The sequence below is a fragment of the Gigantopelta aegis genome, chromosome 15, assembly GCF_016097555.1.
Source record: "Gigantopelta aegis isolate Gae_Host chromosome 15, Gae_host_genome, whole genome shotgun sequence".
Classification (NCBI taxonomy): domain Eukaryota; kingdom Metazoa; phylum Mollusca; class Gastropoda; order Neomphalida; family Peltospiridae; genus Gigantopelta; species Gigantopelta aegis.
The window spans coordinates 8,868,329-8,940,417 of record NC_054713.1 but is presented as its reverse complement, the minus strand read 5'-3'; the positions used below and the strand labels follow the sequence as shown (position 1 = coordinate 8,940,417).

The following is a 72,089-nucleotide window of genomic DNA, read 5'->3' as shown; positions in this document are numbered from 1 at the left end:
CGGAGATATATTTTTATTTTTGTTAATTTTTTTTATTTTATTATTATTTACTTCGGTGCTACTTTCATGTGCCAGGTAGAGAACACATTCATTAGGATATATACCGCTAAATCAAATTGAAAAGATGCCATTAGTAATAAACATAATAGTGCATACAGCTGCTATATGTATAACCATTATTTTAATCAACATATTACCACAAAATTGAAATATTAATACAGTGCACACCATAACACCTGACCCTTGGAATGATTTATATATCGGGACACATCTCTGATTTCTGACTATCCTAGTTCCACATAAAAAAAGTTAATCCTAATTTTACTGGCACTCTGCAAATGTTATAAACACAGTATATAGTAATTAACTGGTACACTGATAGTAATTAAATCAAATGTACCTGTGTTTATTAAAATAACTGAAAACAAGCATGTGTCCATCATTAACGATTAGTATAAATCAATGTTATGACAACTGTGATGTGTTTTATACTGGTAACTGATATATTGACACTGTGGCCACTAAGTTACTCTACTTGTTTGTCTACTAGGTTACCAACACTGGTCTACTAAGTTACTTTGTTGAAGGTAACTTAGCAGACGGTAACATAGTAGACATTTTCTTAAATGTATCATCCTATGACCTTGCTAGTCTGACATATTACCACTCAGGCTTTTGTTTTAGGTTTTGGTATACTTAACCTACTTTGTGGTATAATGGTCAAACTCATTAAATACATTGGTGGATTACTACATTGGTAACCTTGCAGACATAATAAAGGTACAACTGACTCACGTTTGTAAGTACGTCTTTCGGTTGGATAAATAAGGACTTGGTTGTGGAAGTAGAAAGTAAAAGAAGTTGAAAAACCGATGAACACATTTAATATTCAGCCACTAATATTTTATGCAGAAAAATATATTTGATATGTAATTACAATCGTTAAAAAGTCTGCGTTAGTCGATAACATCTTAAAAATTGGATCAAACTCAGGAATGTCCCTTTAATTAGTTTTTAATCAAACTCTCGTTATCACACAAATAATCCACATGCTAATTTAAAATATACTTTATTGATAAATATTTGACAGTATTTTTTTTAAATTATGAATGACTGGCATAAAATATTAGTGGCTGAATATTAAATGTGTTCATCAATATAGAATGTGTTTCTTATCGTTATAATATTTGTACTAGGTTAAATTTCATTTTATTTCCTAAAAAATGTTTTTTGTACGTACGAAATTATTAGAAGACAAAATCCAGTTTAGGCTTCTTACAAATATTAAGACGACCAGACACACATTGAATATACAGAAAATGATATTCTAAACAAGAAAAAATATTTAATATGTAAGTTTTCTGGTAGAAATATTTTATTAGTCGGAAACATCTTACAAGGCAGCAAACTCAGGAATGTCCCATTAATACCCAACGCTCCTATCCCATCTCATGTCATCCCGGTTCATCGGTTTTTCAACTTCTTTTACTTTTTACTTCCACAACCATGTCCTTGTCTGTCCAACCGAAAGACGTACTCAACTGTTACCTGTGGTCCTCTGTGCCACACACCTTCCGCGTCCTATCAGCGTTTGCTCTTTACTTACCTGACCACGCTGGAGAGTGTTTTGTACCTTCCGCGTCCTATCAGCGTTTGCTCTTTACTTACCTGACCACGTTGGGGAGTGTTTTGTACCTTCCGCGTCCTATCAGCGTTTGCTCTTTACTTACCTGACCACGTTGGAGAGTGTTTTGGTAAGCTTAAAGGTCGCAGATCCTAGTTTTAACACGTTAAAAAATGGACACTAAATTTAGTTAATTTACAAACCTGTAACTCATTTGGAAAAAGTTACAATAGAATGAATGAATGAATGAATAAATGAATGAATGTTTAACGACACCCCAGCACGAAAAATACATCGGCTATTGGGTGTCAAACTATGGTAAAGTTACAACAGAGTGAAAGAAGAGTCTGTGACGTTGAAAGCGGGACATATCCTTAAAAATAGACTAGAACTCAAATCAATAGCCGCTACTTCTCAGACGCAAGTGCGTTTTTTAAAATATGAAAAAGCATAATTTGTTTTGGTGTTAGAAACACCAGGGTGACCAGAAACACTTCGGTTCTACGGCAATGGATAATCTAAAGATGAAATATAACTAATGTTTGATTTCAATGATCATAAACGACTCTAATAGTGCAAAATATGCTGTAGTGTTTAAAAACTGGAGTCTGTCCCTTTAAGAAGTAAAGTTTGTTTTATTTAACAACGCCACTAGAGCACATTGATTTTTTATCTTATCATCGGCTATTGGACGTCAAACATATGGTCATTCTGACACTGTTTTTAGAGGAAACCCGCTGTCGCCACATAGGCTACTCTTTTTTACGACAGGCAGCAAGGGATCTTTTATTTGCGCTTCCCACAGGCAGGATAGCACAAACCATGGCCTTTGTTGAACCAGTTATGGATCACTGGTCGGTGCAAGTGGTTTACACCTACCCATTGAGCCTTGCGGAGCACTCACTCAGGGTTTGGAGTCGGTATCTGGATTAAAAATCCCATGCCTCGACTGGGATCCGAACCCAGTACCTACCAGCCATTAGACCGATGGCCTGCCACGACGCCACCGAGGCCGGTGTCCCTTTAAGAATTCATATTCATCTACCTACTATCGTCCACTATAGCCGATTATCATTAGGTAGTGTCGTGGGCCAGGCCAGCTTAATGAATGGAACACTGTTATAATGAATAGGATAGCAACGAATGACAGATGAGAAATGTGATTCGAAGTTTTAGCCAGCCTTGGCGGGATTTGAACCACTGTCTTCAGCTTAACAATCCATATGCTTAACCTCCGAACTACTGAGCTCGTTTAACATGTTGCAGTTTGCATATGTTCAAATTAATCAATATTTAACTGCACGCCAGCACGACAAACAGCGACTACTAAGTGTCAAATAAAGGTAAGTATACGAATGGATTTATGTTCAATAGCCATAAGCATTCTGAGAGTACAGTATTACTAATAGTCCAGTCAATATATGGTTTGACACAAAACAAATTAGAACAGAAATGTATTATTATTAGGTTTGTTTTTTACTTTTATTCATATATGCATTCTATATAACATATTAAAAACCCACTCTCCAAACTGCGTGCTAAATATGGGGGGGGGGGGGGGGGGGGGGGGGGGGGGGGGTTTTGGGGGGGAGTTTGTTTTGTTTTGTTTGTTTGTTTGTTTGTTTGTTGTTTTTTGTGGGGGTTTTGTGGGGCTGTTTTATTTATTTATTTATTTTTATTTTTATTTATTTTTTAAATTTGGGGGGGGGAGTAAAAATTGAAAAAAGTAATAAAATTGGAGATTTTTGGAATCTTTTTATAAGTTTATATTATGATTATATTCCTTCTTTTTTGTGTTACTCATTGAAGGGAATAAAAACAGGTAAAATATTGTTTCTGATTAGCATCAGAATTAAAATTGGAAGTGGGGGTAGGGTGTTGTGAGGGGTGGGAGGATGTTGTGAGGGGGGTAGAAAATGGTACTTTAAAAAAAAAATTTACCAAATGTTTGACACTCAATAGCCGATGATTAATAAATCAATGTGCTCTAGTGGTATTGTTAAACAAAATCAAATTTAAATTATATTTTTTTAACATTTATAGCATCAAATAATGCCCATCGTAAGACTTCAATGTCGAATTTATAAATTGGATTACAAATTGCCGCCATTTTGTTTTCCGCCATCTTGTTTTTCACCATTTGACAATAAAATTAAATTTTCAGATTTTAAAAATAGATTTTTATAAATTAATGTATAAACACACATGCTAATGCCATAAAAATGCTATAAAGATCGTTGGGATACCAGTTATATACTTTTTATTACACAATTTCCCGCCATTTCGTTTTCTACCATTTTGAACCGTAAAACGTAATTTCTCAGATGCCCAATATATTGTTGGGGTACTCAGCGTCTCCATATTAGATTTAAAACCTGTGTTGGACCAAATCCTAAAACAAAATGCTCCCATGTCACATTTCGTGAAATTGGACCTGACTTTAAGAGACGTGTGTATTTTGTTTTAAAAAATGTAAATTATTGTGTTAAACAAGCATTTTTTTAATTCTAAATATTACTAATTCTACTTACTTAACACAAAACGTTATATTTTATGTGTGTTTGTATGCCCTTTAATGATAAACACAAACATGAAGAAGGAATAGAATCATAATACAAATTTATTAAAAAAAAAACCCCAACATTTTATTACTTTTTTCAACTTTTTACCCCCCCCTCCCCCCTCAAAAAAAAAAAAAAAAAAAAAACCCCCCAAAAAAAAAAAAACCCCCAAAAAACAAACAAACAAAAAACACACAACAACAACCCAAAACAAACCCAATCACATTTATCAAGGAGTTTTGAGAGCGGATTTTTAATATTTGATACTAGATACATATGTGAATGCAAATTTTTTTTTTTAAATAAATGAAAATAAATAAATAATAATAATTTCTGTTCTCTATTCTAATATGCTTTGGGTTTACGAAGTTGTGGGGTTAAATTGACTGGACTATAAAGCAATACATGTCCCCTACCAGCCCAACACATTTTCATGGGGATGTAGTATAGTAATTTATTATGTAACATTTAGTGAAATATCTCACTCAGTGACTATAACAACACATTTTAGCCCCTGCGCGTGCTGTAACCTCACCGTGGCGCAGGGGTGTAACATTCTCTTTGAGAATGGCCAATACAGCACAAATTGAAATTTTGAGTATAAGTCAGTATCTACATGTGTATCTGTGATATTTGTATTTTTGCACAGTTCTTTACACTGTTTTTATTTAAATCTTGAATTTTTATATTGATGTTGATCATCACCTTATTTGTTTGCATTACCATAGTTTGACACTCAATAGCCGATGTATTTTTCGTGCTGGGGTGTCGTTAAACATTCATTCATTCATTCATTCATTCATTCATTCATTCATAACACATTTTAGAGTGAAAATTTCACTATTTCACTCTAAAGTGTGTTATCGTCACTGTAGAAAGTGTTATCTTCACTCTTAGAAAGTCAGAACTATTTCGCTGCTGGCATTTTAAAAATAAAGGTAAATTAACAAAAGTTATATAATAAACAGAACATTTCATGCAAGCGCGACTCGTGAGATATGATTGCAAACTTCACTCGATGAGATATAAATCATATTTGACAAAAAAACACAAAAAAACAAACAACATATATCCTCTATATATCCATTCTGAGATGGTGATAGTGCATTTCTACTATTGCTCTATCAGAATTGTTAAACTGATTGTTAAACTGAATATTTGCAAGTAATATGCATGTGTTTGTGTGTATATCACTGTGTACGAACGGAAGTGTACATTAATTTTACTAAATGGCGATTTTCTGTACCGCTAGCTGCATTATTAACAACGACCTATACAGTAGTAATAATGAAACTAACGATACAGAAATTCACTTCCTCGCCTAACGATAATGTTTCTACTGTCTGACTCGCAAACAAATCGGAGCAGCGTCCAGTGTTATTGTCAGACGGACATAGTGTAACGGACACAATTTCATGTGTAATATAATAGTTACGATCGACTATGATTATCTATCAGCAATTATTAATATTATGCTCAACCATAAAGCATTCCATAGTATATATATATATATATATATATATATATATATATATATATATATATATATATATATATATATATATATATATATAATTAAATTTTCTTTGCGTCTATACACTTTACGGCAATCTGATTGGTTCAGAGGTGCTTACTTTTTTTCGTTCATATCTCGATGAACCGAAACAATTTAAGCCACGCCTACTACCTCCCACTGACTCGCACTACTTTTGTGCAACAAGACGGATATTCTGGCAATCATATTTAGATATTTTGAAGAAAACACACGTGAAAGCTACACAAAATGTATACGATAAATTAATGGAAAATGCTATAGCAGAGTAGACATGTAGCTATATATTATATACGCATTGATTTTTAAAAAAAAACACACCCAAAAACCCCAACCTCTTCGCTAATTATGACATGAGACTCGGTTGGTGGCCAAAGAAATCATGTAGAAAACTTTACTTCTGTAACTTACTTGTATGCGATATTCTACAGCTGTTGGCGAAAATTAAACGTTTCCACCAACAGCATAAATGTTAGATACTTTCTCTTCGTTCATAAAATATAAACTAAACACGAATAGGACAATTCCTTCCAATATAACTAAACGATCCGTAAAAATGCACAGCAGCTAGAGGAAATGAGGTCATTTACAAAAAAATTCACCTGATTCAAATGATAGTGAATGAACGTTCGCATTCTTACGCGACATAAGTATCAATGAAGTATTTAAAGCTAAACTAAATAAATTCAGTTATGTATTGTTAAAGTATGCATATAAATTTAATTATAAGATTTGACTGCAATTATATTTTGGTTCATGCAAGTGTGAACCGAAAAAACGATGTGCACACTTTCGTATGACCCTCTACGCGGGATCATACAGTGTGCAAATCGTTTTTCGGTTCATACTTGCATGAACCAAAAACTAATTGCAGTCAATTCTTATATATATATATATATATATATATATATATATATATTATATATATATATATATATATATAATATATATATGTATATATATGTATATATATGTATATATATGTATATATATGTATATATATATATATGTGTATATGTATGTATATGTATGTATATGTATGTATATATATGTATATGTATATGGATATGTATATGTATGTGTATGTGTATGTGTATGTGTATGTGTATGTGTATGTGTATGTGTATGTATATGTATATGTGTATATATATATATATAAATGTGCGCGTTCGTCTGGGTTATGTTTTTGGTTATGCGTGTGTACTGGTGTGTGGGCTTGTTTTGTAGGCTATTGTTTATTTGGGGGCAGATTTGTTGTTGTTACTGGGGTTTTCTTGGGGGGGGGGTAAAACTGTTTTGGGGGGGGGGGATATTTTTAAAATATTAGGTTTTTTGTTTTGCCTGCCACTTACGCTTATAATCATGTATAGAACAATGTCTTCATTTTAACATTTAACCTTAAATAATCGGCATGCAAGACTAACATAAATATGTTTACACAAAGTACTGTTACTATAGGTAGATGTTTTTAGGTTAAATGATATATTTAGCTTTTATGACAGCAAAATTTACACTTTATAATGCAATGTATATAGGCCTAATTTGCAGCAAACGAAATATTTAGTCATACAGGCGCGTGTACAGGAAATTGCGTAGAGGAATTCTAGACTGGCTAGTGGTGTTTTTAGGGGAGGGGTCGGGCCATGCGTCCCCGGAAATACATTGAAAAAACCCAAAGATAATATACCACGTGGGGAAGGGGACTGTTCTGATCGGAATATTACATATAGTTCGTCCCATCCTCATACAAAAATGGTTGTTTTGTTGGTTTTGTAAATAATTTCAATTTGGTTTGACGTAAAAATAAAAATACAAGTGTTTTGGAAATAACAAATATATACTATTGTTGTGTGTAATGTAGAAAACAAGCGGCTCAGAAATAAATAGCTTGTAGTAAATTCCATAGTATGAAGAAATGCGTTCCCCGGGGGACGCACTATAAACATGTTTCTATTATCTATTACAACTGTGTTACTGTCATATACAATTCCTTAAAACTGCAGGTGTGTTTTGTATGTTTAAATGAAATTATGATAATGTGAGGCGAGATTGCAGTTTTGAAAAAAAACTCGCTAGATTCATCTCCTATATTTAACACATGGTCAGTTATAACAAAATGCAAATTCATCAACTTAATTTTTACCTGTATCATTCTTTATTTTTAAAGCATAGGTGGGGACATTTATGATGCCAGGGACTAGCAAGCATAAATCTGAGCTGAAGATTCACAAACAACTGTGGTCATCAGCCATTCTAACTGTAACCGGAACGCGCCGGAAGTGGTTAGTGGTTAGGGGACGTAACTCTGTCTATTTTTTTTTCTCGAGAATTTCTAATAGAGGCTATGGTGCTCAACCAGTCGTGCTTAATTAATTTATTTCATTTCAACTTATTTTCGTGCTTATATCCAAATAAGGTTCCAAACACGCTGTCCTGGGCTCAAACACACCTCAGCTATCTGAGCTGTCTATCCAGGACAGAGAGTTAGTGGTTAGTTGTTAGTGGTTAATGAGAGAGAAGAGGGGATAGTGGTCTTACACGTACCCACTAAGTCGTTTAAACTCGATTTGGGCGGGAGGCGGTACCGGGCTGCGAACCCTGCACCTACCAGCCTTAAGTCCGATGGCTTAACCACGACACCACCGGGGTATTTGTCGTGCTTGAAGTTGAATGTTAACCTTTAACTGAGATCGTTAAATAAGTAAGTGCTAATACGACGCAAAGTATAGAAGGGATACAATTCAAACTCAATTGAATTTATAGCATATTACAAAACAATCTCGTGATAATAAACACAGACAATGATAATGTAACATCAATAACAACAACAATCACAATAATCAACATTTTAAACATCTAAGCCACACGAAGTCACAATAATCTCTACTTGAAATATTAAATCCACAGAAGACACAGTAATAACAATTTAACAAATCAATGACACACAAAGACACAATAATAACAATTTAACAAATCAGTGGCACACAAACACACAAAAATCACAATTTAACAAATCAAAGCTACACGAAGACACAATAATCACAATTTTACAAATCAAAGCTACACGAAGAAACAATAATAACAATTTTACAAATCAGTGACACACGAAGACACAATAATCACAATTTTACAAATCAAAGCTACACGAAGACACAATAATCACAATTTTACAAATCAAAGCTACACGAAGAAGCAATAATCACAATTTTACAAATCAATGACACACAAAGTCACAATAATAACAATTTTACAAATCAGTGACACACGAAGACACGATAATCACAATTTAACAAATCAGTGACACACAAAGACACAATAATAACAATTTTACAAATCAGTGACACACGAAGACACAATAATCACAATTTAACAAATCAAAGCTACACAAAGACACAATAATCACAATTTTACAAATCAAAGCTACACGAAGACACAATAATCACAATTTAACAAATCAAAGCTACACGAAGACACAATAATCACAATTTTACAAATCAAAGCTACACAAAGACACAATAATCACAATTTAACAAATCAAAGCTACACGAAGACACAATAATCACAATTTAACAAATCAAAGCCACACGAAGACACAATAATCACAATTTATCAAATCAAACCAAGTGTACAGTATATATGTATTTACAAAAATAATTTAAAGAAATAATTATCCTTTTACATGTTTCAATCTTATCTTCAGAAAGGAACTGCTAAATAACTGCTAAATATGACGTCATACATATTATGACGTTACTGCAGTAGAAGGGGATTGATTTAATTACGTCATTGTTGCTTTTATCTAACGAAGAGCATTAAAAAGTGGACAAATATATATATATATATATATAGAGAGAGAGAGAGAGAGAGAGAGAGAGAGAGAGAGAGAGAGAGAGAGAGAGAGAGAGAGAGAGAGAGAGAGAGAGAGAGAGAGAGAGGATAATAAACGAGTTACCAGTTATTATAAAATTTATGTCCCGAGTGAAATAATTTTCAGTTGTCACGAGCTTTAGCGAGTGACAAATAAACATTATTTCACGACAATTAAATGTATCTCTAACTGCACGACAAAGCTACATATGTCAGCTCAGTATCATTGGAAAAATGTCTAAAACAATGATGGCTGTAATATCTCCAAAGTCAAGGCAATAACTGTCAATAAGAAAATCTCCATGAACTCTTATAGCTATATACAAAATACATCATAAATATCTTGACGCATTGCAAAAAAAAAAAAAAAAGAAAAGAAAGTCCCAAAACACTATCTTGATCTTGAACTCTCTTAAAGAGACAGACCTTAGTTTTTAAACACTACAGCATATTTTTCACACTGTCAGAGCCGTTTATGATGACTGAAATCAAACATTACTTATATTTTATTGTTTAGATTATCCATTTCCGTAGAACCGAAGTGTTTCTGGTCATCCTGTTGTTTCTAATACCATGAAATGCATTTTCATATTTTTAAAAACGCACATGAGTCTGAGAAGTAGCGGTTATTGATTCGAGTTTTAATCTATTTTTAAGCATATTTCCCGGTTTTAACGCCACAGACTCTTCTTTCACTTTATCCAAATGTGTTTCAGGTTTGTAGATTAACTAAACTTAGTGTCCATTTTTACGAGTTGAAACGAGGGAATGCGCCTTTAACGTGCCCCTTTACCCCTATGGCTTCAGGCCATATCTCTGGCATGGCCAGTGAGCTAGCTTGGGATGGAAAGAAAGAAATGTTTTATTTAACGACGCACTCAACACATTTTATTTACGGTTATATGGCGTCAGACATAATGTTAAGGACCACACAGATTTTGAGAGGAAACCCGCTGTCGCCACTACATGGGCTACTCTTTCCGATTAGCAACAAGGGATCTTTTATTTGCGCTTCCCACAGGCAGGATAGCAAAAACCATGGCCTTTGTTGAACCAGTTATGGATCACTGGTCGGTGCAAGTGGTTTAGATCTACCCTCTGAGCCTTGCGGAGCACTCACTCAGGGTTTGGAGTCAGTATCTGGATTAAAAATCCCATGCCACGACTGGGTTCCGAACCCAGTACCTACCAGCCTGTAGACCGATGGCCTAACCACTACGCCACCGAGGCTGGGGATGGATATAAAATATTTAAAAATTCAAGGGTCATGACTGTTAACAATGTATATTCATCTTCATGAATTCAATCATGGTCTCTAACTATATGATACAAAACAAAAAGAGTTAAAGTTTGTTTTGTTTAACGACACCGCTAGAGCGCATAGATTTATTAATCATCGGCTATGGATGTCAAACATTTGGTAATTTTGACATATAGTCTTAGAGAGGAAACTTGCTACACCCAATAGCCGATGTGTATTTTTGTGCTGGGGTGTCGTTAAACATTCATTCATTCATTGCTACATTTATCATAAGCAGCAAGGGATTTTTTTTATATGCACCATCCTACAGCGGGATAGCACATACCATGGCCTTTGATATACCAGTGGTGGTGGACTGGGTGGAACGAGAAATAGCCCAATGGGCCCACCAACGGGGATCGATCCCACACCGACCGACCGAGAGAGAGAGAGAGAGAGAGAGAGAGAGAGAGAGAGAGAGAGAGAGAGAGAGAGAGAGAGAGAGAGAGAGAGAGAGAGAGAGAGAGAGAGAGAGAGAGAGATGGGGATCGGTAGGGGACGAAATAAATAAATTACCACCCCTCTCCCTACTTACTACAGACTAATGCCTAAAATTAAAATTTAAATAATAATTCAACAATGCCTACCTGAGACATGGCGTCCACTATATTGCTGTAAGTTTAAAAACGTGTCTCACTCGCAGAATATATACACACAATCACGAACCGAAATCGTGTACATCGCTCATCATCATACAAATGCCCAAGATCCGATTTCATAGACGCTATCTAATGGAATTTTAGATATATGTTCGTAGCTTGTTAATTAAAATTATTTTAAAAAGAAATGAAATTAGATCGAGCTTAATGTAATAGCTGATACAATATAGTGGCGACTATATACTCTTCAAAAAAAGAAACTTGACTTTGATTTTCAAAGTTTAATAATAATAAAAATAAATTATATTTTTTTTTTTTTTTTTTAAACCCCAAAAAACCCACACACGTTTTACAGTGTTTTTGCATCACCATTCGCTAACTTACTTGATTGTCTGTACGATGTCTTTGATTCAGTAAAATATAATCCGATAGCATTAGTTTTACCAATTTCAAGTTTCTTTTTTTGAGGAATGATATTTGGGCGATGTAATCCCAATATAGTTTCAAATGACGCAAAAACTAAATATATCTAAAAAAAAATAATAATAACAATAATTAAAAAAATTAATTACGAAAAAGAAATAGAGAAAGCTAATTTCAAAAGACGGGTTCCAGGATTCAGTATTAATTTTTGAATGACAGTGTTCAAAATGCACGTATATTGATAAGAATACAATGACATTTTCCGTCTTTGGTGTTGAAAGGCGGTATTCGTACGGGCCGGATACGGATACGAATACGAATATTGACACACCCTATTTAAGAATTTGAATGTCAATCTTCATACTCTACGGATACGAAAACAAATAGAAACAAAATCTCTGTCTATGGTTTCGAATGGCAGTGCTTACATTACACGGATACGAATACGAATACGAATACGAACACAATGTCTTTCTTTGGTCTTGAACGAGTATTAACATTACACCATAACGGATACGAATACAGTCGCAATATCTTTCTTTGGTTTTGAACGGAAGTGCTTAGCGTCTGTGTTCACATTGTACGGGTTCGGCTACGAATATAAATAAAAATATTTTTATGGATTTAATTGTCAGTGTCCACAACGTTCACAATATCATTCTGTGGGTTTGAATAGCAATGTTCACAATGTCAGGATGTTTCAAAACAGGTGAGTCCCCCCCCCCCCCCCCCCCCCCCCCCCCCCCCCCCCCCCCACCAAGTTTAACAATTGTGGGGAGTGATCTATATAATGTAATACGCCAGACCATTTTAACGATCGTTCTGGTCGCTTCTTCTATTTTCGTCTGCACTGCCGAGTGACACCTCTATACTTATCCGATACCGCATTTCGCAAGTATTGTTTAGCGCTTACGTCCAGTCGACTACCGTACAAACATCGTTCTAAGTATTGCGTACAGATAATGATTACATAAATACAACGTCCATGGAAAAAAAAAATGTTTTATTTAACGACGCCACTAGAGCACATTGATTTTTTTATGTTATCATCGGCTATTGGACGTCAAACATATGGTCATTCTGACACTGTTTGTTAGAGGAAACCCGCTGTCGCCACATATGCTACTCTTTTCCGACAGGCAGCAAGGGATCTTTTATTTGCGCTTCCCACAGACAGGAAAGCACAAACATGGCCTTTGTTGAACCAATTATGGATCACTGGTTGGTGCAAGTGGTTTACACCTACCCGTTGAGCCTTGCGGAGCACTCACTCAGGGTTTGGAGTCGGTATCTGGATTAAAAATCCCATGCCACGACTGGGATCCGAACCCTGTACCTACTAGCCTGTAGACCGATGGCCTAACCACGACGCCACCGAGGCCGGTACAGAGCTTAGCTGGATAACCATCACTTTTCAGAAGTACGTGCGTTTTAAGAATTATGAAAAAATGTATTTCGGGATAACACAAAAACCAATATGACCAGAAACACGCTGGATGTACCAAAATGGATATTCTAAACAATAAAATGGCAGGAGCTTCTTATTAAAAAAATAGTGAAAAAGACGTTGTTGTACATAACAAACTAGGGTATGTCACTTTAAGAGTTCTTCAAACAATTGATTATAGTAGCGAAAACAATGTTTGACAGTTTTCACTTCAGTTTCAAAACCACAATAGAGCGATAGGCAAAATATAACATTTTCATAATTCATGAATCAAACAGTAGACACGTTTTTGCAACAACAACAACAAAAACAAAACAAAAAAACAACAACAACAACAACAACAACACAACCCCCCCCCCCCCCCCCAAAAGAAAAAAGAAGAAGAAAAAAACCCAGAAAGGAAATCCCTAAAAAATAAATTCATTTTTATAATTTAGATCATCATCAACTTCTAGGTTATCGACAAATTCTCGCATGACATGTTAATCACCAGCGATTTCCAGACAGAATTTGAAACGTACACCGGCACAATTTCAACACACATTGTCTAACTTAGTATAGCTTTTCTTTGTGAACTTGTTTTTCCAAATCTATATTTCAGATGCCATTTCTGATGACATGTTAGTTGTAATCCAATCAGAAATGCGTGGTGATTCGTTTGCAACCTTATTTATACAGTAATGTTAACACAAATAAATGCTGTTATTCACAATCTGGTATTTTCGTTTAATTCGGGCAAAAATCAACCTGCCCCTCTACAAAAATGGGGACCAGTACGCCTATGATTATAAAATGGGGACCAGTACGCCTATGATTATAAAATGGGGACCAGTACGCCTATGATTATAAAATGGGGACCAGTACGCCTATGATTATAAAATGGGGACCAGTACGCCTATGATTATAAAATGGGGACCAGTACGCCTATGATTATAAAATGCAAGACAAATGTATTCTGTAATCACCAAGTCTTTATGTTAGATGCAAAACAAGACACTATTAAATTTTATCAACAAAGATGCTAACATTTTTAAGTTTATAATTTTCACTAATAATTACAGATTAACTCCTTTGTTTCATCCCCCCCCCCCCCCCCCCCCAGGGCCGTACCCTGACCAAAATCCATGGGGGGCACTAAATTTTATAAATAATTTTTAACATACTATAAAGATTAAATCTTGACCTTTTCAGGGCCGTACCCTGATCAAAATCCTAGTTGGGGGGGGGGGGGGGGGGTCACTACTTTTTATATATAAAACAAATTGTGACTTGTCCAAGAACGCGGAACCTTTTAGAAGTCCGGGGCATGATTTCCTGACATGAATTACAAAATTGACCAATTTCCAACAATAAATTTAAACAACTTCAATGATTATTTGGCAGAGTATTGTAACCCGATTTTTTTAAATTATTATTATTTAAAGGACTCGCAAAGTTAGCCATTTTCAAACGGTGACTTTAGTTATCTTGTAGGATTTTATAATGCAAGAAGGGTTTAGATGAGTTGGGACATGACGTTGTTGGATCTGAATTACTATATTATTTTGGAGGGCATTATTAAATTTAGGACGGCACTTGGGTGGGTCAAGTCTAAGATGTTTTTTTAAAGCTGCACTCTTAAGCTAAACAGACTTACTGTGACAACAATCCGTCAAGCTAAACAGACAAGTTTTTTTTTTATTTCGAAGTCTAAATAGACAAGTGGCAATATGACGTCATGAATTCAAATTCCAAAGTTATATTCAATTTCTGATAGCATGATATAGCAATCGTTTTTTTCCTCTCCAAATAATTGCAGGTTTGTTTGATTTGTATAGTAAATGTAGGACATTCCTGAAGAATCTGATGTGTAGGTCATTCCTGTAAGATATGTCAGGTAGATACAGCTCTTGTTTCGCAATGCCACATATTGAGTTTGTGGTATAGGTGACATTGAAGCACATTGTGTTTTTATTGCAGTTCAGTATTGTACATTTGTTACAGCTGTAGTACATTAATTTAATGAGCTAATTGTCTCCAGTTACATTTTGTAGAGTATATCTGTTCTGGGCAAGGAATGTATGGTGTGTTCCGATGGCAAAGAAGCATAGCTAGTCCACTAAGGCGATCATGGGCCATACTTGCTCTGGTCCACAATTTCAAGCGCCTTAGTGCTGAAAATGATCTTTCACATGCCACACTGCCAACAGGAGTAGTGAGGAATATCACCAGAATTCGGTGAATTGCTGGGAAATACACTTTGTTGCAGGCTGCCAACCATCCGCTGGTCTGGACTCTACTGGAGTATGTTGGAACAAGTGTTTCCACTTCTCTACTTCAACTTGAAGATACTCTCCCCGTTTCAGAAATTTTGAATAGTATTCATTTATTTTGGCCATGCATGTTGGTGTAAGATGTTCCAAATTCACGGGTATGAGTGCTTCAGCAGCCACTAGGTTACTATGCTGGTCGGAAAACCTGAAGTCGAGATCTTGAAGAAGATGATCAATAAACGGATAAAATACGTCCACCCTGAAGTAATCTTTGGCACTTTGTGAAACATCTGCGCCGGCATTCGATCTGTGGCGTTGAATTTTTGTGGTCCTTGGCTTGACTATAGTCACATCAATTTCACTGCCGATGGACTCGATTCGTTCATAAAGTTTATCCCATGTTGATTCACAGCGTGCCTTAGCCACAGTTTTCTTGGACAAGTGGATGTCACGATAGGCTGAGCCTAGATCACAGTTGACAGCTTGTAGACTTTTGGTCACGGACGCGAAATAGCTCAAGATGAACTGAGCCACTACAAGTGAGACAAGAAACTGTGGATCGGTTAGCAGTCGAGCATAAGATCCCGCATCTCTTTTTCGAGTCTCCAATACTGGCTTCTTGAATCTTTTCAAGTGTTCCAAAACCGTCTTGTACTTTGAAAGAAGAGCCGAGAGAGTATCAATCCTTGCAGTCCAACGAGTTGAGCAAAACTTTGGAACACATTTTTTGTTTACTCCTCTCTTTTAAGTGCCGTGTTCGACATGTCAAATTCTTCATCATGGTCAGCTTGCTCAATAAGAAAATCACCAAGTTCATGAGAGTCGCTTGAGCTTTTAAACAAGGCCTTCCTCTTAGCACTACCGCCTAAAAACCATGTCAGTTTCTCGACGTTATCAAATAGATTCTGGATTTCTGGAACTTGTTTACAACCTTTAGCAATTACCAAAGCCAAAACATGTGATCGGCAATGAACGTATGTAGCGTTTGGAAACTGTTGTTGAATTTTAGCCTGCACCCCATTCTTGCAAGAGCTCATCACTGAAGCCCCGTCATATCCTTGCCCTACTAAATCATCCATGCATAGTCCCCAACCTGTAACGCTGTTCACTGTATCCGCTATGGTTTGTGCATCCATTTTTTCAATAGCCTGAAAACCAAGGAACTCCTCGTGAATTGTGTTGTCCTTGACGAACCGAATGCACAGACTTACTTGCTCACAAGCAGCACAATCTTGCGTTTCATCTGCTAGTATGCTCCAGTATTGGGGAATTGAATTAATTATTTTATCTCTGATTTTCTTTTCAATTATCAAAATTATTTCATTTTGAATTTTGGGCGAAGTATATTTTGCAACTTTGTTCGCTTGCATAAGGTGTTCTGACAAATCTTTGTCGAATTTTGCTTTCCAGTCGGTGAAGAAAGCAAAGTTCCCATCTTCTCTTTGTTCATCCTTACACCAATTTCCTCTTAACGAAATTCCTCTCTGTCCCAATGAAATAATTATGTCAATTATAGACAGAATCCCTCTCTTGGTTCGTATCTGGTCTATTTTCGTGGCTTTATCCATTTTGGCGTAGATATCAGTACCCACATTCTGCCTCGAATATAGGAAATTATGTACCTTTTCACTGGCAGATACATGATCGACAGACTTCGCACGCTTGTCCAGATAGCTGTCTTTCACTCCAACCGCTTTCTTCCAGTTTTTATAGCCGTTCTTTACAAATGGCGAGTCAGCCACAGTCCCGAAACACAAACAATATGAGCAGAAGGCGGCATCATTTTTCAAACTATATCTAAGCCATGGTCGATTATGTTCCCATGAAATGTTATACTTTCTACATGAAGTGACGGGGAAGCTAAACGTTTCACTGGGGGTAATTTTGCGTCATCAGATAAAAAACACAGCTTTGATGTCTTCGTCAGAGCGATTTTCAACTCTGTAATCTGCAGGGTCATGTAAATGGATTTGCATGGAACTAGCCAAAACAGCATTGCAGGTGTCTGCATTGGAAGTGGACAATTCTGGGTTAGATATCTGGCAAACCTTGTCTGAACTTGTGGCAGTTAGCTCCTGTGAACTGAAAGAAACATGGAAGCTTATTACATTTTGCACAAGTCCTTCAAAATTTAGGCTTAGAACGACGTCATAATGCACATTGGCTCAATGAAAGGAGTCGTCCATATAGTAGGCCTACGTACACAGATAGCAGGAGGGGACCAGTCCAATGCATACAAAGTGCGTAATGGAGGGTGGGGGGGGGGGGGGGCAGCAAATATTCGTTCTTATGCAAACAAAAACAGTTACTAAGTGCATTTTACTATATGTATTTGCATTTGATTTTTTTCATGCGTGTTGGATATCTCGTGCCTCATTTGAAAATTACGAGTGTTCACTGCAAAACGAGATCAGCGCCATTTGCAGTTGTGAAACGAAATTTCAAATATATTATTGTCAATGTATTTCATTGTTATTGGATGTGTATGCATACACAGGGTTGGGTGGGGTGGGGTGGTGTTGGTGGATCTTGCCCATTGCATATGCCATGCGTACAGGGGGAAGGGGGTACACAATACTGAGTGCGGGATTGTTTTATTTGGTACGTAATACAGATGTATATAGACGAAACCATTTCATCGTTGAACCTCTTTTGATTAATATATAATTGAGAAATATTCCAAAACACAACTTGGTAGGCCCTATGACAGAATGACAGAAACAAAGCTTCGTTACGGCTTCGTACAAAATAAATATTGCATATCTTTTAATTTATTGGATATGTTTCATTTAACAAATAATATAACTTTTTTAATATAGTTTGGTCATTTTGCAATACAACTAAGACCATCTTTCTGTAGAATCTGCTACCAAGAACACGGTCTTTTTTCTCAACATTTATTATTGTGATTTTTGTTAAGTAGAAAAACTAAATTTCGGCCACTTTGCTTTCTAGCGCATTCGTCATCTTTATACAACAACTATTTAAGTCATGTTCTTTTACATATTTCTACAAAAATTAATAAACTCGTCCAAGACATTTCTGCTTTTACCAAGCTGGAAAATCTACAATGTAAAGACTTTTTTAAAGTTGACATTATTATTACTCGTTTTTTTTTTTTTTTAGTATTACAAATGTATTTTATTTTAACAGTTTATAGTGTTGTGGGTTTTTTTGTGCGTGTTTTTAAATGTTATATTTTACTAAAATTAATTTAACATCAAGTTATGGTAAGATATGCAATATTTATTGTGTACCAAGCAAATAAGAAAGTTCACAATCATGTGTCGTCGACTTCAATCAAAGCGCTCGTGAACGTTAGGGACCGTCTCAAAGGGGAGGAGGGGGGGGGGGGGGGGAGGTGGGGGGTAAAACGCCCATGCAAATAAAAAGTCGAAAAAGGAAGTGTCCAAATGTTCGTTTTTTTTTTTTTACTGTTTTTTTTAAATTTATTATTTATTTATAAAGTGAAATTCTAAACCTGTTTTTCTATCTTTTAATATATTTTACTAATGCAAAATACAAGTAAAACTGCTGTTTTAATAAACTCGTGTGCGTTTTCAATCAACGAATAACGTCCACTGTCAACATACATCGCTCACATTTTGACGCCATTTTCCTATATATTAGTTCTGGAAGCGGTCAGCCAAACGGCAGGTTAACAGAGAAATGGCGTCAAAATCTGAGCCTTGCGTGTGGACAGAGGACGATATTCGTTGATAGAAAAAAACACTGCACGAATTTTTTTAAACTGCAGTCTTGCTTATATTTTGTTTTAGTAAAACATATTAAACTATAGAAAAACAGACAAAGCACCTTTAACAAACATTTTCACGAACTACACGTAAACTAGTCTCGGCAATTATACGTAAATGTCCTGTTTCCGATTTGTTTCAAGATTTGCCGAGTCTGTCATTTAAGATACACCTTGTCAGTTTCGTCCTACAAGTGTTGTGGCACAAAACATTTCAACACCTGCTTTTTCCCTGACTAAATTAGTTTGGATGGGGCAGAGGGTGTTGAAAAGTATTAGAGGGTTATTCCTTTAAGGAGAAGTGATGACATTTTTAGACAGTCCCTTAGCGTTCGTGAACACGTGTCGGTGAACGCAGCTTTGACAACGCATGCCTTGCTGCAACTTATGTGCACGCATTTTGTTTCTGGAAACGATTCTGTAGGAATACAGCTATATTAACTCACCTCATTACAACAACAAAAAACCCCACCACTTTTATATTATTTTATAATAGTAGGGACAGTAGTAGTAGGGTCTATTAAGATGATTAGACAATATACAATCAGCATTAATTTTATTATTCAACTGAACACATCGTGTCCGTGACATCGATTGTGTCAACATTAATGCAAATGGTAATTTTTCAAGACTTGACAGCAACTTACCTTGTTGATTTGTGAAAAAAAGACGATACACTTTGCTGTGTGTATCTCTTTGCCTTCTTAGCGCTAGGCGCATCAGAAATTGGAGAATTGGACATTGCCATTTTAGATTTTGTATTCTCGAAATATCAAACTATTAGGGTTTCCGTTATGCATTTCCTGTTCTATTTTTAGCGCGTTGGTCTCGATATACAGTATTATTATTTAATATGGACGGTCAGAGACCTGTAGCCGTATAACATATTATAACCTCTAGAATATTACCTGAGCGTATGACATACAAAATACAGGGAATTAAACACTATACAAATTAAACCCTGACATTTCTATGCTATTACTGGAGATATATATATAAAAAAAAAAAGAAGGACAAGATTCCCCCCCCCCCCCCCCCCCCCCGTCCTGCCCAAAACATTTTGAACATTACCCACGACAGTAATTTGGCCTATTGATTTGTTTTTTCTTCTAAAAACGCCACAAACATTTAACACAGAAACAAAGATTATTTTTGTTGTATTTTTGGACATTACAAACATGGAAAAAAAAAAAAAAAGTGTTTTATTTAACGACGCACTCAACACATTTTATTTACGGTTATATGGCGTCAGACATATGGTTAAGGACCACACAGATTTTTTTAGAGGAAACCCGCTGTCGCCACATAGGCTACTCTTTTACGACAGGCAGCAAGGGATCTTTTATTTGCGTTTCCCACAGGCAGGATAGCACAAACCATGGCCTTTGTTGAACCAGTTATGGATCACTGGTCGGTGCAAGTGGTTTACACCTACCCATTGAGCCTTGCGGAGCACTCACTCAGGGTTTGGAGTCGGTATCTGGATTAAAAATCCCATGCCTCGACTGGAATCCGAACCCAGTACCTACCAGCCTGTAGACCGATGGCCTGCCACTTACAAACATGGATGCTGATGAGATGGATGGTGAAGCCGTAGTATTTCCATTTCGGTATGGGACTACTTGACAGGTCCGTGCTCCACGCTTGCTGTCGGTTGAGCTATCTCGGTATCACCCGAGCCCGCGATACACGGAACCTGCAGTGCATGATTTGGCCTACTGATACTAAAACAAGTTTAGAAGCAAAGATTAGTCACCTTGTTACATTGGTATGTACTGTCCCATCTATTTTAGAGGCCATTTTGTTTTGGCTTTCCTGTATTAAAAACATTTGAGAATGACATCCAATAGCGGATGATTAATAATCAATGTCCTCTAGTGGTGTCATTAAAAAAAAAAAAAAACACACACACAAAAAAAACCTTCCATTTCAGAATGTTGTCCACCATATATGGATTCAGCATACACAAATTATGTAAAAACAACCGAATGACACAATCTGTCTTAAAATACCCGTAAACATTGTTTTGCACTAAGCTACTTGAGAACATCACAAAGTTATAGGCCTACTAATATACAAGAGATGTTCTGAGTATTAAAGAAAAAGAAAGAAAGTTTGTTTTGTTTAACGACACCATTAGAGCACACTGATTAATTAATCATTGGCTATTGGATGTCAAACATGGTTATTCTGACTCGTAGTCATCAGGGGAAACCCGCTACATTTTTCCTAATGCAGAAAGTCAACAAATTCAAATTCTTTATTACTTTATTAGTTTTTACAGCTTATCAGCGTTATACAAGAGATCTTTTATATGCATTTCCCCACAGACAGGAAAGCACACACCACGACCTTTGTCCAGTGGTGGTGCACTGGTTAGAACGAGAAAAAACCAATCAGTTGATTGGGTCCACTGAGGGGGTTCCATCCTGTGACGCAAGCACCTCAAGCGAGCACTCAACCGACTGAGCTAACTCCCAGCCCTTCTTAGTATTATGTCTTCGCTTCCTTCCCCCGAAAATAGAAAATCCAAACAGACAGAAAATAGAAAATACTAACCACTAACAACTAAACCACTGTCCTGGACAGACATCCCAGATAGCTGATGTGTGTACCCATGACAGCGTGCTTGACCCTTAATTGGATATAAGCACGAAAATAACTTGAAATGAAAAATGAAATGAAAGATAATTCATATGCAGATCATCATCATCAGATTACCATCATCGACATCATCCTCATCCTCACCCCCCCTCCCCCCCCCCCACCTCCCCCCAAAAAAAGAAAACCCACATATAAAGTAATATGGGACATTTACTTAAAAACAATACTAAAAAAAACATATTACCCCCACCACACACACACACACACACACACACACACACACACATACCCTCCAAAAACCCCAACATGCAAAAAGAATAAAAACAAAACACAAAAAAGGAAAAGAAAAAAGACTGTGAAATTCAGAACATATCACAAACGTAAACGTATAAATTTAACAAGGGAAGAAAAAAGGGGAAAAAAAGAAGAAAGATATAAAATAGCTGTAAAAACAGTTATGCAAAACAACAAAAGGAGAGCTTTAAATATACTACCGAAGATCTATAATGCCCTACGCCTTACAATCTATTCAAATGAGGAACCGTATGCCTGAACTAATCTGATTTATATTGGTTTTTAATTTCAGTTTAGTAAATGTAAAATGTCAGGTCGGCAAAATTTCCATATATTAAGAGTGCGAAATCAACGTCATGATTTATTCATTTATCCATTAGTGCCGTAACTATTTTTCTTGTGTGTGGCTGGTAGTGGGGGTGAGATATGCCAGTGTGAGACTGTCAACTGTCACGACAGAGTTGGCCAACTCGACGGTCGCGACTTACCGACTTACGACAGGTGCGCTCAGATTAACAACTAATCGGTCGTAGGAGTCGTATACGACGAGAATCGAGTTGTAAGGGCGTTCGGACTAGCAACTGGACAGTCGTAGAAGTCATGACAGACAAAAAGTTGGCCAACTCTGTGCTGGCAGTTGGTAGTCTGAGACTAGCATTAGTACTTTTTAAAAACATATATGTATAACTACGGCCACAGTTATTGGAAGACCGTGCTGGGGGGGGGGGGGGGAGAAGAGGAGAGAGATTGTTCGTCTGGACCCCTAACCCCCCCCCCTCCCATAAAAATACACACCCTTCCCAACGAAAACTTATTATCTTTTCAGTTTAAAAACACGTTTTGTTTAGCTGGGTATCACTACATTGACTTCTCTCTGACTCTCACTAACCACACACTATTAACTAACCACTAACCGACTGTTCTGGTCAGAAAGCCCAGATAGTTGAGGTGTGTGCCAAGGACAGCGTGATTGAACCTTAAATGGATAAAAAAAAAAAGCACGAACAAAAAATTAAATGAAATTATTATTTTTGTTGTTGTTATTATTATTATTATTATTATGCCCTATTATTATTATTATTATTGGACTTTATTATCGCATTTTGATTTTTCAGTAAAGAAATGAAGAAAATAGACGCGGATCCAAGAAGTCAAGGTGGTTTTGAAAAAGTTGTGTTTTTTTCTCACTTAATTTAAAGTGCAAACACCATTAACATATAACTTTCATTTACGTAAATGTATGTATATCCTCTGCAAAAATTCTGGATCCGCGCCTGGAACAAACCCGAATGAATAGATCTGCTCCAGCACTGGTGGTGGAGTGGGGGATGGGGTGGAGGTGGGGGTGCCATCGTCGTTTATTACGCTAATGCATGTGTTCCGATTTTTTGGTTCTTTCATATTTTGTTCGACACACACACACACACACACACACACACACACACACACACACACACACACACACACTCGAACACACACACATACACATACACACACAAGTCCCCCCCCCCCCCCCCCCCCCCCCTTTACACGATCTAAAAATAAAAGAAACGAACAGACAGAACAGAAAAACGTCCGCTAGACTGGTTTATGCGCTTCACAGTAAACCAAAAAAATGGCCATGTCGGGAACCAATCAAATAGTTGGCGAACGTTAACGAAACGTTTGCTGGCTGAACATGGAGCTCTTGTCATTTGTAGATGAGACATTTGTAATTAGACTGATTTATATTTAGTCATTTGATATGCTAAATGCTAAAAAAATGTATTTCTTTCACTATGCAAGATACACACACACACACACACACACACACACACACACACACACACATCCACACACACACACACACACACACACACACACACACACACACGTGCCAGTAGTCAATACAGATATGGTGACATAAAAATAATTTTATTTTTGTTAATAGAAAAAAGACGGGCAGGTGAGTCAGTGCGCAGGACATTGTACGTGGAGGTTGTCCCGACATTAGGGTCTGGTCATTTAACAAAAAAATTAAAATTAAAATTTGCTTGGAGCAGGTTGATGGTAGTTCGATACCGGCCACCTCCACCCGTCTGGTAGGAACTGAAGTATAGTATCTAAATACATAGAGGGTATTTCATGTTGTTGTTTTTTCAAATATGAGTGAAGTTTGCAATCATATCTCACGAGTCGCGCTTGCACGACGAGTGTGATATGACTGCAAATTTCACGCGATGATGATAATCATACTTGACCAACAAAAAAAATAACATGAAATTTTCTATTTATTATATAACATTTGGCAATTTACCTTTATTTTTAAAATGCCAGCAGCAAACTAGTTCCGGCTTTCTTACAGTGAAGATAACACTTTCTACAGTGACGATAACACATTTTAGAATGTGTTATCTTCACTGAGTGACTGATAACACTTTTATTTCATTGATATTTTAAGATGTTTCACTAAATGTTATATAATAAATGCATGTATATGCATGAATATATTTCATGTAAAACGAATATTGATATTCATTAGCCATCAAAGCCCCAAAAAAAACCTTTCAAAGCCAGTCTGTCCGTCAGTTACTCTCCGCCATCTCATAACCGATGAGCTTGGGTTGAAGGATCGAATCACCTCTGTGGACCCAATCTCCGATTGGAATTTTCTACCGTCCCAACAAGTGCACCATGACTGGTATATCAAAGGTATGTGCTATCTTGTCTGTGGGATGGTGCATTTAAAAGATCTCTTGCTACTAATGGACAAAAGGTAGCTGGTTTCTTATCTAAGATTTTGTCAAAATTACCAAATGTTCGACATCCAATGGCCGATGATTAATAAATCAATATGCTCTTATGGTGTCATTACACAAAACAAGTTTTTAACTTTAACTTTCCTTCTCGACCAAGTATCAAACAAGCAATACGTTTGAAACCAAAAAGCCGTAGTTGATATATATGCTGCAGTGTCGTTAAACAAACATCCCTTTCCTCTTCTTTTTTTTTTTTTTTGGGGGGGGGAGAAAGAAAGACATTTTATTTAGCGACGCACTCAACACATTTTATTTATGCTTATATACGCGTCAGACATATGGTTAAGGACCACCCAGATATTGAGAGAGGAAACCCGCTATCGCCACTTCATGGGCTACACTTTCCGATTAGCAGCAAGAGATCTTTCATATGCACCATCCCACAGACAGGGTAGTACATACCACAGCCTTTGATATACCAGTCGTGGTGTACTGGCTGGAACGAGAAATAGCCAAATGGGCCGACCGACGGGGATCGATCCCACACCGATCGAACGCTGTACCTCGGGGGGGAGGGGGCTATTTCTCGCCCCAGCCAGTGCACAACAACTGGTACATCAAAGGCCGTGGTATGTGCTATCCTGTCTACGGGATGGTACATATAAAAGATCCCTTGCTGCTAATCGAAAAAGAGTAGCCTATGAAGTGGCGACAGCGGATTTCTTCCCTCGATATCTGTGTGGTTCTTAATTATATGTCCGATGCCATATAACAGTAAATAAAATGTGTTGAGTGCGTCGTTAAAGAAACAATTTCCTTCGTTCTTCCCTTCCTTTCCTTTCGTTCTTGCAGGTATGGATTCCGCTACGACTTGTTCGGCTGGTCCCAGCACCGCGGGTTGCAATTATGTTTCCATTTCCTTTCATACTATGTAATCGTTGCTTCTCGGACTTTTGCTGATATTATGTGTATATAAAATCTAAGGGGTAGGCGCTCATAAGCGTACGAGAAAGGGGGGGGGGGGGGGGGGGGGGGGGGGGGGGAATCTTCAAATTCGGGCAAAAAGGATAGAGTAATTTGGGCGAAATGAGCTGAACACTTTTCAGCATGTATTTTCACTTTACTTACACACAGTATTAATTGTAATCCATGTAAAAATGCGTGGCGATTCGTTTGCAACCCTACATGTATATAGCCGTTTGGCAGTAATGCTAATATGAATAAACGTTGTAATCCAGATTCGGGCACTTGTTTAATTCGGGCAAAAATTGGCCTGCCCCCCCCCCCCCCCCCCCCCCCCCAAAAAAATAAAAAAATAAAAAAATAAAATAAAAAATAAAATAAAAATAAAAATAAATAAATAATACAAATTGGAGCCCGTACGCGTATGAAGACGTTCATATAGCCTTGTTGGGGGCAGGCTGGCTTTTGCCCGAATTAAACGAAAATGCCCGAATCTGGATAACATTTATTCATATTAGCATTACGACCAGCTATATAGAAATGCAAACGAATCACTATGTATTTTTACATGGGTTACAACTAACTTAATTTTGAGGGTAGAATGATGGAAATACATGGAAAAAAGGTCTCAGGTTAGCACAAATATATATATATATACATATATATATATATATATACACACACACACACACACACACACACACACACATGCATATATATGTGTGTGTGTGTGTGCGCGTCTGTGTATGCGTGCGTCTGTATACGTGTCTGTGCGTGTGTCTGTGTATGCGTGCGTGCGTGTGTCTATGTGTCTGTGTTTCTTTTGTTCATCAGTATATTTCTGTTTTGAAATAGTAATTTATCATGTTTATCTAAAAAAACATGAAACCACCATTTTAAAAAAACAGTCATTTTAATGAATAAAACATCAATTTATTTATATAGAAATCTAACGCATTCAGCCAGGATTGTTTAAATACATTAATCTGTTTACGTCCGAGATAGACATGTCACCAATAGGCGGAATTGCGTTTTTTGGAATGTCCTGTTTCACTTCCCGTGAAAAGTCATCTGAAAGAGACAAGAAAATATGACAATTTAATCACTCAAATATGTTTATTAAAAAGAAAGAAAGAAAGAAAGAAATGTTTTATTTAACGACGCACTCAACACATTTTATTTACGGTTATATGGCGTCGGAGACACATGGTTAAGGACCACACAGATATGGGGAGAAGAAATCCACTGTCACCACTTCATGGGCTACTCTTTTCGATTAGCAGCAGGGGTTCTTTTATATGCACCATCCCACAGACTTTTTGATATACCAGTCGTGGTACACTGTACATCCCGCCCTGGCATATGTTTATTAATGACATTTGAATTTAAGGGAAAAAAGCACAAGATTTGAAGCTTCACACAGTCCTAAATAGAGTTCAAAATATCACTCAGAGGCGGATCTAGTTTCTGTGGATGTTGAATTGAAGTGTGACGTCACGCTGCGAAGTCCCAGATTCAAGCATCCCTATGACTCACCATCTGTCATTTTCACTGAGGCGTGGCATGACGAAATTGCATCAAACAGTTCACTAATGGTGTTTTTCTGACTTCTGGACTTCTGAAGGCTGCACAGAGTGGCAATGATTTGCGACTGAATGTCTGGCCGTTTAGAGTGAACACTGGACAGCATGTCTCCCGAATATTCCATGCTTCTTGCACAAAGCATGCAATCACTGCAACAACTGCTTGGTTGCATTTCTTTGAGCTGTTTCATGCACCTTTTCTCTGGTTTACATCCATAAATACATTCACAAATGTATTACTCCATGTCACAATAACTTTTGCCTTTGAGTATACATGACAACCAGATATAACTTAGTGATTTTAACATGTTATTTTATAAATGAAAGTCAGAAGCAGTGTACTGTATGTAACACAGGGATTCTAGATTATGGTAGCCCCATTCCTATGGCTAGTGATATTCAATGTTGGGCTAGTAAGTAACTACTGTTGCCATGCCCAATAGCTAGTGAACTTTTTTTTATCAAATGTTGCAGTTAAGTCTATTTTGTAAATATGAATATCCCGACCCCACCCCAATCCCCCAATGTTAGTGTTTTTAAGCTCTATCTCCCTCTTTAGGTGACATATCTGATTATTACTATTATTTAGTAAAATGTTATTAACTCTACAGTAAAGTAGTGAATTTTTAATCATGGATGTTATAAACATTCTAGAAGCCCGTAAAACACTTTCCATAATGTGGCTGTAAATTGTCAGATGATTGTTTTGTTTAACGACACCACTAGAGCACATTGATTAATCAACCATCGGCTACTGGATGTCAAACATTTGGTAAGTCTGACTCGTAGTCATTGAAGGAAATCTGCTACATTTTTCTTAACGCAGCAAGTGATCTTTTATATCCACTTTCCCCACAGACAGGAAAGCACATACCACAGCCTTTGACCAATTTTGGTGCACTGATTGGAATGAGAAAAAACAATCACTTGAATGGATCTACCGAGGTGGTTCGATCCTGCTATGCAAGCACATCAGGTGAGTGCTCAACTGACTGGGATAAATGTTCAAGGTTAAAAAAGAATTGTTCAAGGTTAATAAAGAATTGAATTGAATATTTATTTTGTACGTAGCCAAAATGATGGTGCTACAGATAGTGATATTCTGTTGTAGATTTTAATATGGAGATAACACTACTAGTGTTACCAAGTCGTTCAAATTTCATTAGTTTTAATCAGTAAGCCACACCTATCAAATTAGTATAGTCTGTATTACAAACAGATATAATTGATATAAGTGCTATCATATTACCTGTTGGGTACAGCACTCATCTGAATCACGGTCGGTTTAGGATCGAACCCCGTTGGTGCGCCCACTGAGCTATTTCTTATTCCAGCCAGTGAACCACACTGGTACATCAAAGGCTGTGGTATGTGCTATCCTGTTTGTGGGATGCTGCATATAAAAGATCTCTTGCTACTATTACTACTGGAAAAATGAAGCGGGTTTCCTCTCTAAGAATTACCAAAGTCTGTGGTATGTGCTATCCTGTCTGTGTGATGATGCATAGAAAAGATTCCTGCTGCTAATGGACAAAAAGTAGCGGGTTTCCTCTCTAAAACTATACTGAGAGGCATAAATAACGCAATGGGTATTTCACTGAATAATCTCTTTTAGAAATGTCAAATCATATATACTAAAGGGACATTCCTGAGTTTGCTGCAATTTTTAAGATGTTGTCGACTAACAGAGACTTTTTGACAACTATAATTACATATCAAATATATTTTTCTGCATAAAATATTACTGGCTGTATACTAAACGTGTTTCTAATCGTTCTAATATTTGTACTAGGTTAAATTTCATTTTATTTCCTAAAATATAAATTTTTCGTATGTACAAAATTATTTGAAGACAAAATCCAGTTTGGGCTTCTTACAAATATTAAGACAATCAGAAACACATTGAATATACACACACTGATATTCTAAACAAGAAAATATATTTAATTTGTAAGTTTAATTGTAGAAATATTTTATTAGTCAGAAAAATCTTACAATGCAGCAAATTGAGGAATGTCCTTTTAAGCATGAGGACAAGTGACATATTGATAACAACTGTAAGTGAAAGAATATTTTGTTCAAATCAGAACAAAAATGGAATAAAATGAGTTTTCAGTAAAAAGCATAACTTGGGTATTTATTGCAACAACACAGTATTGCATATGAAAATCTTGTGCATTGTGTACTCTTGTCCCCCTATAAAAGCAACCATTTTTTGAGTGTTCAGGGTTTTTTTGATACGCCATGGTACATGTACAAGTAATGTTAAAAAATTGCTGTTTTATTGCCAAAAACAAACTTGTGGTTTTTAAAAAAAAAAAAAAAAAATCATAAAAGAAAATTCCCAATTAGAACAATATCTTCTTTCAGTTACAGTTGTTACCAGTATGTCATTTGTCTGCATGCCTGATATATATGTCAAGATTACGAAAGATTTGACATACAAGAGCCGATGACTGATAAATCAATGTGCTTTAAGAAAGGAAATGTTTTATTTAACAATGCACTCAACACATTTTATTTACGGTTTCATGTATATGGCGTCGAACATATGGTTAAGGACCACACAGATACTGAGAGAAGAAGCCCACTGTCACCACTTCATTGGCTACTCTTTCTGATTAACAACAAGGGATCTTTTATATGCGCCATCCCACAGACAGGGTAGTACATATCACAACCTTTGTTACACCAGTTGTGGAGCACTGGCTGGTACGAGAAATAGCCCTATGGATTCACCGATGGGAATCGATTTTAGATCGATCACGCATCAAACGAGTGCTGTACCACTGGGCTACATCCCGCCTCTCAATGTGCTTTAGTTGTGGACCACTGGCTGGAACGAGAAATAGCCCAATGGGCCCACCGACGGGAATCGATCCTAGATCGATGGCGCATCAGGCGAGCACTGTACCACTGAGCTACTTCCTCCCCCCCCCAATGTGCTTTAGTGTTGTCGTTTAAACAATTTAAACATTTAGTTTCAACTTTACCTGTTATTGTATTTGTGGACGTCAGGGGTGGAGTATTCATCAGGGTGAGCCCCATGTACAATGGATATCCTAGCAAGAACACCAGACAGAGGTAGACCGGGATGGCAATGGCCCAGTATCTGAAAAACCCCACCAATCATTCATTTATTTCAATTTATTTTTGAGCTTGTATCCAATTAAGGTTCAAGCACACACCTCAGCTATTTGAGCTGTAGGTCCAAAAATAAATTAGTGCATGGTTAATAATTTTATTTACCAGCCGTCCAGCTTGGCCGGAGAAAATATTGACTTGCCCAACGGTGAAAAATACTATAGTGCTGTCGGAAATAGAATTAAAATGATTTTCGTCAAGTAAATATTTTGTAAATATCTATTTAATTATAGTCTACCTAATTTAGCATTTACTTGTTTTTGCTCTCATTGATGTACAAGGTGGTGTTTACTCTTGAAATTAAAAGAAATATGTTGGTAAACAGGTGATTTGTGCACTTTATTGGAACAGACTATAACATATATTATGTCAATTTCATTGCCATTACAATATGTGAGGGACTGTTTCTGATCATGGTTTACCCCTATTCCTCTCCAAAAAAAATATTTGTATACATTTATAAGTAACTTTTGAGCAAAACTGTCAAGAACCATTTTGAGTTTGTGATCTATTTTCTGGTATTAAAGGTGCTATCTCATAAGCTGCATAATGACAGCTATTGCAAATCATGTTTTTATTAAATTTTGCTTTAACATTTAAAGACTACACCTTTAACTATATGCCCATAAATGATTATAGGAAATGATTTTATCTACTAGTAGAAAATACATTTTTATTGGAGAATATTTATCACAAACAGATGCTCACATATAACTTCTGATATAGCACCTTTAAGTGGTTGCAAGATTGTGTAAATTTCTACTGTATTTATATTGAATTCATATTTACTAAATATGCTGGTCAAAATTAATAATATATGCTGCGATTCAAAATAATCAGTTATCTTAAAGTTTTAAATTAAAAGTTTGTTTAAGGGTAAATGAAATTGTGTGATAGTCTGTTCCAATAAAGGTTACAAATCTCCTGTTTACCTACATTTTTATTTTAATTTCAAGAGTAAACACCACCTTGTACATCAATGAGAGCCCAAACAAGTAAATTGTGTGATAGTCTGTTCCAATAAAGGTTACAAATCTCCTGTTTACCGACATCTTTAGTTTAATTTCAAGAGTAAACACCTTGTACATCAATGAGAGCCCAAACAAGTAAATTGTGTGATAGTCTGTTCCAATAAAGGTTACAAATCTCCTGTTTACCTACATTTTTATTTTAATTTCAAGAGTAAACACCACCTTGTACATCAATGAGAGCCCAAACAAGTAAATTGTGTGATAGTCTGTTCCAATAAAGGTTACAAATCTCCTGTTTACCGACATCTTTAGTTTAATTTCAAGAGTAAACACCTTGTACATCAATGAGAGCCCAAACAAGTAAATTGTGTGATAGTCTGTTCCAATAAAGGTTACAAATCTCCTGTTTACCGACATCTTTAGTTTAATTTCAAGAGTAAACACCACCTTGTACATCAATGAGAGCCCAAACAAGTAAATTGTGTGATAGTCTGTTCCAATAAAGGTTACAAATCTCCTGTTTACCGACATCTTTAGTTTAATTACAAGAGTAAACACCACCTTGTACATCAATGAGAGCCCAAACAAGTAAATTGTGTTATAGTCTGTTCCAATAAAGGTTACAAATCTCCTGTTTACCGACATCTTTATTTTAATTTCAAGAGTAAACACCACCCTGTACATCAATGAGAGCCCAAACAAGTAAATGCTAAATTAGGTAGAGTATCATTAAATAGGTATTTACAAAATATTTATTTGTCAGTTTAATATGAAAGAAATAATTGACGAAAATATTTTTTATTCTATTTCCGACAGTACTTTTAGCCACGGGCATCAGGTTACTATATTTAATGAGAAAGAAGTTGATGCAATGACCTTGCAGGCCTCACAGTAAGAGTTAAAATATAGCCTGCTGTTATGTTTTTTAAAAGAAATATGTTCTGTTAAGAAAACAATATGGCCTGGAAATGAAGAGTTTGGCTGGCTGAAGTAAGATGACATGAGGAAAGGGTTTGGGATAGTGTGTGAAAAATTATGACCTCTGAAGTGTCGTTTAGAGCATTATGGAATTAAAAAATAGAAGAATCACAAGCTATATGTAAAAAACACATACATCCATCTCTCTCTATCTCGTTCTGTCTCTCTTTTTGTCTCTCTCTGTCTGTGTGTGTCTCTCTCTCTGTCTGTCTGTCTGTCTCTTTCTGTGTGTGTGTCTCTCTCCCTCTCTCTCTGGTTATGTGTATCTCGCTCTCTTTCTCCCTCTACATGTAAAAACACATACATCCATCTCTCTCTATCTCGTTCTGTCTCTTTTTGTCTCTCTCTGTCTGTGTGTGTGTCTCTCTCTCTCTGTCTCTCCCTCTCTTTCTGTGTGTGTGTGTCTCTCTCTGGTTATGTGTATCTCGCTCTCTTTCTCCCTCTACATGTAAAAAACACATACATCCATCTCTCTCTATCTCGTTCTGTTTCTTTTTGTCTCTCTCTGTCTGTGTGTGTGTCTCTCTCTCTCTGTGTCTCTCTCCCTCTCTTTCTGTGTGTGTGTGTCTCTCTCTGGTTATGTGTATCTCGCTCTCTTTCTCCCTCTACATGTAAAAAACACATACATCCATCTCTCTCTATCTCGTTCTGTCTCTCTTTTTGTCTCTCTCTGTCTGTGTGTGTCTCTCTCTCTGTCTGTGTGTGTCTCTCTCTCTGTCTGTCTGTCTGTCTCTTTCTGTGTGTGTGTCTCTCTCCCTCTCTCTCTGGTTATGTGTATCTCGCTCTCTTTCTCCCTCTACATGTAAAAAACACATACATCCATCTCTCTCTATCTCGTTCTGTCTCTCTTTTTGTCTCTCTCTGTCTGTGTGTGTCTCTCTCTCTGTCTGTGTGTCTCTCTCTCTCTGTCTGTCTGTCTCTTTCTGTGTGTGTGTCTCTCTCCCTCTCTCTCTGGTTATGTGTATCTCACTCTCTTTCTCCCTCTACATGTAAAAACACATACATCCATCTCTCTCTATCTCGTTCTGTCTCTCTTTTTGTCTCTCTCTGTCTGTGTGTGTCTCTCTCTCTGTCTGTGTGTCTCTCTCTCTCTGTCTGTCTGTCTGTCTCTTTCTGTGTCTGTGTGTCTCTCTCTGGTTATGTGTATCTCGCTCTCTTTCTCCCTCTACATGTAAAAACACATACATCCATCTCTCTCCATCTCATTCTGTCTCTCTTTTTGTCTCTCTCTGTCTGTGTGTGTCTCTCTCTCTGTCTGTGTGTCTCTCTCTCTCTGTCTGTCTGTCTGTCTCTTTCTGTGTGTGTGTCTCTCTCCCTCTCTCTCTGGTTATGTGTATCTCACTCTCTTTCTCCCTCTACATGTAAAAAACACATAGATCCATCTCTCTCTATCTCGTTCTGTCTCTTTTTGTCTCTCTCTGTCTGTGTGTGTGTCTCTCTCTCTCTGTGTCTCTCTCCCTCTCTTTCTGTGTGTGTGTGTCTCTCTCTGGTTATGTGTATCTCGCTCTCTTTCTCCCTCTACATGTAAAAAACACATACATCCATCTCTCTCTATCTCGTTCTGTCTCTTTTTGTCTCTCTCTGTCTGTGTCTCTCTCTCTCTGTTTGTGTGTCTCTCTCTCTCTGTCTGTCTCTCCCTCTTTCTGTGTGTGTGTCTCTCTCCGTCTCTCTCTGGTTATGTGTATCTCGCTCTCTTTCTCCCTCTACATGTAAAAAACACATACATCCATCTCTCTCTATCTCGTTCTGTCTCTCTTTTTGTCTCTCTCTGTCTGTGTGTGTCTCTCTCTCTGTCTGTGTGTCTCTCTCTCTCTGTCTGTTTGTCTGTCTCTTTCTGTGTGTGTGTGTCTCTCTCCCTCTCTCTCTGGTTATGTGTATCTCGCTCTCTTTCTCCCTCTACATGTAAAAAACACATAGATCCATCTCTCTCTATCTCGTTCTGTCTCTTTTTGTCTCTCTCTGTCTGTGTGTGTGTCTCTCTCTCTCTGTGTCTCTCTCCCTCTCTTTCTGTGTGTGTGTGTCTCTCTCTGGTTATGTGTATCTCGCTCTCTTTCTCCCTCTACATGTAAAAAACACATACATCCATCTCTCTCTATCTCGTTCTGTCACTCTTTTTGTCTCTCTCTGTCTGTGTGTCTCTCTCTCTGTTTGTGTGTCTCTCTCTCTCTGTCTGTCTCTCCCTCTTTCTGTGTGTGTGTCTCTCTCCGTCTCTCTCTGGTTATGTGTATCTCGCTCTCTTTCTCCCTCTACATGTAAAAAACACATACATCCATCTCTCTCTATCTCGTTCTGTCTCTCTTTTTGTCTCTCTCTGTCTGTGTGTCTCTCTCTCTGTCTGTGTGTGTCTCTCTCTCTCTCTCTGTCTGTCTGTCTCTTTCTGTGTGTGTGTGTCTCTCTCCCTCTCTCTCTGGTTATGTGCATCTCACTCTCTTTCTCCCTCTACATGTAAAAAACACATACATCCATCTCTCTCTATCTCGTTCTGTCACTCTTTTTGTCTCTCTCTGTCTGTGTGTCTCTCTCTCTGTTTGTGTGTCTCTCTCTCTCTGTCTGTCTGTCTGTCTCTTTCTGTGTGTGTGTCTCTCTCCCTCTCTCTCTGGTTATGTGTATCTCGCTCTCTTTCTCCCTCTACATGTAAAAAACACATACATCCATCTCTCTCTATCTCGTTCTGTCACTCTTTTTGTCTCTCTCTGTCTGTGTGTCTCTCTCTCTGTTTGTGTGTCTCTCTCTCTCTGTCTGTCTCTCCCTCTTTCTGTGTGTGTGTCTCTCTCCGTCTCTCTCTGGTTATGTGTATCTCGCTCTCTTTCTCCCTCTACATGTAAAAAACACATACATCCATCTCTCTCTATCTCGTTCTGTCTCTCTTTTTGTCTCTCTCTGTCTGTGTGTGTCTCTCTCTCTGTCTGTGTGTCTCTCTCTCTCTCTCTCTCTCTGTCTGTCTGTTTGTCTGTCTCTTTCTGTGTGTGTGTCTCTCTCCCTCTCTCTCTGGTTATGTGTATCTCGCTCTCTTTCTCCCTCTACATGTAAAAAACACATAGATCCATCTCTCTCTATCTCGTTCTGTCTCTTTTTGTCTCTCTCTGTCTGTGTGTGTGTCTCTCTCTCTCTGTGTCTCTCTCCCTCTCTTTCTGTGTGTGTGTGTCTCTCTCTGGTTATGTGTATCTCGCTCTCTTTCTCCCTCTACATGTAAAAAACACATACATCCATCTCTCTCTATCTCGTTCTGTCACTCTTTTTGTCTCTCTCTGTCTGTGTGTCTCTCTCTCTGTTTGTGTGTCTCTCTCTCTGTCTGTCTCTCCCTCTTTCTGTGTGTGTGTCTCTCTCCTTCTCTCTCTGTGTATGTGTATCTCGCTCTCTTTCTCCCTCTCTGTGTGTATCTCTCTCACTCTCAGTGTGTGTCTCCCTTTTTTGGTGGTGTTAGTGAGTGAATTTCTATTTTACCTACTATGTTTAAAAATGGACTGTTTTTTCTAGGCAGCCTGCTATTTCAAGCCCTGCCTTCTTAAAAAGCAGATACCCCATCCCCCAAAACCACACCCCTGTTATAGCTTTGTAGTAATCATAAACTGTACTTACTTTTGTGGCCAGTAAGTTAATCCGAGAGCATGAAGCCAGCTGTCAGGAACATATGCCCACACTACGTACAGACCTGAAAATAATCAACCCATATACATGTACATTTACACACAAAATGTCATGCAGTATGGAAGACATTTTTTTATTTAACGACACACTCAATACATTTTATTTACGGTTATATGGTGTCAGACATATGGTTACGGACCACACAGATATATAGAAAGGAAACCCACTGTCGTCACTTCATGGGCTACTCTTTTCGATTAGCAGCAAGGGATATTTTATATACACCATCCCACAGACAGGATAATATATACCACAGCCTTTGTTTCACCAGTTGTCAATCACTGGCTGGAACGGGAGATAGCCAAATGGGGCCACCGATGGGGATCGATCCTAAACCGACTGTGCGTCAAGCGAGCGCTTTACCACTGGGCTATACATCCCGCCCCTCATGCAGTATATGGTTTTATTTATAATATGGGGCAGGACGTAGTCCAGTAGTTAAATGCTCGCCTGATCGGTCTACAATTGATCCTCATCGCTGGGCCCTTTGGGCTATTTCTCGTTCCAGCCTGTACACCACAACTGGTTTATCAAAGGCTGTGGTATGTGCTGTCCTGGCTGTGGGATGGTGCATTTAAAAGATCCCTTGCTACTAATGGAAAAATGTAGCAGGTTTCCTCTCTAAGACTTGATGTCAAAATGACCAAATGTTTGACTTCCAATACACTGAATAGCTAATGATTAATATTTTAATGTACTCTAGTGATTTCGTTAAACAAATCAATCTTAATTTTTTTTTTCATTTATAATTTATGTCCATGCTTATGTGGTATCTAATTAAAGGGACAATCTCAAACTCAAAGCTGCTTGCTGACCCAAAAGGTATTTATTAATTTTTCTTGTGAAATCAGTAAAAAAAAAAAAAAAATAACGACAAAACTAGAGCACATTGATTAATTAATCATCGACTATTGGATGTCAAACATTTGGTAATTCCGACTCGTAGTCATCAGACGAAACCCACCAATTTTTTCCTAATGGAGCAAGAGATCTTTTATATGCACTTTCCCAAAGACAGGAATGCACATATCACAGCCTTTGATCAGTTGTAGTGCACTGGTTGCATTGAGAAAAACGCAATCAGTTGAATGGATCCATAGAGGTGGTTCGATCCTGTGATGCAAACACCTAACGTTAGCGAGCATTCAACCCACAGGAGCTAGATCCCGCCCCCTTGTAAAATCAGATGCGTGTCAGAGAAAGGGTTTCAGGGGTTGTAGTCATTTTTAGGGGCGGATTATGCTTTAGGTAATGGGGGGTGGGGGGGGGGTGGGGGGTGGAGCTTCCAAAACAATATGTAAATGTTTATAATTTGAAGTTAAATTTTTTACGTGGATATCAATTTAGATCTTCGCGGTGGTTTTTGGGTGTTTTTTTTAGCCGGGTTGGGGGGTGGGGTGGGAAACCCCCCATAATCTGCCCCTGATTTTTCTAAGCAACTGTAGGCTTTTTTTCTCTCATTTTCTATGTAAAGACAAAATCACCACCATGCATATTCAGTCGGCCTCAAACTTTATATGGAATCTACAAAGGTCTCTCACCCAACATTTCCAAATATCGTACCTAGACTGGTATATCAAAGGTTGTCGGATATGCTATCCTGTCTGTGGGATGGTGCATATAGAAGATCCTTAGCTACTACTAAAAACAAACTGTAGCAGGTTTTCTCTCTAAGACTATAAGTAAAAATTACCAAAAGTTTGACATCCAATAGCCAATGATTAATAAATCCATGTACTCTAGTGGAAGGAAGAAAGGAAACGACTCACTCAACACATTTTATTTACGGTTATATGGCGTCAGACATATGGTTAAAGACCACATAGATATAGAGAGAGGAAACCCGCTGTCGCCACTTCATGGGCTATACTCTTTTCGATTAGCAGCAAGGAATCTAATATATGCACCATCCCACAGACTGGATAGTACATACCACGACCTTTGTTACACCAGTTGTGGAGCACTGGCTGGAACGAGAAATAGCCCAACGGGTCCACCAGCAGGGATCGATCCTAAATAGAACACGCATCAAGCGAACACTTTATCACTGGGCTACGTCTCGCCCCGTGCTCTAGTGGTGTCGTTAAACAAAACAAACTTTAACATTAACCAACATTTGCAAATATTGTACCTAGAGCCACAATGGACATCAAGTAGAGAACAAACCCATTGACAGCTCGCTCGGGGGTCGGAGATGGAGAATGTTCAGTCATTGGTTCTGCTTCACTCTTAAATAGAAGGAAGGAAGGAAATGGTTTATTTAAAGGCATACTGTCACAGATTTAAGAACCTTATTTCTCTAAAAATTGATAATAAATGATAATTACATTAATTTTTGGAAAACAAATCTAGCTATCGCACCACCATAACTGAACCATGATGGAGTGAAATCCATGTCAACCCTCTTGGCAATATTAGCTTTTGAATTATGGACCATTGCCATAATTCAATTATTTTTACAAAATATCATTAGTAAGTGGAGTATGGTGGTTACATAAATGGTTGAATAAAGTACATTTAGGGACAAATCAAATTTATATTTGTTTAGGTAATACTTTGTTAGGCCATTTAAGAGGTCAGTACGTGGTCTGTGACAGTATGCCTTAACAATGCACTCAACACATTTTATTTATGGTTATATGATGTCAGACATATGGTTAAGGACCACACAGATATTGATAGAGGAAACCTGCTGTCGCCACTTCATGGGCTACTCTTTTCGATTTAGCAACAAGGGATCTTTTATATGCACCATCCCAGTCAGGATAGTACATACCCAAGCTGACTTTCGAACAATGAAGTTGTTCTGTGAGAAGGTGGTGATTTTTCTCCCCCCCACCCTGGGAGCTGTACTGCGTGAATTTGGCTCATTAGCCAAATACCGCATCGAACACAACGGGGACAACGCTACGGTAACACTATGTTACGGAGCTACTTCACCCACAGCGTATGGAAGACCAAGGAGGCGGCGACCGAAGACGTCTCAGGGGGGACCTAACTTGGCGGCTCAACCACCAGGGGCAGTCCCTCCTGTTTCGAAACAGCGGACGAGACCAGCAGGAGCGACTCAGGGTGACCCAAACCCGGTGGCTAAACCACCGGGGGCGGATCATTCTGTACAACAGCCCGCCGTGACTCGACCCGAACACTCGCCAGGAGCGGACCAGGGGGAGTCTAAGCTGTCAGCTCAACTGACAGTGGCGATTCCTCCTGTCGACCCACCGGTGGATATGGACACAGGACACGTGATTATCACTGAGCCCCCTGCCAGTCCACCAGCACCTCCGACTGTTGTTGTTTCTGCAGCGACCAGGCGACCTGAACTTAAGAGGAGAAAGGTTTCGTCGGCGCTTGAACCGGAACTGGAACCGTCAGACTCCTCTAAGTGGTCGCTCGTCTGCAACCAGCTACCAGCCAAGTACCGGGGTGCGGTCATTGGAGACTTCTCTGACACCTCACTCCTGATGTCGCAATGTTGGTCAGATGATTACTGGCGTCATCTACCCACGGGACAAGGAAAATACCAAATGCAATATGGCATGGGCGAATACAGCAAAGACCTAATTGTGATTGCTCAACAGGACGGTCTCTACAGGCAAGGTCACCTGACCCGAGAGATGCCCAACTCTACGATTCACCGCATCCTTAAGATCGTACTCCGGGGAATCTACAAGGGAGCACTCAAAAGAAATCTCGACCTGCTACAGGACAACCTTCCCCACTTAAAACCTGAACCGACCATCAACTCTCCATGAGTCCTGCTGCGCCAACCTTTCCTAGGACAGGTATCAACCTCTTTTTATGGGCTAGTTAGACTTTAAACGTTTTGGAAACAGTTCAAAATTCTTATGTCTATTTTTTTATAAGTAGTCTAACGCATTTTATTTTGGCGCCCGTTCAATTGCTCAAAATCACCTTAAAAACTTTTCGGCCGAGCATTCTTAACTATTTTTGGCTAAAAATTTAGAGTCCAGACATGTTTCGGTATGCAGTACTCTTTGTAGACTTAGGTAAAAAACAGGCTTCACCGAGGAATCGAAATTCAGCCAATCAGAACACGGCTCCCACTCGGTGTTACTTCAAGTTTATGAAGTGTCTGCTATTCGGTCCGCGCTTACTAAATGGCTTTTTTCCAAATTCCGCCCACCTCAAACTTACCCCCCCCCCCCCCCCCCTGCTCCGGAGTCAGTCACTGGCGAAGTCAGAGGCTAATTCCGTAGTGGGCGTGCCTGAACCTCTGTGGATAGGGGCACGTAAATATAGTTGCCCGTTGCCCGTTACCACGGCCTGTTACACCAGTTGTGGAGCACTAGCTGGAACGAGAAATAGCCCAATGGGCCCACTGATGGGAATTGATCCTAGATCGATCACGCATCAGGCGAGCGCTGTACCAGTGAGCTACATCCACCCCCACCCCGTCTGAAATAGAAAGCATGCAGATAAAACTCGGATCTCATCAACAGACAAAAGATAAATTATGTCATTTTTCATAATCTTTTCAACAGAGAAAGATAAATGTCATTTGTTGTAATACAATCAAGTGTTTTATATATATATAGTACCGAGCTCTAGACTAATTGTTTTCAGCCTTTTGTGGGATATTTCTTTCTGTGTATATGTAATATATGATGTCTGTGTGTGGGTTTTTTTTTAATTAAATGTTTTTTCCTGTAACCTTATCAACAAAGAAAGATAAATTTATATCATTTGCTGTAAATTACAGTGTAATACAACCAAGTGTTTATCAAATATATATACACCTACAGACATCTGGATTTATTGTTCATGGTTTTTTGTGATATTTTCTTTTGTGTGTATGTAATATATGAAAGAAAGAAATGTTTTATTTAACGACGCACTCAACACATTTTATTTACGGTTATATGGCGTCAGACATATGGTTAAGGACCACACAGATTTTGAGAGGAAACCCTCTGTCGCCACTTCATGGGCTACTCTTTCCGATTGGCAGCAAGGGATCTTTTATTTGCACTACCCACAAGCAGGATAGCACAAATCATGGCCTTTGTTGAACCAGTTATGGATCACTGATCGGTGCAAGTGATTTACACCTACCCATTGAGCCTTGCGGAGCACTCACTCAGGGTTTGGAGTCAGTATCTGGATTAAAAATCCCATGCCTCGATTGGGATCTGAACCCAGTACCTACCAGCCTGTTGACCGATGGCCTAACCACAACACCACCGAGGCCGGTGTGCAATATATGATGTAGGAGTGTGAGTTGGGTTTTTTTTAAATGTTATTTGCTGTAATCTGAATAAGGAAGGAAGGAAACGACGCACTCAACACATTTTATTTACGGTTATATGGCGTCCGACATATGATCAAGGACCACACAGATATGGAGGAAGGAAATCCGCTGTTGCCACTTCATGGGTTACTCTTTCTGATTTAGCAGCAAGGGATCTTTTATATGCACTATCCCACAGACAGGGTAGTACATACCACAGCCTTTGATATATACCAGTCGTGGTGCACTGGCTGGAACGAGAAATAGCCCAATAGGTACACCAATGGGATCGATCCCAGACTGACCGAGCATTAAGCGAGCACTTAAGTTTACCACTGAGCTGTCTCACCCCATAATCTGAATAAGTGCTGAAATATATAACACAGCTTGACTCGCTTTGTTTTCAGCCATGTTTTTGCGGGCTTTTTTATTTTAGGTAAAAATGTTTTTTTTACTTTTTTGTTAAAAGTTCTACATACTTAAGTACATATCAAGGCTACAAGTGGCTGAACTCACTTCACACATTATGGTTAGAATTAGGGTTAAAGTTAGGGTTAGGGTTATAGATAAAATGATTAGGCTAGGCCAGGGGAAGTTTTAAGATTAGGGTCAGGTTGAGGTCGCAGACAAACCCCCTTTTACAATTTTGTTTTTCTTTGCAGTTAATATTGACTTTGAAAAGAAAAAATTGGCCTGATTTTTAAGTCCATTACAAAACAACAACAAAAAAACATAAGAAAAAAGAGCCCCCACCCCCAACACAACACAAACGCCATAACTAAAACTGGATCCCAATACTGGAGGAATTTAAAAACAAAAACAAATTCACTCTGTCGCTCACTTATTTTGAACAGGCAAGGCAGATGGCCGCTATAAGCTCTTCTGGAAATACATTCAGGACGCCGCCTGTACGTCTGTTTCAAACTACTGACAAGAAATATATACTTAGTAACAAAATGACGCCATAGTAAAATTATACAACCCAAATTATGACACGAGGGGAAGTAACTCTGTCTCGACAATTCGATTGAATGCATGTAAAGGTATGTTCTGTGGTCAAGAGCAATTTAGGAAACATGTTGTTGGGTCATTCTAGAGAACATATAATACGTGTTAACGTGACCAGTTTTGGGGTAAACTAATTTTAACATTTTAAAAGATTCTTAGATTTATCAACCGCGCGCGCTATGTAATCAAAACTGTTTCTAATGTGCAAGGAAGGTTCCGTGAAACGCGTGTCACGCTTGAGACATGACATATTGTATCTAGGTCAGAGAATTCTCACTGCACGATCGTACCGTGCTCTTCGTCTTGTTACCTGTAGAGAAAGATACACTTGAATTGTTCCATTTGGTCTTCTCTAGTTTCATTTCGTAAATACTGGCTACAAATGCAGTTAGAATTTTAAAGCCAGTGGGCCCTGTGACCTTTCCAGGTGGTTTAGACTGGCGAACGATATTTACGGCGTGTGTGTGTCTGTCTGTCTGTGTGTGTGTGTGTGTGTCTGTGTGTGTGTGGTGTGTGGTGTGTGTGGTGTGTGTGTGTGTTTACAATCGGTTTTCACGAAAGCGACGCCTAGGTTACGGGCCTAATAACTGGATCCAACGTGGTTTTTGTTTTTCTGACGAATTGTCTTGGCCAAACTGTACATCCGCGAACGATATATACTCTGTCAAAAAAGAAACGCATAGGTGATAAAGAAAGAAGAAAAGTGTTTGATTTTACAAAATATCGTGGTTTTTTGTACAATGTTGCTGAATGACAATGTTTGTTAATGTTCTTGGAATGGGAAAGCATGCCCAAATGCACCCTAAAACAAATTTAACACACGTTGTGGCACGTTGTGCGACAATTGCAGGAAATCGGCGTGAAATGGTCAGATTTTGTCGAATGCACGTGAAACTCGGGGAAAAGATTGGGGTAGTGATGAGTATTTAAAGCTGCAATGCTCGCAATGATGCCTCATTTCCATTTCGACGTAGACGAGTTACAAGATGCCAAGACTAAACATGCCGAATCGAAACATTGCAATAGGCCGCCTCCAGTTAGGCGAATAGCAGTCAGCAGTCGCACGCCACATGAACATCCATCAGAGCACCATTTCACGTCTCTGGGACAGTTAGCAGCAGTTTCAACCATGCGACGTCAGCATCGACATTTACGTGTTCGCTGGTGCACGAATGTACAGGGGTGGAACTTGAGAAACTGGCGGCGAGTATGGTTCAACGACGAGTCACGTTTCCTTCTACAGCGACGTGTTTACAGACGCCGAAATTAAAGTTTTGCCAACAACTGCGTCGCCCAAGTTGACAGATTCGGTGGAAGGAGTGTCATGATGTAAGGAGCCATCTCATACACCGGCAGAAGTGAACTTGTGTTCGTACAAGGCAACCCGACAGCTGTACGCTACTGGGATGAAATTCTTCGCCGTCACATGCTTCCCATTTTGGATCGACAAAGAGAACTCTTTCAGAAGGACAATGCCAGGCTGCATATGGCACGTGTAACAATTCCTACAGAATGAGAACATTAATGTGCTGTCATGGCCATCAAGATCGCCAGATCTCAACCCCATTGAACATCTGTGGGACGAACTGAACAGACGTGTACGCCAGCGTGACCCGGAGCCTCAGAGTCTTCCGCAACTGTCACATGCACTGCAGGAAGAATGGGCTAGGATTCCACGTGCCCTGATTCAGAGACTCATTCAGTCTATGCCAAGGAGATGTCTCGCAGTGATTTCTGCTGCTGGTGGCCACACAAGGTACTGATTTCAGGGCCCTTGTCACGGGGATCCTATAATACCCGTAACTGAATAAAACACGATTATCCAAATATCTCTCCTAACTGTATATCTATTAGATCTCTCTGTAACGGGCAGTTATACCCGCGTGGCTCGGTTCTAGGTATATCAGAGATACGATCTTATATAAGGTATATATAATATAGCACGTTTAGTTCACTAGAAAACACAACAAAAACACAATACACTTTGGAATCTGTATTAATCTACGCGGACAAATGTACTGCCGCAGTAGTTAATTAACAACAACAAATAGTAACAACCCAGAACTGATCACTTAATTAGTTAATCACTAGGTGTCTAATTTATACAATATTCTAATCATTTCACCATGACACAACACCCACACGTGTGATAATTGAGAAACGCTTCCAGGGGAACTTAATTAATAAAGGAATTACAACTCTATTCCTAACTGGTTAATTCTTAACTACTCATTCAGTAACCTTGTAATACAGAATTAATACTGGTACCTATCACAATAAAGACAATAACCTACAGTTTAACTAGGTCCTCTAGGATGACTGGTTAAGCTTTATATATATATTAGAACAGTGAGCCTACAGTTTACTGCGTCAGATTACCGGCAGCACCGTCTAAATAATATTGGTATAATACAGTATTAAAATATTTAAAGTCACATCAATCACATCAAGGTTATACAACAGAGCAGAAATAATATTTACCAAGTCCAAACGGACGCGTTCCCTGGAAGCCTTCCAATATGTTTCTCCCTGATATCTCTAAAACCCTAGCTATTTATTATAAAAACCCAGTATCGCCTGGGGGTACATCGCGGCACCGAATACCTACAAGTGATATTTCCACAGAGACCAAGACGACAATTTTCCTTAGATGGTCAGACTTGCTGACGCCTAGTCGCCAAATTCACGGTCGTAAAAACCGCACTCGCGGAGGTATTACGTAACTACTGGCCACATGGCCTCCGCACCTGGGCTGGGTGTGTACTAGGCAAAGCTCGACCACGGTCGCGCGGAGGTATTACGTAACAAAGTGCCCACCTGGGCTTAAGTGCATATTGGAACTGCACACGGCCCTCTAAAACAATTAATATCGCTACAGGCGAAAACAAAATTAAGAGCATGTTCCGTCACAGCCCTCGTGCGACGCTGTTTGGTGACGAAAACGCCTCCACTGCCGTCAGTCCATAGCAAGAACATTGTCACATACTCATGTAAAATTTGAATGTGATACGATCATAAATAACGAAATTATGCCACTTTGTATTAAAGAGATAATTCCATGAATATTTCGCCTATGCGTTTCCTTTTTGACAGAGTATATCCCTAAACTATCGAATTCCGTCGCCCATCGAATTATGTCCCATTTCACTTCCGCACTCTTTCTAATCACACTGCGCAAGCACGGACTTTAATTCTATTGCATATGTATCAACTAACCAAGCCTCGATCGATCAAAATAGAAAATGAGGGTGTAAAAAGTTTCTAAAGTGTGTTTGTCCCTTTTACAGTAGCGATAATTCTGTTGTTGCATACAGAAACCATATCCAAAGGTTATAATAGATTAAAACCTGTATAAACGAAGAGACTAGACTTGAGAGATCGATAATTACTGTCGTGTACATTAGTTGTGTCTACATTTAGTTAAGTCACATGACTGACACTTTTATGGGGGGGGGGGGGGGGGGGGGGAGGTATGGACGGTTGTTTGTGTCAGATCAACAATTGTTATTGAGAAACAACATTAGTCGATTTTTCTTCTTTTTTTCAGCCACCTATAAAAGTTGTTAGCACACATTTTCCTATATTCATGAAAAAAATTTGACTACTTGAAAAGCCGTTAAAAGTGGCATGACCGTTTACAAAGCATCTAAAAAAATCAAATCTAAAACAAACTTTAAAGAACAACAAAGCAAGGGGAACTTTTTAATCTCGAACACAGTGGTGCTGATCGACAACCAATGTTCATTAAAAACGTGTAGATATATTCATAATTCATTTACATTTGCTTCGTTGGCAATCCACTGTGTTCTTCTTGCCTCAATTTTATGAAGGATGAGATCTTCCATACAACCCGCGTTTGTGACGTTCACATAGGACGGATTTTGATGGTGTTACAAAAATTACAAATGTTCACTTCCTGATAGGAATATTACATTCGTTGACAACAAAGGTAAGTAATTACAAAAACATTATTATTATTTTAGATTGTATTGGACATGGTAAACAATGATGTCGTTAAATTTATCCGGTTGTTGGATTGAACATATGCAGTAGCGAGTTCCTGTTAATAGGACGGAATTCGATAGGTCCAGGATATATACGGTACAAAACAAAAGAAGTATTCAGTCAAAGTTTACTTCTGTTTGAGATCCTTCCAGCTTGCACGGTGTCGAGTGTATCTCGCAACTTCCTGTGTACGATTACCTTCAGCGCGAGCACAGAACCGACCTTTACACTTCAAAGCTGCACGAGATCACGTGACAATAACAACTGCACGTGATGCCAAGCGCTGTAAAATGGCGGAAGAAAACGATTTACTGTGGGATCACGCAGGAGATGTGGAAAATGACGTGTTGTCCGCCGATTATAAATATGGACGATCAGCATTCAGGTAGAAGGCTGAATTCTTAGGTTGTGTGTAAGATTGTCATAACAACAGCGACACCGATCGGCTGTTGGTTACGCCACACTGATTCCGTTTCTATCTTCCACCAACCAGTTTTCGTCTACGATGCACCTTTGAGCTCGCCAATCGATTTCTTTTTTCTCGTGTTAACGTGAATTTAATAAAACCGCAGATTGATTTCTGACAAATAGATGACACTTTAAAATATGTACATAGTACACTGCATATATACCTGCTAAATAAAATATTACTTTGTGTTCGTAAACATTACAGCAACAACACTAGCCGAGTACTCTGACTGTAAGAGAGCTAGACGGACATTTGGACATAAACACACTCTCATTACATTTGCAGTCGGAGACCAAGCTATGTATTTTTTGGCAATTGCCGACAACCAAAAAGTTGTCAAAGATTTCTGCTCTAATACCACAACAATCCTATGTTTGACGTCAAATGCATTTACATCGACCATTAAAAAAAAAATCAGATATTAATCACTATGGGTATCGATCCCAGACCAACAACGCATCCATTGAGCGCTTTACCACTGGGCTGTGGACAATCACCAAAGCGACAGAGAGTGGTACACGCACACACACACAGAAACAATATTACATTCACGTTTTCTCAAGGTCAAAAAAGTATTTCATCTACGAGTCGTATGCCTGCTTGGCATGTGTACCACTCTGGCATATTAAAGGCTGTGGTATGTGCTATCCTGTATGTGGGATAGTGAATAGGCCTATAACGATCACTTGCTACTAATCATAAAATGTAGCGGGTTTCCTCTCTAACACTGATAAAATTACCAAATATTTGACATCCAATAGCCGATGATTAATGAATTAATGTGCTCTAGTGGTGTCGTTACACAAAACAAAAGGTTTTTTGTGATTGTCGGGCACTTGTCGTTTTGAGATGGCCCCTGGATGACGGAATGGCTGAGTGGGCGATCATGTGACGCAATGTCACGATATAGGTCGGCAAACTTAGAATTCTGCTGTCCGGAGTTTGCCGAAGCTTAGCTGAATGTGGGTGCTGTCGGGTTTCTTTCTGTAGTGTGTGTATTAGTGATTAATATCTGAATTTTTTTTAATCAAGTAACTTGAAAATGGTCAATGTAAATGCATTTGACGTCAAACATAGGATTGTTGTGGTATTAAAGCAGAAATCTTTGACAACTTTTTGGTTGTCGGCAATTGTCAAAAAAATACATAGCTTGGTCTCTGACTGTAATGAGAATGTATTTATGTCCAAATGTCCGTCTAGCTCTCTTACAGTCAGAGTACTTGGGCTACAACAACACATGAAGTTTTTGTGAAAAAAATGTGTTACCAGAGTTGTCACATGATTCTTTTAATTGACAACAGGTGAAAGCTCAAATTCAGCATGACAAAGGGCATAATTTGAAAAAAAAAATTTCTCCAAAATATGCAGCCCAAAGAGTTAAATGTGTGGGCGTGGTCATGTGTGGGTGTTGCTGCTTCTGCTGCTGCTGCTGTTGATGTTTTCTTTCTTTGTATCATCCTCCCTTCATCCCATCATGGTATTACAGTTAAAACAATTTCCTATAGTATTTTGATTGAAAACTGCGTTGGTGGCTGCAAAAAAAATAATTTTAGTTTGAAAATGTATTATGTACCAGTGAGATGCATTTAATTAAAACCATCCACTTCAAAACTACATAGTTGAAAGAAAATAAAACTCAACCTATATAACTACAGACTTGCTCAGGAGTGAGAGAAACAGTAAAATGTATAAAAAGATGCAGTAGCGTACTTGATGAGTGTGCTTGGCGAAAACTTGAGTTATTAACCAATCAATAAAAAGTTGAGAAGTGTCAAATTCAGATCACAAGCTGAGGTTAGAAACACACATCAAACTAAGTTAAAAACAAAATTCAGCCAAGCAAGCTGTAGTTCAGCCAAACAAGCTGTAGTTCAGCCAAGCAAGCTGTAGTTCAGCCACCTCTCACATCATATCCAGTGAGTCCTTTTGGCCATGCACAGTTCAAATGATGAATTGATCCAAATCGATTCAGCAAAGTTAAGTTTGGCTTTGTCCTGAATAGCAATTCTTTGAAGGAGATCACAACTGAAAGTGTGACCTGGGATATTTTCATTTCATTTCCACTTATTTTAGTTCTTATATCCAATTAAATTCAAGCACGCTGTCCTAGGCACACATTGGCTATCTGGGCTGTCTGTCCAGGACAGTGGGTTAGCTGTTAATTGTTAGCAGTTAGTGAGAGAGAAGAGGGTACAATGGCCTTACACCTACCCAATGAGTTGCTCTGGGTAGGAGATGGTACCAGGCTGCAGAACCTGTAACCTACATGTACCAGCCTTATGTCCGATGGCTTAACCACAATGCCACTGAGGCCGGTCCTGGGATATTAAAATGGGGTTCTACATGTGGGGCTTAAACCCCTTTGGTTGTCTTATTATATTTAAGTCATTAAATAAACACAAACTTTAAACTATATTATATTTAATTTTAAATGCCCATATCCAGAAAGTCTTATGCTAAAAGAATTAATAGTAATTTGTCCCACATTCTGAATTTGGCATTTATTGCAGGTAATTCAATACACCACAAAATTAGACTGGCAGTTGCATACTGATGAAGGAAATGTTTTATTTGACAGTTAACACATTTTATTTACGGTTATATGACATCAGACATTATGGTTAAGGACCACACAAATATTGAGAGAGGAAACCCGCTGTTGCCACTTCATGGGCTACTTAGCAGCAAGGGATCTTTTATATACACCATCCCACAGACAGGATAGTACATACCACAGCCTTTGTTACACCAGTTGTGGAGCATTGGCTGGAACGAGAAATAGCCCAATGAGTCCACCGACAGGAATCGATCCTAGTCCGACTGCACATCAAGCAAACGCTTTACCACTGGGATAGGTCCTGCCCCACATACTGATGAATACTGATGGTGACAAAATGCAAAGTTCTGTTAAACTTTTACTAATTGTTGTTTGTTTTATTCCAGGCAAGATGGCGTCCGACTAACGTACGAGCATGCCTACGAACTCGTCAACGTTCTCGACAACACAAAAGCCATTCTACAAAGTTACATTCAGCAAATGGAGGTACGTGTCGGAAAATAAAATTATTTATTATCATTATTCAGGGTTTATTTGCGTCACAAAAGCCCTACAAAGTCATGGAATTTGCAAACATGGTAGGACTTTCCTTTGGCACTAGCTGTCACATATAAAGAACATTATAAATACGTATCATAAATAGAGTTAGGGCTAGTGACAGTGCCAAAGGAAAGTCCTTCCGCAAACATTATTTTTCAGTCCTAGAAAGTCGAAAATGTTTGAAAAAGTTTGTGTCATCATGGCTTTAGATTTCATCAAATTCGAGACGATAAATATTGTGCCCAAAATACATATGCCGAAAATAATCCCACCCAAATTAATTACAAACATGCTGACCGCAAAATAATCTCACCCAAATTAATTACAAACATGCTGACCACAAAATAATCCCACCCAAATTAATTACAAACATGCTGACCGCAAAATAATCAAACCACCCAAATTAATTACAAACATGCTGACCGCAAAATAATCCCACCCAAATTAATTACAAACATGCTGACCGCAAAATAATCCCACCCAAATTAATTACAAGCATGCTGACCGCAAAATAATCCCACCCAAATTAATTACAAACATGCTGACCGCAAAATAATCTCACCCAAATTAATTACAATCATGCTGACCGCAAAATAATCTCACCCAAATTAATTACAAGCATGCTGACCGCAAAATAATCCCACCCAAATTAATTACAAACATGCTGACCGCAAAATAATCCCACCCAAATTAATTACAAACATGCTGACCGCAAAATAATCCCACCCAAATTAATTACAAACATGCTGACCGCAAAATAATCCCACCCAATTAATTACAAACATGCTGACCGCAAAATAATCCCACCCAAATTAATTACAATCATGCTGACCGCAAAATAATCCCACCCAAATTAATTACAAGCATGCTGACCGCAAAATAATCCCACCCAAATTAATTACAAACATGCTGACCGCAAAATAATCTGACCGCAAATTAATTACATCTGACCGCAAAATAATCCCACCCAAATTAATTACAAGCATGCTGACCGCAAAATAATCCCACCCAAATTAATTACAAGCATGCTGACCGCAAAATAATCCCACCCAAATTAATTACAAGCATGCTGACCGCAAAATAATCCCACCCAAATTAATTACAAGCATGCTGACCGCAAAATAATCCCACCCAAATTAATTACAAGCATGCTGACCGCAAAATAATCCCACCCAAATTAATTACAAGCAGCTGACCGCATGCTGACCGCAAAATAATCCCACCCAAATTAATTACAAGCATGCTGACCGCAAAATAATCCCACCCAAATTAATTACAAGCATGCTGACCGCAAAATAATCCCACCCAAATTAATTACAAGCATGCTGACCGCAAAATAATCCCACCCAAAATTACAAGCATGCTGACCGCAAAATAATCTCACCCAAATTAATTACAAGCATGCTGACCGCAAAATAATCCCACCCAAATTAATTACAAGCATGCTGACCGCAAAATAATCCCACCCAAATTAATTACAAGCATGCTGACCGCAAAATAATCCCACCCAAATTAATTACAAGCATGCTGACCGCAAAATAATCTCACCCAAATTAATTACAAGCATGCTGACCGCAAAATAATCCCACCCAAATTAATTACAAGCATGCTGACCGCAAAATAATCCCACCCAAATTAATTACAAGCATGCTGACCGCAAAATAATCCCACCCAAATTAATTACAAACATGCTGACCGCAAAATATTTCAGTTTAAAACTACTGAAATGTTAAGTTTAATTACATTATAATAACTTGAAATGCATGTCTTAATATTGACAACTTTCCATCATCTGTCAATGACTGTACTGAACAAAACTGACCTGCTTGCACTCACAAAAGACAAAAGTTTCCGTTGTTCCAAATTAGTGAGCTTAAAGCCCTGGTTATAGAATATGAGAAAACGAAGATAGGTAGATAATGTTTTCACTTTGAAAACAAAACAAAACACAAAACGAGAAGGGCAGTTTGCATCATAACATTGTAATATTATTATTTTATGTTGTCAGGGCTCGAACTTAACAGCGGCACTGACGACAATTGCCGTCGTTGAGATATAAATTGCCGTAGGTAAAGAGCATCACCGATGGCACAAAAGTGCCATCGATAAAGATTCTCAACAATGGCAAAATGTATACACCTGGTGTACATTATTTGCCAGTATTTAACATTTGCACATTTAAAAGATGTCTGCATATAACACGATAGCCTTTGTCAAATGTCACTTTTGAAAAAATGCTATAGGCAGGCTCAAAATCGCTTTCGCTGGACTGTTTCACCCATGGCAATTCTTTCATAAATTGCCGTGGGAGACAAATTCTTAAGTTCGAGCCCTGCGTTGATGTTGATGTTCACAAAACAATAATTGAAAACTAATAACAACAAAGGATAGTGGAAAATGTCTTTAAAAAGTCACAAAATGTACATGTTTGAACACTGTTGTTATCCTGTCAACTTTCACTGTTGTTTTATTTTAATACTTACAAACATATTTGATTAAGTTTCAGGCATGCTACGGTGGTCCCACCTCATAGTTACAACAGGGATGTAAACCACCAAGGTCTCTTACGGCTCTGCTAAACAACAAAGCATCCTGTTTGCAAGTCTTTTAGTATTGCACTTCAAGATCGCAAAGTTGCGAGAGTTTAGTGAATTAGGCCCCTGGCCTCTGAACATTTCTTGTACAATCATTTTGCTCGCTTGTCGTTTGCGCAAGTATAGTTTAATTTGCATAACCCATTTTTTTTTTCTCGCCACAAACAAAATAAATATTTTACATTATCATTTGCCACTGTTTAAATAATGATATATTTGTAATTGGTTACATACTATGAAATGGGTTACCTGATAAAAAGTAAAAAAAAAGAGAAAAAAAAGGACTTAATGTTGAATGTACCAAATGTTTGACATCCAATAGCCAATGATTAATAAATCAGTGTGCTCTAGTGATGTTGTTAAACAAAACAAAACTTTAAACATGAAACAAATCTGGGTTACGCAGGCTTTTAATTATCAGAAGCCTGTACACATACAAACACATCAAATAATTTATCACTTTTGTTTTCTACAACTGATATAATATGTTAACAAATATTGTTTGAAGGATTATAAAATGTTTTGTATGTTTTAGCAGTCACGTGTACCAGAGGTACAGCCACCTCGACGCCAGTGCTGCCAGTATCTGAGGAGGAAAATACTGCCTAAATTGTCAAGGAATATCAGTGTGGTCACAGTCATTTTGCAAGTAAGCTGTAGTCAATCATGTATTAAGAGGTCATTGACTCGATCAAGAAATGGTCAAAAGAGAATTAAAATGTGGACTACCTAATACTGTAAATCAGAAAATGTTGGCGAGCATAAAATATTAGCGAATTTAGTGAGGCCAAACAAAATGCTAACATTTCATGACGCTAAATATAAACTAGAGTCAGATTAAAACAAAAATCAAGGTGCGATCGATCTAGGATCAGTTCATGTCGCTTGGCCTATTGGGCTATTTCTCGTTCCAGCCAGTGCTCCACAACTGGTGAAACAAAGGCTGTGGTATGTACTATCCTGTCTGTGCAATGGTGCATATAAAAGATCCCTTGCTGCTAATCGAAAAGAGTAGCTCATGAAGTGGCGAATGCAAGTTTCCTCTCTCAGTATCTGTGTGGTCCTTAACCATAATATGTCCAATGCCATATAACCATAAATAAAATGTGTTGAGTGCGTCGTTAAATAAAACATTCCCTTCCTTGTTTGTTGTAGGGGTTCAACTTGATGATTCTGACCCTCATTGACATTTGGCCGAAGAAGGATGACAAAATCGTGATGATATTTGTAAGTTATACTTTCAGTCCTAGCTGATATATACATGTGTAGATAACTAGTTTAACGTGCTCATATACCATTCGAGTTGCAAACATGCCCATTCAGAGTCTGACCTCTGATAGGATCCTAGCCTGACTTGGGATGGGGGGGGAGGGTAGAGTTGAAAATGGGCAGAATTTTGAAAATAGCAATAAGTAAAAAAGTTAATAAAATTTAAAAAAAAAAAATAATAAGAAGTTACAATCCAAAAATAAAAAGAATTGACTGCTCAGCTGAATATTTATAAGGACAGTCCAAAAATAAGAGAAAGAAGAAAGGACCGGACTATTCAATAATATTAAAAAAAGAAAGTAATTTTGACATGAAATTTTGAATGAAGTTTAAATTCCGATCTATATGTCCACATGAGTGGCCTTGTTAAGGCCGTTAGGGTGCACAGCTTATAGGGACGAGATGGGTTGCATCCCATTAAGAAAACCCCTTGATTGACAGTCATTAGACGTTGAACGTGTAGTGCTGTGCTGAAATACAGATCCTGAGAAGCCGGATCCATCTGAACGAGAGAGAGAATCAGACTAGGGTATAGTCCAGTCGTCCTGGGGTCCTAGCTGAAAACCACTACTCCATAATTGGAGAGGGGCAGGATGTAGCCTAGTGGTAAAGCACTCGTCTGATGTGCAGTCGGTGTAAGTGGGGGCCATTTTGAATGTACAGTGAAACTCCTCTAAACTGGACACCCTCTGGACCAAGTAAAAGTCTGGTTTTAAGAGGTATCCGGTTAGAGAGGTTCTTGTATGTACATATATTTAAAAGTGGCCCATGAGAAATGTCTGGTTTTGAGGGGATTCCAGTTTACAGAGGGTCCAGTTTTGAGGGGATTCCAGTTTACAGAGGGTCTAAAACATCCGGTTTTGAGGGGATTCCAGTTTACAGAGGGTCCGGTTTTGAGAGGTTTCACTGTAGTGAGTTTTGGTGAATTGTATAACTGGCATACATCTATTGGCTTTACAACTGTTCTATAAAGCAACTTTAAAGGGACAGACAAATTAACACTAAGTTTAGTTACTCTACAAACCTGTAACTCATCTGGATAAAATTACAATTGAGTGAAACATGAGTCTGTGACTTTGAAATGGTGAAATACCATCTAAAAATAGACTAAAACTCGACTCTATAACTGTTACTTCTCAGGCGCACATGTGTTTTTAAAAATATGAGAAATATATTTTGTGATATTAAAAACACCAGCATGACCAAAAACACTTCGAATGTACGGAAATTGATAATCTAAACAATAAAATGTAAGTGAAGTATGATTTAAGTTATCAAAAACGGTTATAATAGTAAACAAATATGTGTTAGTGTTTAAAAACTAGGGTATGCCCCTTTAAGATAGTTTTAAGTGCCCTGGTTCTAATGATTCAGATCTTCTGAGTGAAGAAAGAAAGATACAACAAAAGTAATGTCTCTGTTTAAAACCACAAGTTTAAAATCTCAACGTTTCGTCAACTAAATGTAGACATCGTCAGGAGAACAAGAGAGAGGGAAAGATCAAAATTCATTATCTTTTTTTTTTTTTTTTTTTTCTTTTTTTTTCTCACCAGAGTTCCATAAGTATGATCATTCTTCAACTCTTCAACTTGATTGCCATTGTGTACACTTCATGTGAGTAAAAAAAATAGCAACTATTTTATTATGCAATTGACGTTCTTCAAAACATGTAATTCAAAATAGAAATCTTTCTTTTTGGTTAAAAATGAGAAGGGGAAAATTGTGAACAGTTTAGAAATAAATTTTTCCAGTTGTCCATATTGTTTTGTTGCTATGACAACAATTTAATGTAAACAAAGTTTTGAATTAAAGTTAATCTTAAATATCTTACAAAAACATCCTAAATCAATCAAATTTGGTTATAATTTTATGCATAAAACTCCATCTTTTTACTCCCCCCCTATTTTTTGTAAATTAACATTTTAATTTTATTTGACATTTAATAAAATTGATAAACTTTGTGCTGGGATGCTACTGAACATTAAATATTATTTTATTATAGCCAGAAATAACAGAATATCGATATTTGATGTGTTTATAGATAAGCTGGCCAGACAGATGTACAAACGGAAGGTGAACGGTATTCTCCTGGCACAGAACTACCTGGCCACCATCCTCCTATTTGCTGGGCTGTACACACTCACATATAGAATTGATGTAAGTGATACATGTATTTCAGGGCCGTACCCTCCGGGGGTGGGGCATGGGGCACAGTTGCCCCCTGAGAATCTCACCTTTTTTTTTTACTCAGGGTTTAATTTGTATAGTGTTTCATTTATTTATAAAAAGTATTGCCCCAGCCCCCGCCCCCCATCCCCCCCACCCCCCAGAATTTGATCAGGGTACGGCCCTGTATTTGCTAGCTTGTACAATATATATAGAATTGACCTTATAGTGTTATTTGCTGTACCATTCATACAGTATTACTACAGTGAACAACCCACCCACCCTAAACCGGACACCCTCTGGGACCAAGTAAAATGTCCAGTTTTAAGGGGCATCTCATTTAGAGAGGGTTTCTTGTACTGATATTTAAAAATGGACTCTGTAAAACATCCAGTTTTCCAAAGAATTCCGGCTTACATAGAATTCCAGTTTACAGAGGGTCCAGTTTTCAGAGAATTCCAGTTTTCAGAGAATTCCAGTTTACAGAAGGTCTGGTTTTCAGGGATTTCCAGTTTTCAGAGAATTCTGGTTTACAGAGAATTCTGGTTTACAGAGAATTCTGGTTTTCAGAGAATTCCGGTTTTCAGAGGGTCCTATTTTGAGAGGTTTCACTGTACGATTTAAAACCATACATCTATAAATATAAACAATTATCGTTTTCAAAACTTAAATAATTCACTTCACTGAGCAAATGGTTACCTATAGTCCGTCCCATCCTCCTACAAAAATATGTTTTGTAAATAATTTCTGTTTGGTTTGACATAAGAAAAAAAGTAAAAGTGTTTTTTTGGAAATAACCAAAAAAAAGAGCTGTCCTGTGAATTTGTTTCACCATATTCAGTTTTAGATTGCTAACGATGCACTACAGCTAAAAGTATGTCTTTATACAATTACATGTACTGTTTTGCAGAGGGCATCATGGTAGTTTGTCCAGGAAGACCTGAGTTAGAATCGGTTTTAGATTGTTAATGATGCACTGCAGCTAAAACTATGTCTTTATACGATTACTGTTTTTGTAGAAGAAATCTTGGAAGTTTGTTCAGGAAGACCTGAGTTCGAATCCTGTCATGGTCGTCGTGTTGTACAGCAAGTTTCTCTTCTTCTCTGTCTCCACAGCTACTCTTTGTGGTAAATATGTTTAATGACGTCATCGGTGATGATCTTTGTTGTAAATACACTAGTCAAGTGATTTTAAGCCACTTTATCCTACAACTAGCATTTCTATTGACAGAATATGATGACTGATAAAGCAATTTTTAATGTCACTCATGTGACGTCACACGCATAGCATACATTACAAAATCGTTCTTTAAAATTTTGACCTCTAGGTCATCGTACAGTGTGGCTGAAATAACAGAAATAATAGCTTTTAACCTTAATTTTTGTGGTCTGCAGCATTAAGATAATAACTAGTTAGTGACGTCGTATATCTGCTTTATCCTGTTCAGGCCAAATGAGAAATTCCGCTCGGCAGAGCACCGCAGAATTTCCCATTATATAAAGTTTGAGGTCATTATTTAGTAGTCCCATCAGGGCTTCTAGATTATGATAGCCCCACTCCCATGGCTAGTGATATTCAGTGTTGGGCTAGTAAATAACTAATATATTTATTCCGACGGCTAGTGGAGAAAAAAAAAACAATATGCTGCATTTAAGCCTTATTTGCTGAAAATATGACTATCCTGCCCCCTCTACCCACCCCCAATCTAAGAGATTTTAAGCTCCATCTCCCTCTGTAGGTGACATATCTGATTATTACTATTAGTAAAATTGTATTTATTTAAAATGGGGCTAGTGAATTTTTAATCATGGCTAGTGAATTTTTAATCATGGCTAGTGAATTTTTAATCATGGCTAGTGAATGTTTAAAATCACTGATCTCATGGCTAGAGGATTTTTATGAAATTCTAGAAGCCCTGCCCATTCCAGTCCGACCAGAGGAGACTAGGTTTCGTGTCCGTCTGTCCCACACACATAGTTTTCCACATTTTAGTTTTCTCACAGTACATCGATAGCTCTATCAGGTACTGTGACATTTTTGACAGTTATGGCCCTTGAAATTTGTTTCCCAGACTTTTATGGGGCAAGACGACGTAGCCCAGTGGTAAAGAATTCACTTGATGTGCGGTCAGTCTAGGATCGATCCCCGTTGATAGACCCATTGGGCTATTTCTTGTTCCAGCCAGTGCTCTACAACTGGTGTAACAAAGGTCGTGGTATGTACTACCCTGTCTGTGGGATGGTGCATATAAAAGATCCCTTGCTGCTAATCGTAAAGAGTAGCTTATGAAGTGGCGACAGCGGGTTTCTCTCAATATCTGTGTGATCCTTAACCATATGTCTGATGCCATATCACTGTAAATAAAATGTGTTGAGTGTGTCGTTAAATAAAATATTTCCTTCCTTTGTTTCTCTCTTTCTGTCTGTCCGTCTGTCCCACATGTAGTTTTCCAGATTTTTGTTCTCTCACAATACATTGATAGCTTTATTAGGTACTGTTTGTAAATCAAGTTCATGGTGAATTACCCATTTTTGACAGTTATAGCCACTGAAATTTGTTTTTCAGACTTTTATTTTTGCAATGCTTGAAGATATCGAGATAAAATTATGTGTATAGCTCTATTACATGTGTATATCATGTACAGTTACAGATTAAGCTCAACTTTCATGACAATTTACCCATTTTTTGACAGAGTTAAGGCCATTGCCAGATTAAAAACAAATTTACCAATTGTTCATTAAATTTGCAATTGGCGAATTTGGCAAGGTTTGAAGTATTGACACCATCTCTTTATACATGTGTCTGTGTTTGTTTTTGTTGTGTTTTGGGGGTTGGAGGTATTAATTTTGAATATTTTAATTATTATTTGTTTATATTTTATTTTATTTCACAGATGGTGTTTCTTCTATCAATGTTATTTTTGTTTTACCAGGTTCTGACAATGCACTGCCAGTGGAGTGGTACAACTGTATATTTGCAGCTATTCAGGTCGGTTATGAAGAAATTCATAAATAACATCATAACAAACTTGGACGACACTGTTCTCGTTCCCAGTCTATTGCTAAGCCGCAATTGACATTGTGGAATTCATGAAATTCGCAATTGAACGGAATTGGCAAACAAATTCGCTGCATCTATTTTTGAGTAATACTGACAAAATAATATTTAGCAGTAATCTATAACTGTTTCTGACATTACTAATGATAAACCTACATGTATCTGTATCAATTTTCTGCAGATGTGGAATCAATATCTCAAATAAAATTTGAAGGGAGAATACATCCAACAAAAACCAGTAGTGACTTAGTGGTTCCCAGTCTATTGCTACGCCACTATTGTTCCAGTGTAGCATTAGACTGGGTATGAGTTGGGGGAGATATTGTTATGGCATAGCATTAGACTGAGTAAGAGCTCGAAAATAATGTTACTTAACTTTACCAGTAAATGACGACTTTCATTGTTTCAGCTGAAAATAAAAACGCAGGATTAAAAAACAAAAACAAACATTATATGGTATCCCGGTGGGATACTGGGTTCTTGAAGTCTGGTATCCAGAATTAAATTCTGGTATCCAGGGGATATCAGGATACCGTTAATCTCGAACACTGTATATGTAGCTTTATCATGTTCTGTTACAGATCAAGTTTGACTTTCATGGCAGTTAACCGATATTTCACAGAGCTATGACAATTTGTTGGACCCGGTAGGGGACATGTGTTGCTTTAGCAGTATTCTCTCAGAATGCTCCCATTTGCAGTTTGGGCTATTTTCCGTTCCAACCAGTGGTCCACAACTGGTTCATCAAAGGCCATGGTATGTGCTGTCCTGTCTGTGGGAAAGTGCATATAAAAGACCCTTTGCTGCTTATCGGAAAGAGTAGCCTATGTGGCGGCAGCAGATTTCCTCTAAAGAAATATGTCAGAATACCATATGTTTGACATTTAAGATAAAAATCAATGTGCTTTAGTGGTGTCGTTAAACAAAACAAACTTTACTGAGAATGCTTGTTTAAAATGATTCTTGTTTGAATCCCATTTTTGTTTGCGAGGGGGTAGGGGTTGTGAACCACTACTTGTATATCAAATACTGTGGTATGTGCTATCCTGTCTTTGGAATGGTGCATATATAAAAGATCCCTTTCTGCTAATTGAAAAATGTAGTGGGTTTCCACTTTGAGACGATACATCAAAGTTACCAAATTTACGTGCCTATATCCAAAAGACGTTGAGACACACCCATCCCAGATTTCACCTCTGACGTCACCAGTGGCCAACTTCGGGACAGGAAGTAAAAAAAAGTTACCAAATGTTTGACATCCAATAACCGATGATTAATAAATACAATGTGCTCTAGTGGTGTTGTTAAAACAAAATCAAACTTTAACTTTTGTTTTTCTTCAGATGTTGTTAAGTTTTGTGTACTTTGCGTCCATACTCGGCCAGGCGATAACGCCGAAGCTCAGTGATCTCCTACACACGGACACCAGACAGCAGGTACAGTTGCCGCACCAGCAGTCGCTGCGACGGGGCCGGCGAAACTACGGCTCTATGTCCAGCCTACAGAGCACTGCGGCCAACTCCCTCAATGTTACCCAGAGTGAGTAGGTGTGGTGCCTAGCTAGATTGAGTGGTCACGGTAAGACAGCATTTTACCCATTCACTGTGTCCCGACAACTAAGGGTATCGTCTTCTGCTTAGAACTGCAATTTTCACATATGTTTCGAAGCTATCTTAGTGCTTAGACAGCCAAATTTAAACATCTTTTTCTGACTGAAACATATTTTCAGCCCTAGCGCTTCCGTTAAATCCGTTAAAGCCGCACACCCTAGTTCCATCCAGCGAAAATAAATTATAATTTGGTTAATCTAGAAACCTGTAACACACTTAGATCACGTTTTTATCAAATGGAGTGAAAAAGCAGGTTTTATATCGATAAATACCATGGGAATCCCCATGTCCCAATTGCTTGAAATAATTTTGAAAGTTAGTATTCTGATGTCACCGGTAGATGTCGCTCGAAGCACAACAATGCCTACGTCATGACACATTTCACAGACTTGGGGTGCGTTCATTTCACCTCTCCTGGACATGTTCCAACTGTTCTGTCCTGGTTGTATCCCCTCTCCAGATATCGTAAGACTTAGCAAAATTATTGGTTTTAAGGGTTTGTAACGTTTTGTATTGAGACACTTACTTGTCTGAACTTTATTGTTACTGAAAATGTTCACGAACTGTGAAGAAAAATCTCACAAATGAACAACAACAAATCGGATGTTGATTGCGCGACCCGTGCACGAGAAAACAAACCGAACCAAAATGATAACGGTCACATGATATACCAACGTCTGTGACATTGAAATGGAAATATCCCCTCTAAAAATAGATTGGACCTCGCTTGCTTAACGTTTTTTTCTCGACAGAACGTCTTGTGAAAAAATGCAAAAAATGCATTTCATGGTTTTACAAACATCAGGATTACCAAAAAGCACTTCAGGTGAATGGAAATGTGTATTCTAAATAATAAAATGTAAGTAAAGTGCAATTTTATTTGTGAAAAATGGGCTTTAATAGCGAAAAACAATGCCGTAATGGTTAACAAATAGCCATAACTAGGGTGTGTCCCATTAAATCCAGAGCCATTCCATAGAAAACAAAACACCAATAAATATGAACTCATTTATTGTTAACATACTAGGCCGGACCAACTGAATATCGATATGAGCCTTAAAGTGTTCTACCAATTTCCCTTAACTCCAGAACCCTCCCACAGAAAACATAAAACACCAATACATATGAACTCATTTATTGTTAACATACTAGGCCGGACCGACTGAATATCAAAATGAGCCTTAACGAAGTGTTCAACCAATTTCCCTTAACTCCAGAACCATCCCACAGAAAACATAAAACACCGATACATATGAACTCATTTATTGTTAACACACAAGGCCGGACCAACTGAATATCGATATGAGCCTTAACAAAGTGTTCTACCAATTTCCCTTAACTCCAGAACCCTCCCATAGAAAACAAAACACCAATACATATGAACTCATTTATTGTTAACACACTAGGCCGGACCGACTGACTGACTGCTTCACATATTCACTCTTAGTATTACTTCACCATAATACAAAATAACGAAAACATAACTTGTCCTGTCCGTCTCCTATGCTACAAACTGCATGTGCTACATTAACTATACCGAAGCGCCACCTATGGGAGCTACTCCCAAATCAAGGGAAAATCATTTTCGCCTAATTCTTTGCGATCAATTGACAGAAATTATATTTAACTTGGGGGCTGGATGTGTAGGATGGATCTCCGTCAGTATTGGGCTATGTGTTTTTCTCATTCCAGCCAGTGCACCACGACTAGTATATAATACTAACAAATTTTTCCTTTTCAAAAAATAGAACTGATTAACAAAAAAAAAAATTAGGGTTGCTAATAAAAAGATTAATTAAATCTCTTAAATGCCATATATTCCCCCTCACCCCACCCCCTCCCTATTTTTTGCAGGTAGATTAAATGCAAAGTATCACACTTGTTATTGTTCTGATGGCTGAGCATGCTTATACCAGTGTTATTAGAAAATGTTAACATTATCAGCATTGGGAACTGATTTAGTCCAAGAGAACCTACCATTTTCATTTGATTTCAACTTATTTTCGTGCTTATATCCAATGGAGGTTCAAGCATGCTGTCCTGGGCACACACACCTCAACTACCTGGGTAGTCTGTCCAGGACAGTGGGTTAGTTGTTAGCTGTTAGTGGTTAGTGAGAGAGAAGTCGTTGTAGTGGTCTTACACCTACCCATTGAGTCGTTAAAACTCGCTCTGGGTGGGAGCCGGTACCGGGCTGCAAACCCTGTGCCTACCAGCCTTATGTCCGATGGCTTGACCATGACACCACCGAGGCCGGTTGAATCTACAATACAAACATTCTGTAACTATAAAGGGAGACCACTCTTCAGTTTATACAGGGAGTCCATTGTAATCACCCTTAATTTGCTGATACTGTTACCATCTTGTAATAAAACTGATACAAGCAGGTTGTCAAGCCACTCTGGTAGTGTTAGCACCTACATCTATCTGCAAGAAAATGGGGTATCCAGGGGCACATTTCGCTAAACATCGTAAGTTTACGTCTGCTACTATCAGTTATACCGGTCGTGCAATTGCACGTGTTTGACATCAATTTCACGCAGAAAATTACATCATTACGGAAGCTGGAGTATTTCAAAAACAAAAGAAAATGAAATATGTGTTCTTCTAACAATATTTGTTGAACTATAATAGAAATAAGAATTGTGGTTTAATGGTAGATTTATGTTTACGTGCAAAACTAGGCTTATGGTGTTTTGTGAAATTGGGTCCTGTTACATGTACGTAGGCTATATGAGGTTTCTATATTTATATTTAACCAAGGATTAGAATCAAAAAAAAAAAATTAAATTGAAAAAATTAGAATCCGATAATTATAACATATTTTAGGTATAAATTAGAATACGATTATTAAAATACCAAATATAGTTTAGTAATAAATGTATAAAATGGTGAAAATTGTTGTAACAAGTTGAAGATACCTTGGTTATTGAACACATTCTGGTGGTGGGTATGAAAAGTTTTGTTTATATTAATTTGTTTTGGTGGTGGTTGTAATTGTGCTACAGGTGTATACATATGGTTCTTGTATACTAAGGAAAGAGATAGAGAGACACAGACAGACAGACACATAAAGAGAGAGAGAGAGAAAGAGAGAGAGAGAGCTATAGACACAGAGAGATACACAGATACAGACCAACACACACACACAGAGAGAGAGAGAGAGAGAGAGAGACGGAGAGACGGACGACGGACGGACAGAGAGAGACAGACAGAGACAGACAGACAGACAGACAGAGACAGACAGACAGAGGGGGAGAGAGAGACAAAAAGAGAGACAGAGGCAAACAGACAGGAAAACAGACAGACACATAGCCAGAAACAGAGACAGAGAGACACATACAGAGACAGGCAGACAGTCACATAGAGACAGACAGACATACACATTTAGAGACAGACACAGAGAGACAGACACATAGAGAGAAACAGAGACAGAGAGACAGACACAGAGAGAGACAGATAGACACATACAGAGAAACAGGCAGAAAGATACATATAGAGACAGACACATAGACAGACACATAGAGAGAGACAGACAGAGAGAGAGACGGAGAGACAGACAGATACAGACACATAGAGACAGACAGAAAGACAGAGAGACAGGCAGAAACAAAGAGACAGACACAGAGAGACAGACCGACACATAAAGAGACAGACACAGAGAGACAGAAAGACGAATAAAGAGAGACAGAGTGAAGAAACTAAAAAGTAAGATAAGACTATAAATAGGCTATACATGTAGAATTATCCTGTTTATGAACAACCTTTCGACGAGTAGGCCTACTTATGATATGATTCTATCAACCACAAGTTTGTATAACTTAGATCTACGTTCCTTTCAGATTTCACGCACTTCTCTGTGAACAGTGATATAGGAAACCAGATTGGTGACTTCTCCTAGATGTATACAAGAGAGAGTCGTGTAAATATTAGAAATATTTCATGGACCCACGTACTTGAATGATTGCATTAACATCCAAGATAAGAAGTGATGCATGAGAATATTCTAGTCTGTTTAATAGACTAACAGAGTTGTCCTTCTTAGAATAATAGAGTTGTCTGCCTTGATTATGGAAAATCGAGTTCGATTTGAATATAGGCACGCTAACAAAGTAAAGTAAAAAACAAACCCATGATGTATTTCTTCATTTGAAATGGAGTTGTCTTTCTTCATTTGGAAAATTAATTTGTCTTTCATTGCAAAACATACCGGGGTAAATGGAGTTTTCTTTTTCATTTAAAAATGGAGTTGCCTTTTTTTATTTCAAACAATTTTTTTATATCTATTTTTGGTGGGTTCTTAATATAAAGCACCAAATCTGTTATAAGTAATAGTGTGTACTATTTAGATTAAAGCCAACCATCTATGAGAATATAACATTTTGCTTTTAATACTTTTTGCACTTTTTGCAGTCATTATGGTTTGACATGAGCAATTGCTCTCACTCACGTATACTCATGCAAAACAATTTCTGCATGGGCAAAAAACTGCTCACCTTATCCAGGGGTGCAGAAATGGAAATATTTCACTAGCCTGCTGGACCAGAACCAACTAAAATTTACTAGCCCGTCAGACTTCTACTAGACTGCCAGCCTAAAGAACAATATATTTATTGTTTAACAATATAACACTGTCTTCACGTCAACGATATATAATTAACAAATCAATAAATTTTGAAATATTCTGGTAAAGATTTGATGCAAAAAAAGAAAAGTAAATTAGTAAAAAAAAGACAGATTGCCCGTCGAACTGGTAATTGCATTTTTTAACTTGTCCGTCAGAATTTTTTTTCTCGCATTTGGCTAGCAGGCGAATACTTTCTGCACCCTTGCCTTATTATATGCTGATATTATTAATTGATTTTACTAAAAATCAGGGTTCGAAACCCATCAGAAAAGTATGGTACCCAAAACTAAATATTTGGGCCACTAACGCCATTATTATTTTTTTATATTTATATTTTGGCGACCTGGCGACTGGCAGTTTCAGGCCCAGAAAATTACTTTGAATTTGACATGGAGAGCAGTTTATTGCTCACCATTGATTTTCAAACCATAAGCACTGTTTTATAAATGATTAAACTATTTTGTCTCTTAAAGGCATATTATTACAGACCATTGACATATTAACTGGCCTAACAAAGTATTTTGTGAAACATATGTATTTGATTTGTCCCTAAATGTACTTTATTCAATAATCTACGTAATCTTCATATTCCACTTATTAATTATATTTTGTAAAAAATTATTGAATTATGACAATGGTCCATAATTTAAAAATTAATATTGCCGAAAGGATTGACATGAATTTCACTCCATCATGGTTTAGTTCAGATGATTCAGTAGTCAGATTTGGTTTCTAAACATTGATGTAATGTGCATTTATTATCCACTTTTGGAGAAATAAGGTCCTTAAATCCATGACAGTATGCCTTTACGGTATTTTATATTTTGGGATTGATTTAACACTGACTAGCAAAAACGTTTAATGATACGCAGGCCTCTGGGAGTTAAACATTTGCACGAACCATTTACGGGTTATGCAAGACCAAATTTGGGTAAACCATTTGATTCCATTTTTGCTTGACTCATGATCACACACATGTAAATGATGTCTTAAATTGAATGTGCAATCACCAAAAGCGTAGCGCAAAATTAGATTTGTGCTAATGAAATCTTCAGAGGTTTGCTATACTTCAGAATGATGTGACCCGTTTACATTAACCTTCAAGAAATATAGTACCAAATTTATAATGATTATTGTCTTTATTACATTCTTAATGTTTAAAAGATACTGTTTTGAGTTATTTTGTATCAGGTTATTTTGTATCATACTTTTAACAATTACTAATTCATGTCGGCTACTGGTACTGATAACTGATACAGGTATTTATACTGATATCTCTACTGATGGAAAGAAATAAAGGAACACGCGAGTAGTAACATCAAATATTGACTACAACTAAAATCCTCGTCCACAAGTATGAGGAAATTAACCGTGTTACTGGACGTCAACCCCACAGTACTGACATACAGTGTCACAATACATCTCTGTATTTTATACACACTTAACTACTCCAGTAGTGAATTACATTTGGTCTCTAGTACCATGTGTTCCCTTATTTCTTTACATCAGTATATATATAAACTTTAAAGTACTTGTTTTTGGATTTTTCATGGTTCCATCGGCATCCGTTTGTAAGACAACAAGATTTCCCTAAGCAGACGTTTGGGGCTCTTCAACAATTATGTAACCAGGAGCCTAATTCACTAAACTATCGCAACTTTGCGATCTCGCAGTGCAATGCTAAAAGACGTGCAAAGAGGATGCTTTGTTGTCTAGCAGAGCCTAAGAGACCTTTGTGAATTAGGCCCCAGGTGCATATGTAGAGGCCAGTGATGGGGGGGGGGGGGGGGGTTCGGGGGCTGGTGCAAAAAATCCCCCTGCTCAAGCAGATTTTCTTTTTTTTAAATCACTAGAAAGATCATTCACCACAGCAGGGTTTCATCAGCTATGTTTCTAGACTGATAATCGGATTCATTCCCCAAAGGCTATGTTGTTTTTTTATTCCCAATTTTACAGTAAAAATTCCCAATCTGAATGTAAATCAATTACCATTTCATTATTATATAAAAATATATTTTGAAACTGATATGTATCTGTCTCCCTGTCTCTGTGATGTTATTTAACCAAAATAATTAGATTTTTTAATTTAAAAAAAAATATTTTGGTTGTAAAAAATATTTCAATTACCAGATTAACCCCCCCCCTTCATCCATCTATTACAGATTAAAATGGGATTTTGTTTTGAAAATGCTGCCCCACCCCCACCCCACTGTTTTTTAATGCATCATACGATAACTCTCACCCATTAAGCACTATATAATTATTAAACGGCCTCTTGTGTGCTAATGAACCATATTTAAGTCTTTGTTGGGTTTCAGTCAGCTTTTAAGGTGCAATATAAAATGTATTTGAAATGAAAATGTGACATTAAACTGACCAGTTGAAAATTGTTAAATTTGTGCTATAAATAGTATTATAATACAGAAAAAACCCTCTAAACCGGACACCCTCAGGAACCAGTAAAATGTCCTGTTTTAAGGAGTATCTGATTTCGAGAGGTTCTATTCTGTACTGCTACATGCATTTAAAAAGGGACAAGTTTTGAGGGCATTCTGGTTTACAGAGGGTGTTGGTTTTAGGGGTTTCACTATATTGTCTTTTTAAAAATTATTGTTATATTTTTATTTAATATTTTTATTATTATTATTATTATTAATTTATCATAATTTGTATTATCATTATCACTATTATTACTAATATCATTATTAGTCCTCTACCGGTCCAACCAGAGGGGAATATCTGTCTGTCTGTCTGCCTGCCTGTCTGCCTGCCTGCCTGCCTGTCTGTCTGTCTGTCTGTCTGTCTGTCTGTCTGTCTGTCTGTCTGTCTGTCTGTCTGTCTGTCTGTCTGTCTGTCTGTCTGTCTGTCTGTCTGTCTGTCTGTCTGTCCGTCCGTCCGTCTGTCCCACATGTTTTCTGGATGTTTTCTGCAGAAAGCTTTGAGATATTGAAATTTTGTGTATAGCTTTATCATGTACTGTTACAGATCAAGTTCGACTTTCATGGCAATTTACCCATTTTGGACAGAGCCCTTGAACTTAGGCAATGTGAAAATTGTTTTTCCGGACTTGAGATATTGAACTGAAATTTTGTATATATCTTTATCATGTACTGTTACTGATCAAGTTTAACTTTCATGGTGATTTACCTACTTCTCATAGATGTTTGGCCCTTGAATTTATGATATACGAAAAATTGTTGGGTCAGGTAGGGGATGTATTGCTTTAGCAGTATTCTCAAAATGCTTTTTATTATTATTATTATTATTTTAGTAATTATTATTATTATTTTTTTTTAAAATTTTTGTTATAATAATAATAATAATTATTATTATTAATATAACTCGGTGGTTAAACACTTTCTCGAGGTGCAGTGGGATATAGGTTCAATCTACATTGGTGGACCTGATTTTTTTTTTTTTAAGCATCCATCCACAGTTTCACAACTGGTATATCATGGGTTATGGTATGTACTGTCCTGCTATAAAAAGGTGCATATAAAAGATTCATTGCTGCTATTCATAAGATGTAACCTACAATGTATGTGATGGCAGCAAATTGTCATTCTCATTTATCTAGACCAAGTGTCAACATAGCCATAATATAATGTTCCACTGTTGTGAACCATACATGTTGTTTTGAAATGTTTTCAGCTGATAGATAGATTTTTCTCCATCTCCTCTTCTTCTTATTTTTGTTGTTTTCTTCATCTTAGAGCGGGACTTAGCCCAGTGGTAAAGCACTCGCTTGATGCACGGTCTGTCTAGGATCGATCCATGTCTGTGAGCCCATTGGGCTATTTCTCGTTCCAGCCAGTGCACCACCACTGGTATATCAAAGGCTGTGGTATGTGCTATCCTGTCTGTGGGATGGTACATATAAAAGATCCCTTGCTACTAATGGAAAAATGTAGCAGGACTATAAGACTATATATGTCAAAATTACCAATTTTTTTTACATCGAACAGTTGATGATTAATAAAACAATGTGCTCTAGTGGTGTTGTTAAGCAAAATAAACTTTAATTTTCTTCGTCTTCTTATAACTGGTTGCAGTTGATTGGTTTTTTTACTTGCATCATTTCTCTTGGAATTCATGCACAGTTTCCTCAATGTGTACATGTACCTTTAATATGCTGATTATGCAAGGGTTATTTTTATAGACTTTTTTGTATAGAAAGCCAGGTTTTATTGCTTTTTTTTTTTTTTTTTTTTTTTTTTACCTTCTGGTTTTGGTTCTCCACATTTTCTTTGTTGGAATCCATTTTGAAGTTGCTTGATATGTGTTTTCATTGTAGAAATTTAGAATTTACTCTAGTTGTAGGATTTATCCAGGCATTCAGCATGCAACTGATATTTTCCAGTTACAAGGTTTAATCTGTCATGATACATGTAAAAAACCAAAACAATTTGTTGTCATGGACAGCATTGTAAACAAACTGATTTGGTATTTTATCGCATTCTATTATCTTTGACTGCTTTGAAAATGGTATGTAAAAGTCTTTGAAAAGTGTTTGAAAATGGTATGTAAAAGTCTTTGAAAAGTGTTTGAAAATGGTAGGTAAAAGTGTTTGAAAAGTGTTTGAAAATGGTAGGTAAAAGTCTTTGTGTGTCTTTGAAAATGGTAGTTGAAAGTCTTTGAAAATGGTAGATAAAAGTCTTTGAATTTGTTTGGTCTTTGAGGTTACGAACCCTGTTAATAACTAAGCTGAGATTGTAGGATTAAAACCGATGTATACAAAATAAATAAATATATATATATATATATATATGAATGACAGCCATAAAGTGCTGACACTCGAAAAACATAAACCACACACAGGACATCAAAATATATACTGATGGAAAGAAATAAGGGATCACACCAACACTAACAGGAGATAGTGACTGCAGCCAAAACTGTCATCCACAGTGTCAAGAAGTTAACGGACATTGCATATCACATTACTGCCATTCAGTCTAAAATACATCTTTGTACTTTACAAAAACATTATTACACCAATATTGACAGGAATGTGGTCTACTATAAGAACTGTTCCTGTATTTCTTTCTCTCAGTATATAGTTTTCTAGATATAGAGCAAATGTTTTCTAGATATAGAGCAAAAAATTTCTAGATTGTAGAGGAAACGTTTTCTATATAGAGAGGAAATGTTTACTTTTTTCTTTGTTTCTTTTTGCCCTACTATTTGCATAATTTGTTTACTTTAGGAATGCTGTTTGGTATGGATTTTTTCGCTTTAAAACAGCTACCTCATTTTATGATTTGTTTTGAAATGTTTTATTTTGCAGGTGCTAAGTTGTTTTTTTTCTTTTATTAACTAAGTGATTGAGTGTAGTGAAATATTTGTTAGTGTTGACATATGATGTAGGATTGATCTCTCTTAGCAAATCCATCTCCCCCCCCCCCCCCCCATTGTCAACCAATGTCCTACTCTTAATAATCAAATGTTGTGGTATGTACTGTCATGTAATGTGCATACAAAATATCTACAGTTTCTCTTTGGCAGAAGGACCTTTGTGATGGCCACGGGTTTCGCCACACTATACCGCTTTCCATAACAACCATACTCCCCTGGAAAATATCTTGGAATCAGAAAATTCGCTATAAGTAGTGGAGGCATTTGACCTCCGAGCCACCCCTCCCCCATACATGTGCCTGGTCCCCTCTGTCATAATGGCCCATTAAAATCGCATGTGTTCAGGAAATTGTGCAGGGAGTGGGTGTGTGTGTGTATGTGTATGGGGGGTGGGGGGCTAGACTCTGGGGAGCGAGGGTTTTTTTAGGAGGTTATGAAAGATTAATTCATTTTCTTAAAGGACCATGTACAGTACTTTTGAATGCATGTCAGTGTTTGATTTAGTTTGGTTTTATTTGTAGTTTTCTGGCTAGTTTGTGTGCATGCTAGAGGCTAATGGGTGCAGACATTTTGAATAAAATATCGGTGTGTGTTTTCGGGTGTTTTGTTTATTATTTTGTTTATTTAAAAAAAAAAAAAAAAGTGTTTTTTGCATGTTTCTTTTTTAATTCTCTATTTGAGAAAAGGTTTAATTGTACATAATATATGTTCATACAATGTTGGACAGTTTAACAGCTCTATTGGTGTAAACAAAACAAACTTTAACTTAACTTTCTCTGTCCTGCCAGTTTAATAGACGGGTGGGTGGATGTTGTAGATGGGGTATGGCCCAGGTGTGTCGCATATAAACATAATAGGGCTAGAGGACACTCGAGCTAGACTAGTTCCTAATTCAGTTTGATACAGAACAAACCCTTCAACCTAGGTTGGTCTAATACGTGAGTTAACTATGGGCCGACCGACCTCGGTGGTGTCATGGTTAAGCCATCGGACATAAGGCTGGTAGGTACTGGGTTCGCAACCCGGCACCGGCTCCAAACCCAGAGCAAGTTTTAACGACTGTGGGTGGGTGTAAGACCACTACACCCTCTCCTCTCTCGCTAACCACCAACAACTAACCATTAATCATTGTCGTGGATAGACAGCTCAGATAGCTGAGGTGTGTGTCCAGGACAGCGTGTTTGAACCTTAATTGGATATAAGCACGAAAATATAAGTTGATATAAATATATGGGCCAAATTTTCCTCCAGTCGCCGATCAGTGCCACCACAACATCT

General features: G+C 37.7%; 2 protein-coding genes across 5 annotated transcripts; one reads left to right on the top strand and one right to left on the bottom strand.

The window, feature by feature from the left end:
• Window positions 1-26,895: 26,895 nt before the first annotated feature.
• LOC121390569 (phosphatidylinositol N-acetylglucosaminyltransferase subunit P-like) lies at window positions 26,896-46,716 on the bottom strand. Of its 3 annotated transcripts, none has more exons than XM_041522417.1 (5): window positions 46,698-46,716; window positions 38,434-38,530; window positions 36,234-36,306; window positions 30,555-30,673; window positions 26,896-27,049 (listed from the first exon to the last, which is right to left on the bottom strand). In XM_041522417.1, the coding sequence occupies exons 2-5, from the start codon at window positions 38,513-38,515 to the stop codon at window positions 26,937-26,939; spliced, it is 387 nt and encodes a 128-aa protein (XP_041378351.1). In that variant the 5' UTR covers window positions 38,516-38,530; window positions 46,698-46,716; the 3' UTR covers window positions 26,896-26,936. The 3 variants fall into 3 exon arrangements, with proteins under 3 accessions (XP_041378351.1, XP_041378350.1, XP_041378349.1); XM_041522416.1 differs by lacking the exon at window positions 46,698-46,716 and adding an exon at window positions 42,872-42,915; XM_041522415.1 differs by lacking the exon at window positions 46,698-46,716 and adding an exon at window positions 42,395-42,528.
• Window positions 46,717-46,718: 2 nt separating this feature from the next.
• On the top strand, window positions 46,719-68,127 carry LOC121390568. 2 transcript variants are annotated; one of them, XM_041522414.1, is made up of 10 exons: window positions 46,719-46,951; window positions 49,979-50,078; window positions 53,265-53,375; window positions 53,882-53,953; window positions 55,549-55,609; window positions 56,037-56,152; window positions 57,181-57,289; window positions 59,095-59,150; window positions 60,563-60,797; window positions 64,672-68,127. In XM_041522414.1, exons 1-9 carry the CDS (start codon window positions 46,857-46,859, stop codon window positions 60,764-60,766), a joined length of 924 nt encoding a protein of 307 aa, XP_041378348.1. In that variant the 5' UTR covers window positions 46,719-46,856; the 3' UTR covers window positions 60,767-60,797; window positions 64,672-68,127. The 2 variants fall into 2 exon arrangements, with proteins under 2 accessions (XP_041378348.1, XP_041378347.1); XM_041522413.1 differs by having other exon boundaries at window positions 53,262-53,375.
• Window positions 68,128-72,089: the final 3,962 nt, after the last annotated feature.

What these genes read in the sequence shown, in the direction of transcription:
- LOC121390569 (XM_041522417.1), bottom strand. Translation starts at nt 38,515, where the DNA reads ATGACTGAACATTCTCCATCTCCGACCCCCGAGCGAGCTGTCAATGGG. An exon ending in GATGTCCATTGTGGCTCTAG is followed by an intron (nt 36,307 to 38,433) that starts GTACAATATTTG and finishes GATTATTTTCAG; the next exon opens with GTCTGTACGTAGTGTGGGCA. An exon ending in GTCCACAAATACAATAACAG is followed by an intron (nt 27,050 to 30,554) that starts GTAAAGTTGAAA and finishes TGTCTCTTTCAG; the next exon opens with ATGACTTTTCACGGGAAGTG.
- LOC121390568 (XM_041522413.1), top strand. Translation starts at nt 46,857, where the DNA reads ATGGCGGAAGAAAACGATTTACTGTGGGATCACGCAGGAGATGTGGAA. An exon ending in GTTACATTCAGCAAATGGAG is followed by an intron (nt 50,079 to 53,261) that starts GTACGTGTCGGA and finishes TGTATGTTTTAG; the next exon opens with CAGTCACGTGTACCAGAGGT. An exon ending in TGGTCACAGTCATTTTGCAA is followed by an intron (nt 53,376 to 53,881) that starts GTAAGCTGTAGT and finishes TGTTTGTTGTAG; the next exon opens with GGGTTCAACTTGATGATTCT.